The 70807-nt window shown below is 47.2% G+C and overlaps 5 protein-coding genes and 1 long non-coding RNA gene across 7 annotated transcripts in view; 5 read left to right on the top strand and 1 right to left on the bottom strand.

Annotated features, from left to right (window-relative positions):
• Nucleotides 1–1572: 1572 nt before the first annotated feature.
• Nucleotides 1573–3646, top strand: otud1 (OTU deubiquitinase 1). Its single transcript, XM_030348837.1, has one exon. The coding sequence runs from the start codon at nt 1991–1993 to the stop codon at nt 3377–3379; it is 1389 nt and encodes a 462-aa protein (XP_030204697.1). The 5' UTR covers nt 1573–1990; the 3' UTR covers nt 3380–3646.
• A 1925-nt stretch (nt 3647–5571) lies between these two features.
• On the top strand, nt 5572–7661 carry LOC115537127 (putative mediator of RNA polymerase II transcription subunit 26). Of its 2 annotated transcripts, none has more exons than XM_030348823.1 (4): nt 5572–5662; nt 5870–5913; nt 5981–7429; nt 7574–7661. In XM_030348823.1, the coding sequence occupies exons 1-4, from the start codon at nt 5649–5651 to the stop codon at nt 7576–7578; spliced, it is 1512 nt and encodes a 503-aa protein (XP_030204683.1). In that variant the 5' UTR covers nt 5572–5648; the 3' UTR covers nt 7579–7661. The 2 variants fall into 2 exon arrangements, with proteins under 2 accessions (XP_030204683.1, XP_030204682.1); XM_030348822.1 differs by having other exon boundaries at nt 5981–7435; nt 7574–7656.
• A 5003-nt stretch (nt 7662–12664) lies between these two features.
• Nucleotides 12665–13288, top strand: LOC115537175 (uncharacterized). The gene is made up of 3 exons (XR_003974777.1): nt 12665–12859; nt 12937–12983; nt 13052–13288. It is a non-coding gene; the product is annotated as an uncharacterized LOC115537175 (long non-coding RNA).
• Nucleotides 13289–13338: 50 nt separating this feature from the next.
• LOC115537661 (putative mediator of RNA polymerase II transcription subunit 26) lies at nt 13339–14787 on the top strand (the record flags this gene model as incomplete). Its single annotated transcript, XM_030349705.1, has 2 exons — nt 13339–14241; nt 14437–14787. Coding segments are annotated over 2 exons (1254 nt in total), but the record flags the coding sequence as incomplete, so codon positions are not given.
• A 1856-nt stretch (nt 14788–16643) lies between these two features.
• Nucleotides 16644–59273, top strand: prkdc (protein kinase, DNA-activated, catalytic subunit). Its single transcript, XM_030348733.1, has 86 exons — nt 16644–16924; nt 17743–17819; nt 17907–18011; nt 18295–18369; nt 18690–18798; nt 18938–19050; nt 19633–19732; nt 19964–20019; nt 20152–20182; nt 20442–20599; nt 20773–20919; nt 21381–21545; nt 21721–21889; nt 22094–22143; nt 22330–22437; nt 22690–22839; nt 23301–23413; nt 23865–24024; nt 25037–25117; nt 25232–25351; nt 25718–25877; nt 26331–26440; nt 26619–26706; nt 26905–27068; nt 27672–27824; nt 28515–28622; nt 28925–29151; nt 29690–29784; nt 30058–30160; nt 30461–30594; nt 31188–31418; nt 31856–32082; nt 32367–32575; nt 32852–32984; nt 33279–33437; nt 33957–34163; nt 34810–34998; nt 35275–35379; nt 35933–36100; nt 36623–36750; nt 37250–37457; nt 37990–38168; nt 38484–38652; nt 38871–38936; nt 39071–39134; nt 39496–39644; nt 39971–40120; nt 40551–40670; nt 40777–40920; nt 41017–41168; nt 41541–41672; nt 42084–42195; nt 42510–42634; nt 42738–42887; nt 43049–43222; nt 43493–43591; nt 43951–44161; nt 44596–44779; nt 45303–45506; nt 45674–45789; nt 46335–46466; nt 46970–47149; nt 47411–47622; nt 47736–47874; nt 48238–48426; nt 49228–49452; nt 49626–49734; nt 49980–50082; nt 50301–50421; nt 50822–50996; nt 51294–51487; nt 51855–52038; nt 52437–52597; nt 52914–53125; nt 53510–53597; nt 53703–53846; nt 54141–54348; nt 54889–54956; nt 55053–55273; nt 55626–55718; nt 55849–55929; nt 56039–56110; nt 57262–57463; nt 57668–57856; nt 58300–58439; nt 58834–59273. The coding sequence occupies exons 1-86, from the start codon at nt 16762–16764 to the stop codon at nt 59036–59038; spliced, it is 12303 nt and encodes a 4100-aa protein (XP_030204593.1). The 5' UTR covers nt 16644–16761; the 3' UTR covers nt 59039–59273.
• Nucleotides 59274–70170: 10897 nt separating this feature from the next.
• garem (GRB2 associated, regulator of MAPK1) overlaps nt 70171–70807 on the bottom strand; it is a 6564-nt gene continuing 5927 nt past the window's right edge. The window contains exon 6 of the mRNA XM_030348783.1: nt 70171–70807. This exon is cut by the window's right edge and continues 765 nt beyond it. Within this exon, the coding sequence (XP_030204643.1) occupies nt 70774–70807 (34 nt within the window). The 3' untranslated portion in view covers nt 70171–70773.

Here is a 70807-nt window from a genome sequence, read left to right on the forward strand (position 1 = left end):
CGGTATAACAGCACTCTGCACTACACAATACATTATACAAAAAGCATGTCTTGTGTATTTTCAGTTTCTTGTGTGATATGCTCATCAAAACCCTGTTTTTCAGCCTTATCACAACACAACGACAGACTTGAGGAGTGACGTCACACGTGTCTCTCGAACCGCGAGAGGGAATCAGACTCGATGTTGTTTATGAATCGGTGCGACAGAGTTGTGCATGCACTGCCGTTATATATTAAACAGATCATTGTACTATTCTTTCATCTTAACATTATTATTATTATTCATATAATAATTCGGTCCTAACGTCTCAGTATCTACCGGCAGCTAACCACCGCGCGACAACAGACTAGGTCGGCGGTTCATTTGTATGCGTCGCGCGGCTCTGCGACAGCTGCTGCAGCGGCGTCGCCTCGCGCTCTTTTATCATAATCCCAGCTACGTCTTTTGTTCCGCACCGTAACGGTAACCAGGGGCTGCACACACGGTCCGAGGGCGCCCTCTGCTTGTCAGGCGTTGGCACCAAGTAAATCACAGGGAGTTGCTTGTTTTAGTAGTCATGCCCTTGAATAGGCCTTAAAATATATGACTCCCAAAACAAATTACCACTGGGATTGTATGTTTAGTTTAATTGCATTCAAATTTATTTGTGATTATTTTTCATCGTTGAAAAGTCAGAATTGGGTCTTCATACCTATTTTTATGATTACCAGCCCATTATATTGATATTGTATGATATAATGTAGTTCTATTTTGCACAACCTGATCTCTTCGCGTGGATGAATATAAATCAGTCTAAAATCTAATAAAGAAAATCGAATCTGATCCCACCGCTTTTTTAAAAAAAAATTGGCCAAACGTAAACAGACCCAATGCTGGTGTTTCTACAATATTAGAATATCCTAACTCCTTTCTTATGCTCAGATCCCCAAGTTATTTATTACATTCTCCTCAATCCTCATCCACAATCTGCAATCTGACACTCGGAGTATTAAAAAACAAAACTAACGGATTTATCTCAAACTCATTTTCAAATAACAGCCCTTTATTTAAATCCCGGTGACAACGCGCTCCGATGGCGCCCCTACCGGCCACGTCAGCAATAGCAGAAAATACAAGACAAGTTAGAAAAGTTGGTCACTTTTTGTTTGGAAATCATCATGTCCTGATGTAGCCTAACAATAATAATATTAATAATAATGTAGGCCTTATATTAGTCAGTCCAATGGCCGACGTTATAATGTTATTATTTACTAACCTTAGATGATTTAGTGTAGGTCGACATCTGCTCTGTACTGAGTAGCCTACATTAAATATAACATACATGTATAGTTCTTTGAAATGTAAAAATGAATGAATAAAGATTAACCGCCTGTGTTTGATACAGATCATTGTAACATCCACCATAGGAAAAAAAAAAACGTATTTCTTGGGCTTCAAAGCTGTCAACTGTAGGCAATTCTACAACTACTGGATAATAAAATCACTAATATTACTAAACTACTTTTATCTCATCACTATTGTTTCTATGATGCTGGTCTATTAAAAGGCTGTGATTCATCAGAGGGAGAATTCAGAACTTTATTGGTTAATGTTGGCACACTGAATGCATTCCACAGCAGCGACGCCACAGCGGCGGCTCGAGGCGCGTCTGAGCGCTGGTCACCGGATGGTTCGCATTCTCTCGGGGTGCTGAACGTTACCGAATGTCACCGGAAGCCGACCATGACACGACCTGAAAGACGAGAGGTGCTGAATATAACACGTCAAGGTCTAAAATTAGTTAGGTTCGATGCCCTACACGCATGACGCGCACGACGGCTCAACTTGACCGCGTCCCTTCCCCGCAGTGGGTGGTGGGACTCACGGCCATGGAAACGTCCACTACAACTCTTATGTTGTCTCTCTTGACGACACGCGGTATTTTTAGCCGTGGCGGTCACCGTCCCCCTCTCAACAGCCGCCACACTTCAATATAAAGCAGCCGGGCACCATGCGGCAGTACAGCAGCGGTCTGACGCATTACCCGCGCGCATCCAGCAAAGTCTTCATAACTTTACGACGCGGATCGGAGCTGTTGAACGAGACGACTAGTTCAGAGAATAAGGGAACCGACACACAGCACGGGACCCCTCCATCTTCGACGACCTGTAACGGTAAAACCGGGGATAAACTATACACAGCGCAGTCGCCACCTTCCGTAAGAGACATGCCCGCGTTCTCCTACTACGAGGCTGTGCCGGTACATCCGGTCCGCTTCACCACCACGGCGGAAGTCATCGTCCGGCGCTCCGGTGTGGGTGAGAGGTCGGTACCGATCCACATCACCACAGAGAACAGGAGGAAGAGCCAGTCTCCGGTACCTGGGTCTCCGGACTGGGAGGCTTCACACCTCACCGAGCCTGACACAAACAGGATGCTCTCGAGTCTCTTTGAACATCTGAGCAACGGAACCGAACTCTTCCCCTCGGAGTCGGACGGTCCATCCGGACTTGGAAATGGTCTTTTCAGTAGCTCTGACGGGACGAACGGAATCGATACCGGTAGGGGCCGAGAAGAGCGGGACAGAGAAACGGCGCGAAATCCAAACGAATCAAGAATCATTGTACCGCCACTGGACGTGGGACCCATCACAGGTGACTGTTTGGTGATATCATCCACAACCCCAGAGGAGAACGGGGAGGAGCCCATCCTTCTGAGGGAGTCCAGCAGAGACTCGGCGGACCGGGGAATCCAGTCCCCGGTCCATGAAGCCCCCCTCCCCCTGGGTCTGCGGGACCAGGTGAGCCGGTACCTGGCGGAAGTGGAGGAGCAGAACGCCTACCTCCGCGAGAGGAACAAGTTTCGCTTTCAGGTCATCCCAGACGGGAACTGTCTGTATCGTGCGGTGTGTCGCGCGACCTCCGGCGACCAGTCGGGACACTTGGAGCTGCGCGAGCGCACCATCCACCACATCGCAGACCACCTCGAGCAGTTTAGTCACGTGATTGAGGGTGACGTAGGCGAGTTCCTCATCAGCGCGTCGCAGGACGGCGCCTGGGCTGGATATCCGGAGCTGCTGGCCATGAGCCAGATGCTGCAAGTGCACGTTCACCTGACCACGGGGGGTGGCGCGCGCAGTCCCACAGTCTCCACAATGGTGCACTACCTGGGCGGTGACGAGCACGAGAGCGAGTGCACGCCCCCGCGACCAGACGACATCTGGCTCAGCTGGCTCAGCAACGGACACTATGACGTCATACTGGACCAGAGTGACGTCCCAAACCCGGAATATGAGGACTGGTGCATGCAAGCGCAGGCGCAGAGGAGGCGGGACGAGGAGTTGGCGCGCGCCATGGCCGCCTCTCTCTCCCGAATGTACCTGGAGCAGAATGGAAAGTGACGCAATAGACTGAAGTTGAACCTATGATGCACTGCAACTTGCACTTTCTGTTTCTAACTTGTTTTTATGGGATTTAAATTATTTTTCTAATAAGTTTTTGTACTACTAGAACGAAGTGCAGTGCACCTGGTGTTCCCTCTGTCGCTCAGGCGTGCAGATGTTTTTATAAAGTTAGTTTTTGTGACGATTACGATTATTTTTTTGTGTTTGTTATTTCGTATCTTGACTTTATTTTCATGTATTCCTACATAAAGTCTGATTTTCGCTTGTGGCCTGGTTGTTGCCTGTTCATTATCCTGCTCCTTTTCCACTCATTAAAATCTTAAAGGATTTGAGGTTATAGTAATACATTTAAGTGTCGACATATAACTTCTCATATCGGCCTACTAAAAACATGATGCACCAGGATTGAATTGCATAGGATTGCATTACTTCTAAACGCATGATCGCTAGTTTCAATAGCCTTTTATTTTTAGTAATAGAAGAATCATAAGAAGTCACTTCAGCTTCTTTGTTCATAATTGATGTCTGGCAAAGTTATTTGGGAAGGCACCTTTTATACAATCAAGTCTCGTTATTATAATCAAAAACCAACAAATAAATCTTCACAAAGTCCACCATCACTTCACTCCTCTTGAGGCAGTTATTGTGTCGTATTGGCCACCAGACGGCGCAAGAAGCTTCCTGTACACCTGAAGTGGCCATCAATCACACAAGGCCGTAAGTGAAAAGACAGGTGAAATATCAGACAATAAGGTAATGAACTAATAATGTCAATCATTTATAGGTGTTAACACGCTGCTCGCTGCCTATCTGTGAACTAAATGTTGAGACTAAGCATTTGGAATGGATAATACCTCCTATGGAATCGACAGTGATAACAGTCACTAAATTAACCTAATTGTTAAGTTATCCTTTATTGTCCCTTATGGGGGAAATTCTTTCTCTGCTTTTGACCCATCCGGGAGCCGGTGAACACATGCACACCGGCACACCCAGAGCAGTGGGCAGCTGCAGCGCCCGGGAGCAGGTTGGGGTTTCAAGTGCCTGGCTCGAGGGCCCCTCATCCGTGGTTGAGGATGTAGGAGAGTGCTGCACTACTACTTTCCCCGTCCACATTATTTGTATACCTGTCTGGATTCGAACCGGATACTCTCTGGAAATACGAGTCAAACTCGTAAAAATGAAGTAGTGCTGGCTTCGTGTCAAAAAAAGTTGAACCTCTACCTGCCTCATAATGAGCTGTTTTTGTACTGTCTGACAATCCCTGCTCCTTAAGACTTAATTGCCAGTCACCGGTAGAGGACTGTGGGGTCGACTGTGAAACTATCAAAAGTCAAGTCGGTGAATTTTGTGTGGGAGGAAAAAGCCCTCCCCTCTTCAATTACATTAATAATGTGTACAACTCCATGTTTAAGCATATTACCATATTGACAAGAGACACCGTGTGGGATCAAACCAACGTTTTTACTGCTGCTAGGGGGAACTTTTCTCAGCTACAACACAACACCCTATATCACCACTTTACACACATTATTATCCCAGAGAAAAGAACAAGTCCCTGTTTGTCTGACATACACACACGTGGGTCAGGGTGATCAACTGCTACGTATGGATGAAGAGTCCCTGAAACTGGGACATTTAATTGAGATCTATTACAGCTATCCCAAAATATCAACATCCGTGGTGCTCTGCAAATGGGCCTCAATATAAGTGAAATGTAAATAGGCGGTTGGAGACACTATGCCCCTGTGTGGCACAGGCAAGCCATTGCGCCTGGAAATGGAATAGGTGTAAACCATTCTATGTCTTGAAGTTTATTCAGCGAACACATTTCAATTCGCAACCGGTCGATGAGATTAAAGTACAGCACTGAAGGAGAACCGACAGCTTTTGACCAACAATATAACTTTTTGTGTGTGTTTGATAGCCATATCTGGTACTCGAGATACAGAATTGAGATACCTATATCAGGAGGGATATATCCTGAGATAAACCACAACAATGTAGATAGCGTAGATGTGGCTACCTGTGTGACAGCCTAGTGTTGTAATGTGTAACAGCATTCATGGAACTCCAGTCAGCTCCCCCAACTAATTAGGAACAGTGATTATGATTGACTAGCACCTTGTTTCCAACCAATCAGTGACAGAGAAGAATGAGATTGGATGTACATAACATTTATTAAGAACCTTCCCCAGCTGAGGTGATATCATTCCATATGTTTTGAGTGGATTTGAAGTGGTATCTGCGGTATCTGTCCCCTGCCATGGCTCTCATAAGGTAACGTTTTTATTTTTTGCATGACAAAAATCCATGTTTTAATTTGAGCATTAAAAATGACTTCCCTCACTGTCTCATGGACGTATACAAATCTTTTATTTGGAAGTTGTTTTTATAAACAAATCACTTGAACAGATTCTTTTTATGGACACCAGGGGACAGATTCTAACGGGATGGATGCATTAAAATGGCTTTTATTTCTCCTAGGGTACTGCGATTGTCTGTCCTACTTGTTGGCTGTCAAGTAATTGGTGAGTTTAAATCTTAAGAGGACATTATAAAGGCATTAAACCATATGCTAACACGTGTGTTTAACAGCTTCCAGGAATGGGTTGGCTGGGAAGCTTGGATATGCACAAGGGCTGGTCCAAACCCCCATATATCAGCCCTATGAAGAGCAGACTGGATCCGCTCCCCAGCAGAAACCATGGATGCCCAACCAAAAGCAAACCCTCATGACAGCACAGACACAAAAGAGCTCATTGCCCAACCACCAGCAGCAGCAGCCTCATGGCTACCAGCACCAGCAGCACCCTCGTAGCTACCAGCAGCAGCCTCATGGCTACCAGCAGCAGCCTCATGGCTACCAGCAGCAGCCTCCTGGCTACCAGCACCAGCCGCAGCCTCGTGGCTATAACGACCGCCAGCAGCAGCAGCCTCGTGGCTACCGCCAGCAGCAGCAGCCTCGTGGCTACCAGCAGCAGCAGCAGCCGGACTTCCCGAAGAAGCAGCCTCAAGGCAACTATCTCTTGGAGCAGCGTCTACACCCACAGCTAGTTGAAAAGCATCCTAGCATTGTGCCCAAGCTTTGTACCGCGATTGAGAATATAGCTAGCTGGCTGCAAGGTCCCAGCTGTGTCCAAAAAAAAAAGCCACTACTCAGTGATGTGCAAGGGCAACATCAACTGCGCCTAGATCTGCTGAAAATTCTGCACACGTTCCCAAGTTGGCTGCATTCCTCGGGCTCCATTCCCGAGCAGAAGCCACACATTCCCCATGAGCATGAAGAACCAGAGAAACCTATCTACATGCCCAAGCACGAGCCGTCTATGCCCCAGCAGGAGCCATCTATGCCTGAGCAGGAGCCAGCTATGCCCGTGCATCCTATGCAGCAGGAGCATCCATCTATGCAGCACCCTATGCAAATGCACCCTATGCAGATGCAAATGCACCCTATGCAGATGCAGCAGCCATCTATGCAGATGCAGCAGCCATCTATGCAGATGCAGCAGCCGCCTATGCAGATGCAGCAGCCGCCTATGCAGATGCAGCAGCCGCCAATGATGCAGATGCAGCAGCCGCCAATGATGCAGATGCAGCAGCCGCCAATGATGCAGATGCAGCAGCCGCCAATGATGCAGATGCAGCAGCCGCCAATGATGCAGATGCAGCAGCCGCCAATGATGCAGATGCAGCAGCCGCCAATGATGCAGATGCAGCAGCCGCCAATGATGCAGATGCAGCAGCCGCCAATGATGCAGATGCAGCAGCCGCCAATGATGCAGATGCAGCAGCCGCCAATGATGCAGATGCAGCAGCCGCCAATGATGCAGATGCAGCAGCCGCCAATGATGCAGATGCAGCAGCAGCCAATGATGCAGCAGCAGCCTATGCAGATGCAGCAGCAGCCTATGCAGATGCAGCCGCCGTCTATGCCGTTGCCTCAACAGCAAGGACCTGTCTACATGCCCCAACAGAAGCCGCCGCCCATGAAGCGGAAGCCGCGGCCGCCCATGCAGCAGATGATGCCTCAACGGCAGTATCCACGTAAAGGTTCTTAACACTAATGTAAAATGTGTGAATTTTTTTTCGTGCAAGTTGCTAATTGAAACTACATAAAATCCTGCATTGTTTAAAAATAAGTCCATAACATACACTTTTAATCACTGACCACCTTTTAATTGGCCTTAGGGTGATTGCTGGAGGGTCCTCAGTGAAGCGGAGTTCAACCATTCATCTGCCTACAGAAATGTATAATAAAATACTTAATTTTATATTGCTTCTTTAATTGTCTTGCATTCATTTCACATCGAACACGTAACTTTCTAGCTGTTTGAGTTCACTGCTATAAACGTGTAGAAACGGTTATTAGGGTAACTAATGGAGCTCAGAAAGTATTGGTGCATCCTTTTATCCTTTTTGAGCAAATTAAATGGCCAGTTATTCTTGCGCTTCCAATGGAAACGTCACATTTTGGCCTGAGATCACGTAAAGGGACACTTGTCCACTAGTCTTATCTCGATAGTGGGGTAGGCATAGCAAAATGTTAGAAAGCAACTGTTAATTTTGTGATTAAAGGCAATACATTTTGCAGATGCGTTAGCTATATTGTGAACACAACTTGATATTGGGCCTTCCCAAACTCTCACCCAGGTGGCCGCGGCAGCCATCTTTCAAAATGGCCACCAGTGGTTTGTCCAACCTATCACGGTGGATTCATGCAATAAGCGACAGATCTAGATCCTGGAACCAAAGAAAATACCCCCTGTTTAAACTAAGAATATAAAAATAACCTAATGCAACAGATTTTATCATTCTGCATTACACGTAGATCAAACGGGAAGTTTGGGTGGACTTGTAGTGGTTATTCTGGTTTCACGTTTTTACTGCGGTATCTGTCTACTGCCATGGCTTTTTAATAAGGATACATTTTTATTGTGGAAAGTTATCTTTGGCATGACAAAATCCTTGTTTTGATTTTTAGCATAAAATGCCTCGGGATGCATCTGAAAAGATGAGTCAGATGCATCTTTAAATCAACATGTCATAAATAGCCATTGTCCTGGTTTCTTCCCTTGAGTGGCACTTTATACCCAAAGAAGGTAACCTGATAATTTTGGTTTTTTATCTGGCTTGTATCCATAAATCTGAAAGATTACACAAACGGCCATTTGGGTGGATTCAACAGATTTCAAGCATTTAACCAAATCGTAAAGTATTTTTTCCAGGTCAGGACTGGGTATAAAATGTAGGGGGTGTAAAACTCCACAACACCGAAACCTATTACGTGTTCCATTTGGTCCCTTGCCCTTATAAAGTGCAGGGGTGATGCCTACTTGCCTACCCATGATGCACATTTAAATACTTCACTCTCTCACAGGAGGTCATCTAAAATTGGTGGCTTGTTAATGTGGTCAATACATTTCACAAGATTTTTGGTGTAATAAGCGTCTTATCCAGCCTGGATGTACATTTAAATCTTTGCAAAATGACACTGGAAAATGAAGTGGATAGACCTCCAGTCACCTCTTCCAACCAATTAGGACAGCGATTATGATTGAGTTGCACCTTGTTTCAAACCGACCATTGGCAGAAGAATCTGATTGGCTTAAAGCACTTCGAAATAGCATTCAACAGTAAAGCTGGTATATATTATTATCTTAATGGAATTGCTGTGCGTAACAGCATTCATGGAACTCCAGTCAGCTCCCCCAACTAATTAGGAACAGTGATTATGAATGACTAGCACCTTGTTTTCAACCAATCAGTGACAGAAGAATGAGATTGGATGCACATAACATTTATTAAGAACCTTCCCCAGCTGAGGTGATATCATTCCGTATGTTTTGAGTGGAATTGTAGTGGTTGATCTGGTGTCACGGTTTTACCGCGGTATCTGTCCCCTGCCATGGCTCTCATAAGGTAACGTTTTTATTTTTTGCATGACAGAAATCCATGTTTTAATTTGAGCATTAAAAATGACTTCCCTCACTGTCTCATGGACGTATACAAATCTTTTATTTGGAAGTTGTTTTTATAAACAAATCACTTGAACAGATTATTTTTATGGACACCAGGGGACAGATTCTAACGGGATGGATGCATTAAAATGGCTTTTATTTCTCCTAGGGTACTGCGATTGTCTGTCCTACTTGTTGGCTGTCAAGTAATTGGTGAGTTTAAATCTTAAGAGGACATTATAAAGGCATTAAACCATATGCTAACACATGTGTTTAACAGCTTCCAGGAATGGGTTGGCTGGGAAGCTTGGATATGCACAAGGGCTGGTCCAAACCCCCATATATCAGCCCTATGAAGAGCAGACTGGATCTGCTCCCCAGCAGAAACCATGGATGCCCAACCAAAAGCAAACCCTCATGACAGCACAGACACAAAAGAGCTCATTGCCCAACCAGCAGCAGCAGCCTCGTGGCTACCAGCAGCAGCAGCAACCTCATGGCTACCAGCAGCCTCGTAGCTACCAGCACCAGCCGCAGCCTCGTGGCTACAACCACCACCAGCAGCAGCAGCAGCCTCGTGGCTACCGCCAGCAGCAGCAGCCTCGTGGCTACCAGCAGCAGCAGCAGCCTCGTGGCTACCAGCAGCAGCAGCAGCCTCGTGGCTACCAGCAGCAGCAGCAGCAGCCTCGTGGCTACCAGCAGCAGCAGCAGCAGCCTCGTGGCTACCAGCAGCAGCAGCCTCGTGGCTACCAGCAGCAGCAGCCTCGTGGCTACCAGCAGCAGCAGCCTCGTGGCTACCAGCAGCAGCAGCAGCCGGACTTCCCGAAGAAGCAGCCTCAAGGCAACTATCTCTTGGAGCAGCGTCTACATCCGCAGCTAGTTGAAAAGCATCCTAGCATTGTGCCCAAGCTTTGTACCGCGATTGAGAATATAGCTAGCTGGCTGCAAGGTCCCAGCTGTGTCCAAAAAAAAAAGCCACTACTCAGTGATGTGCTAGGGCAACATCAACTGCGCCTAGATCTGCTGAAAATTCTGCACACGTTCCCAAGTTGGCTGCATTCCTCGGGCTCCATTCCCGAGCAGAAGCCACACATTCCCCATGAGCATGAAGAACCAGAGAAACCTATCTACATGCCCAAGCACGAGCCGTCTATGCCCCAGCAGGAGCCGTCTATGCCCCAGCAGGAGCCATCTATGCCCGTGCATCCTATGCAGCAGCATCCATCTATGCAGCACCCTATGCAAATGCACCCTATGCAGATGCAGCAGCCATCTATGCAGATGCAGCAGCCATCTATGCAGATGCAGCAGCCATCTATGCAGATGCAGCAGCCATCTATGCAGATGCAGCAGCCATCTATGCAGATGCAGCAGCCATCTATGCAGATGCAGCAGCCATCTATGCAGATGCAGCAGCCATCTATGCAGATGCAGCAGCCATCTATGCAGATGCAGCAGCCATCTATGAAGAAGCCTATGCAGCAGCAGCCTATGCAGCAGCAGCCTATGCAGATGCAGATGCAGCCTTCGCAGATGCAGCCTATGCAGATGCAGCAGCTGTCTATGCCGTTGCCTCAACAGCAAGGACCTGTCTACATGCCCCAGCAGAAGCCGCCGCCCATGCAGCAGAAGCCGCCGCCCATGCAGCAGAAGCCGCGGCCGCCCATGCAGCAGATGAAGCCGCGGCCGCCCATGCAGCAGATGAAGCCGCGGCCGCCCATGCAGCAGATGAAGCCGCGGCCGCCCATGCAGCAGATGAAGCCGCCGCCCATGCAGCAGATGAAGCCGCCGCCCATGCAGCAGATTATGCCTCAACGGCAGTATCCACGTAAAGGTTCTTAACACTGATGTACAATGTGTGAATTTTTTTTCGTGCAAGTTGCTAATTGAAACTACATAAAATCCTGCATTGTTTAAAAATAAGTCCATAACGATAAATTGTTTAATCACTGACCACCTTTTAATTGGCCTTAGGGTGATTGCTGGAGGGTCCTCAGTGAAGCGGAGTTCAACCATTCATCTGCCTACAGAAATGTATAATAAAATACTTAATTTTATATTGCTTCTTTAATTGTCTTGCATTCATTTCACATCGAACACGTAACTTTCTAGCTGTTTGAGTTCACTGCTATAAACGTGTAGAAACGGTTATTAGGGTAACTAATGGAGCTCAGAAAGTATTGGTGCATCCTTTTATCCTTTTTGAGCAAATTAAATGGCCAGTTATTCTTGCGCTTCCAATGGAAACGTCACATTTTGGCCTGAGATCACGTAAAGGGACACTTGTCCACTAGTCTTATCTCGATAGTGGGGTAGGCATAGCAAAATGAAGAAAGCAACTGTTAATTTTGTGATTAAAGGCAATACAGTTTGCAGGTGCGTTAGCTATATTGTGAACACAACTTGATATTGGGCCTTCCCAAACTCTCACCCAGGTGGCCGCGGCAGCCATCTTTCAAAATGGCCACCAGTGGTTTGTCCAACCTATCACGGTGGATTCATGCAATAAGCGACAGATCTAGATCCTGGAACCAAAGAAAATACCCCTGTTTAAACTAAGAATGTAAAAATAACCTAATGCAACAGATTTTATCATTCTGCATTACACGTAGATCAAACGTGTGGGTGGACTTGTAGTGGTTATTCTGGTTTCACGTTTGTACTGCGGTATCTGTCTACTGCCATGGCTTTTTAATAAGGATACATTTTTATTGTGGAAACATTAATTTTTTGCATGACAAATCAATTTTTAGCATAAAATGCCTTGTGATGCATCTGAAAAGATGAGTCGGATGCATCTTTAAATCAACATGTCATGAAAATAGCCATTGTCCTGCTTTCTTCCCTTGAGTGGCACTTTATACCCAAGGAAGGTAACCTGATTTTTTTTTTTTTATCTGGCTTATATCCATACATTTGAAAAATTACACAAACGGCCATTTGGGTGGATTCGACAGATTTCAAGCATTTAACCAAATCGTAAAGTATTTTTTCCAGGTCAGGGCCGTGTATAAAATGTAGGGGGTGTAAAACTCCAACACCGAAACCTATTGCGGGTTTCAATTGGTCCCTTGCCCTTATAAAGTGCAGGGGTGATGCCTACTTGCCTACCCATGATGCACATTCAAATACTTCACTCTCTCACAGGAGGCCATCTAAAATTGGTGGCTTTTTAATGTGGTCGATACATTTCACAAGATTTTTGGTGTAATTAGCGTCTTATTCAGGCTGGATGTAAATTTAAATCTTTGCAAAATGACACCGGAAAATGAAATGCATTGACCTCCAGTCACCTCTTCCAACCAATTAGGACACTGATTATGATTGAGTTGCACCTTGTTGTAAACCGACCATTGGCAGAAGAATCTGATTGGCTTAAAACACTTCGAAATAGCTTTTAACAGTAAAGCTGGTATTGAGTAGCATCTTATTGGATTTGCTGTGCGTGCTTCAGGGTCACAGGTTTATAGCAGTAGCTGTCCAAAGCCTTGGCTGCCAACATGGCTTTCCTAATATGGTAATTTCTCTGTTTTAACTTTAGCTGTGAATAGCGTTCATTGTGGACACATTTAAAAAGCAGTCATTCTCTTCTAGGGTACTGAAATTGTCTCTCCTACTTGTTGAGGAATGCCAAGTAAATGGTGAGTTGAGTCTTAAACTATGACACTAGAAATGCATAACTGCATGTGGTAACGCATGTGCTAAACAGCTTTCAGGAATGGCTTGACTGAGAAGCTTGGATATCAACAAGGTCCGGTCCGAAGCCCCATATACCAGTCCTATGAAGAGCAGACCGGATCTGCTACCCAGCAGCCTAGCCGTGGGCAGCAAAAGCCATGGTTGCCGAAGCAGCAGCCTCGTGGCTACCAGCGTCACCAGCAGCAGCCTCGTGGCTACAAGCAGCAGCAGCACCACCAGCAGCAGCAGCCTCGTGGCTACCAGCAGCAGCAGCCTCGTGGCTACCAGCAGCAGCAGCGTCGTGGCTACCAGCAGCAGCAGCAGCAGCCTCGTGGCTACCAGCAGCAGCAGCAGCAGCAGCAGCAGCAGCAGCAGCCTCGTGGCTACCAGCAGCAGCAGCCTCGTGGCTACCAGCAGCAGCAGGCTCGTGGCTACCAGCAGCCTCGTGGCTACCAGCAGCAGGAGGAGCCTAGTGGCTTCCAGCAGCCTCGGGGCTTCCAGCAGCATAGTGGCTACCAGCAGCAGCAGGAGGAGCCTAGTGGCTACCAGCAGCCTCGGGGCTTCCAGCAGCATAGTGGCCACCAGCAGCAGGAGGAGCCTATTGGCTACCACCAGCAGCAGCAGGAGGAGCCTAGTGGCTACCAGCAGCAGCAGGAGGAGCCTAGTGGCTACCAGCAGCAGGAGGCGCCTCGTGGCTACCAGGAGGACCAGCAGCAGCCTCGTGGCGACCTGCCCTTGGAGCAGCTTCTACAAGAACTACAACCGCAGCAAGCTCAACAGTATCGTAGCATTGGGCCTAAGCTATGTACCTTTATTGGGACTATAGCAAGGTGGCTGACGGGTCCTAGCTGTGTGACTCAAGATCTATCCGAGGAGCCCAAAGAACCCGAGGAGCCGGAGGAACCAAAGGGTTCACAAAAGCAGCAGCAGCCCGCGCAGCAGCAGCGGTCTCTGCAGCAGCAGCGGTCTCTGCAGCAGCAGCGGTCTCTGCAGCAGCCCGCGCAGCAGCAGCCCGCGCAGCAGCAGCCCGCGCAGCAGCAGCCCGCGCAGCAGCAGCGGTCTCTGCAGCAGCAGCGGTCTCTGCAGCAGCAGCGGTCTCTGCAGCAGCAGCGGTCTCTGCAGCAGCAGCGGTCTCTGCAGCAGCCCGCGCTGCAGCAGCCCGCGCAGCAGCAGCCCGCGCAGCAGCAGCCCGCGCAGCAGCAGCCCGCGCAGCAGCAGCCCGCGCAGCAGCAGCGGTCTCCACAGCCCGCTCGGCAGCAGCCCGCGGAGCAGCAGCCTCCGCAGCCCTCGCAGCAGCAGCCCGCGCAGCCGCCCGCGCAGCAGCGGTCTCCGCAGCAGCCCGCGCAGCAGCAGCCCGCGCAGCAGCCCGCGCAGCCGCCCGCGCAGCAGCGGTCTCTGCAGCAGCAGCCCGCGCAGCAGCAGCAGCAGCCCGCGCAGCAGCAGCAGCAGCCCGCGCAGCAGCCCGCGCAGCAGCAGCAGCCTCCGCAGCCCGCTCGGCAGCAGCCCGCGGAGCAGCAGCCTCCGCAGCAGCCCGCGGAGCAGCAGCCTCCGCAGCCCTCGCAGCAGCCGCCCTCGCAGCAGCAGCCCGCGCAGCAGCCCGCGCAGCAGCCCGCACAGCAGCGGTCTCCGCAGCAGCCTCGATTACTTTTACTGCAGCCTTTCTTCAGTCAACTGCTGGCTCAGCGGCAGCCTGCACAGCAACCGCCCACACGGCAGCCGTCTCCACGGCAGCCAACTCCTCAATGGCTGCTGTGGCAGTCCCCTTAAAGGTTCTTGACAATGATGTGGTGCATGTCTTTTGGTGACGTCCATAACTATGAAACCGTTTCCCCAAATTGCATCACCGACATTTGAATGGCCTTGTGGTGAACAGTGGAGGAACCTCGCTGAATTGAGTTCAACCATCTGCCTACAGAAAAAGAATAAAGCTTTCTTTTAATTGGTGCTTCTTGGCCTGAATTCGTTTTCAATATACTGATCAGATGCAAGTCAAGAGTAGCCGCCCAGGTGTGTATTCTCCAGAGCTCACTGCTCAAAAGGCGTAAACTTATTTTTGGAACACTCCTTAATGTTATGGAGCCCATAAGGTATTGGTGCCTCGCAATACAATGACTACACATTTCTGCTTTTGGTCAAATGAATTGAAGTCGCTAACTGCCCAGGGAATACAATCAATTCATGATTCTGAATCATTATCTCACCCACCTAATCTGGTCGGTGCCAACTATGGTGGGAATTCCCACTGGGACATGTTATCAAAACTAGCATTCTAAAGTATATTTTACTAATAAGCCATTATCTGTCTAAAGATGGTTGCTTCTTCAAAGATAAGCTGTGTCAATGTTCTCAATAACTTTGCCGCTAGTGTGCAAAGTTTTTGAGGTGCTTCAAAAGGAACATCACGTTTTGGCCTGAGTTCGTGCAAACGGACCGGTGACCACTAGTCTTATCTCCCAGGAATCCTGATCACTTGGCTTATAAAGACTCAAACTAGATTAGTCAGATGTATCTTTAAATCAACGTTTCATGAAAATAGCCATTATCCTGGTGTCTTCCCTTGAGTGGGACCATGTCCAAGGAAGTTTACTTGATAGGTGTTTCTTTGGCTGTCTCACTAAGTTTTATATCCATTAATTGGAACCATTCAAAGAGCCATATTTTTTTTTACCAAATCGTAAAGTATTTGTCCAGGTCGGGCCAGGTATAAAATGTAGGAAACTCCACAGCACTGAAACTTATGCCGTGTTTAAATTGGTCTACTTGTGCCCTATATAGTGCACTATTGGAGTTATACCTACTTGCATACCCATAATGCACCTTAAAATAATTGTACAATTGTTTGGAATCATCCAATCAGGGCCGGCGCTACTAGGCATAGGCGACCTAGGCGATTGCCTAGGGTGGCAAATGTTTTTTCTTAATTAATTTAATTGAACAAGCGAATGAAACATGTCTACTAAACATCTTCCCAAACGGAACTGACAACGGCGACGACGACTAACAGTAGGTGCGGATTGAAACCCAGCAGCAGCTTCAAGAACAGCCAGCACAATATAGGCCTCAGGAACAGCAGCAAACCCAAAAACAGAAGCGACAGCATCCCCAAGTGCAGCAGCATCAGCAGCATCAGCAGCAACAAAGGCAAGAGCCCCGCCATCCACCCAAGATGCAGTCGCCCAGCAACCTCAAACGCAGCATACAGAGCTGCTTTTGAACCTGCTGGAGCACATAGCTATGTGCCTTGAGAAACCTAGCTACCTGCCCCAGCAGGAGCCCTGAAGCTATGTGCCCCAGCAACAGCCTCAACAGCAGGGGCCCACCAGCTACATTCAACAGCAGGGGCAGCAGCCTAACAACACAGAAGTTGTAGGTCACGTTGATTAAACTGAAAACTTGAATCCTGCAAGTGTTGAAAGAGGTCAATGACAATGCCGTTTTTAAGATGACAACTTTTAACACTTCCGGTTGATCACCTGACATAGTTGCATGCCTAAAGAAAAATAAATGGACTCTTGTAAATTGTGGGACACGAATAATGCAAAGAAACCCGGGCGTCGAAGAGCATGCTGGGAAAGACTTGTGCAGCGGCTTCTGATTGGTTGATAAAACTTCCGCACACCAAAACACAACAGACGAAAAGCATTGACTCAGGATGCAGCTGGATGCAGCGGAGGAGTTATACTTGACATGTGTGCTAGCTATGCTTATGGTGGTTTAAGCAAGTATATTTGAGCTGCAGTCATGTCTTCTAATACCAACGCTTCTGGTGGGATTCATGGAATACTTGTTAAACTACACGAATCACTTACTGACGAAGACTTAAGGTCTGCAGCTTTCAAATGCCAGGACATTATAGGTGATCTTGGACAGGAGTGTTTGCTATCACAAACTGATAATGAACTTGGTAAGTCTAACTATGCTACGGGTGCTCCACTTTCAATCGCCATTTTATTTGTTTGTTGGTTTATGGTAAGGTGTAGCCAACGTTCAATTTGCGAATTACCCCTTGTTTATAATGTTGCTCAGCAAGTGCAAGTGGTAAAGTTCCGTAACGTATATATTGAAATGAATATTTTAGTGTGATGAGCGACTCGTTAAAAGCTCTGCAAAATATATTAATACAATTTTTAATTCTGTAAAATTAAATTACTCAAGTAGAAACCAATACAAAGTACAGCACCAAAATTCTATGTTGGCTAAACATATATTTATGATGGCAACTTACAGTACCTTTTTTACCAGTCGTGAAAGAATGTAGTGTCATGTTTACTTTCAGATGCAATAACTTTTTGAGATTGTAATAATAATAATAAATGACATTTATATAGCTCTTAATATGGTACTCTAGACGCTTGACATATTGCCCTATCAAAACTATGTAACAGACATATAATAAAACAGACTAGGATAAAAGAAAAAAACAGAGGGTAAACATGAAGAATAAGGTGGGAGTTAGGTGGGGGAAGGCTAGTGTATAAAGGTATGTTTTGAGTACAGATTTGAAAGAATAGTGGGTTGGAGAGACTTTAATGTGGGAGGGGACTGAATTCCAAAGGGTGGGGGCAGCATTGTAGGTACTCTTATACTAATTTTAATTTTAAAATTATACTAATTTTGTCATGAGATGGAAACACAACCAGTATTTGGTTTAATACCGTATACATCTTAATATTATAATTGTACTTTTATTATGGAATAACGATTTCCCATTCTATGTGAAAGCCCTGCAAACATCCTTGCTGTTCTCAAAGGACTGTGGACTTCTCACCTTCCTCAGAAAGTCCCTTGGAATAGATGAGGTAAATGTCTAACCAAAACCAAACAAATTAAACCAGATATAGTTTTCTGCGTTGCATTTGTTAACACAGGCATTATGTATTTTGAAGCTTCGGGAAACAAGGGTTGAGATTATAAATTTCCTGGAAAAGTTCCTGCAAAGAATGTCATCACGGAACCGGAGCTGGGAGAAGTCTTACGCCGTTGATATACGGGTATGTTGGTGACTCTGGAGAAAAATGGCAATGTATAATCTATACATCACCCACACTTGTGAAGTCACCATTTTGTTGAAAGGGACAACCCATTTGTCTTTGTGCAAATGTGTAGCACATCTAAACAATAGCAAAAGGAGAGATTTAAAGTACCATAAAGTATCTAGAGAAGCGATAAGCTGGCCAGCGATGAACTGTAGACGATTATTCTTGGATAATATCACACTAATGAAAATCTCAACATGAAGAGTTGATTTGGCTTGCTCTTACTCTTGCCCTCCAGGACATTTGCATGGTTGTGTATACAAAGGATAAAGGAGCAAAATGCAGGACTCAAACTATGGAGCTGCTCCTAAAGGTTAGTGTCTCCATCAACATCCTTCCCACCAGAATATGTAAACCGACTTAGTCAATGTTGTGAAACTGCAAGTGCTGATTAGAACGGAAGGGATTTTTTGGTTATCTATGTGAGGTCAAGCATTGTAGATTTCTTGGAAATGTTTTAATAAATGGTACCCATCCACCTCCAAAAGAAGCAGGTAATAGCCCTTGTATTAAGTCATCGTATATATGCGCACGCACGCACGCACTGTATTATTTTTATGATCTATGTCATTTGGCTTCATATTATGCACATTGTTTGCACATGGTTTATGACACATCTGTGTTACTTTTTAGGTTCTTTATCTGACCAAGTCTTCCAGTGTGGCATCTGACTTGCGAGTCTGTGAAATATTCAACAGATTCTACAGTGAGCTCTGTCAGAAATCCAAAATCCAAGATTCTGGTGAGTGTGCCCTCTTTATTTTGAATCAGACATTCTTTCTTGAAAAATATTATGTCAACAATAATCATAGCTTGAAATGAAAGGGGTAAGGTGCTGAACTGCTTGAAAACCCCTCTGCTCCCTATAACGGTTGCTGCAGTCCTTGGTAAAATCTATGAGTTGCTGGGAGCCCTCGGGGAGGTCCATCCAAGCGAGATGGTGTCCAACTCTGAGAAACTCTACAAGGCCTTTCTCGGAGAGTTGAAGGAACAGGTACGCTCTGGAGATGCCGCCAGACCAGAGCACACAAGACCTGCTGCACACCTTCAAACATTTACCTAGTGGCACTGGCACAGAGCCTGGGCCGGAAACAAAAACTGGAAAGGGGCAGAGTTACGCCTTCTTTCCTGGTCAGTTACAGAGCCTTTCAGATAGGTTTTAAATAACTTTATTTCTACAGAAGCCATTCTAAGAGGTTTTAGCTTGCCTACCCATGGGGGAAAGTATGAAGCCGACTTAGTGTGTAATGTTAGCTGATATAGTGCTTACAGATCACCTCCAACAGCAACATGGTTAGTGGAAAGGAATTTGAGCTAGTATACCATCTGATTTGTGAAACTACTGAATCACTCTCAATCTTGGGATTTATCTAGCTTAATATGCAGAAACCAAATAATATTGTGATTATTTAATTTATCCATAATTGGCCATCTTTTAGAACAAACATTATTCATTTCAGAATTAATCCTGTGTAACGAAGTAGACATTATGGGCACTAGTGTCAAGAGAGCATTTTCCCTATCCTTGTTCTTGATATATTTGTCTGCAGGATTTCTCATCCTTGTTTCATTTCAGATTACCTCTTCCACAAAAGAGCCCAAGCTGTTTGTCGTGGCAGGCTGTCTCAGAGGCATCACCGCTCTGTTGGTCAACTTCCCAAAGACCATTGAAGAAGGTGGGAGAAACTTGGTTATGTCCCATTTTACACAAATCAATATCCCTCCTCATCGATGTTCATGTAATGTACTAATACCCTGGAAGTAAAGAATCTCAGTCAGCCTTGTTTTTATTATCAGCCTGTGAACGTGTCGTGATGCTGTTTGATGGCCTGCGTTGATGGAATATATAAAATTGACAAAATCATCATCTTTTCATTTAACCTATTTGTCTTTGATGTTACACTCAGACCCAGTCACATCCAGAGACATTTTCCAGTATGCCTTGAAAACAATCAGCCCACAGGTGAGAAGTCTTTTTTTTAAATGACATCTTGGGATTAGATGGTGGATAATATCTCAACTCAACAACAAGTAGTATAGTACAACAAGGTCTTACCTCCAGAACATTGTTTAATATCTAATTTGTTACGCCTAGATGGAGATGAGTCGCTACGCTGTCACCTTTGGTAAGCTCTGCCTCTAGGTTTCTTCTGGCTTGAATGTCCCAAACACCATTGTAAGAAAGGTGAGGACGTATGCTTGTCGCATGTTGCACTCTCTAGGACGCTCTCCTTTGGCCGGGTCGAGCTACTGCAGTGTTGTCACCGTCTTCTAGCCCCCTCCTCCTCTCTCTCCCCAGACAGAGGTTAACCAAACGCCCTCTTTTAACTCTCTGTCTGTCTGTCTCTCTCTGTCTCTCGCTGTCTGTGTGTGTCTCTCTGACAGCTGGCCTGAAGTTGTTGGGGAAGCACGCGGCCCAGTTTGGCAGCTGTTTGATGGACCACTACAAGGCCCTGTTTGATGTCATGTCCAAACTCTGTGGCCACATCAACGGGGAGATGAAAAAGACGAGCTACTACGCACTCGAGGCCTTTCTTAAACAGGTGACCGATTTTAAGGATGAAGCTGTCTCTCTCTCTCTCATTGGCCCCCGCTCTCTCCTGTCTTAACTGTTGAACTATTGATAAAACTGAATGCTAGGTTATCTACCCCAGTGCATTATATGGTTTCACAACTGTGCTGTTGTTGTTGTTGTTGTTGTTGTTTTGGTTCTCAGGTTGCCTTCCTGGTTGCGGAGAATATCGAGGAGCACAAAAGCACGTTGAAATTCTTCATGCAAAAGTTCTGCTCCATAATTAAGACGATGGACTCCACCCACAGAGAGCTCTCCATCGCCATACGTGGATATGGGTTCTTTGCAGCTGTATGATTATCTTATTTATTAAATTATTATTAATACAACAAAATGATTCCCGTTTCAAATATAATACACACAAACAATTCAGTACATGGTTGCCTGTCAATCTGCTACAGACCGCTTTGCCTAAAGAAAGGGGGTTTGGAAAATTCTGGCATGAAAACAGAGTAAAGCAAGTACAAGATTGTAGTTTTTCTAATAGAAAATAAAAACAAATATTTTTTTTTAAATTGAGAATCGATTGGTAAACATGAATCCAAAACAAATCGATTTTTCTTCTCCCACCACCTGAATTTAAGGCAAGTTTTTTTTGTTATTTATCAGTTGTCAATGTAGGAAAACAGTCTAAAGTCCTAGACAACATGGATGAAAGGTCGGTTTGCACATCCATTGTTTGCAAATCGCCTTTTGGGTGAATAGGGTGAAAATGGCACTAGCAATTCAAGCAATTTCCTCTCCCTCCGTAGCCGTGCAAAAAGGTGTGTCCCCAAGACGTGGACCTGATGTACACAGAGCTGATCCAGCGCTGCAAACAGATGTACCTGACCGAGTCTGACGGGGAGGAGGAGAGCTTCTACCAGCTGCCCAGCTTCCTGGACTCCATCGCCTGCGTGCTCATCCACCTGGACAAGGTAACGCTTAGGCCCTCAGAACACTATGCTGCACCTCTGGGTTAGTGAGGAGATGTACCAACAATGATGGAATCTTTGTTCTGACTATGCTCTGGGTCTGGTTAATGGAACGTCCTTTGTTATGGATGTGTATATGGCTGTATATGATAATGAAGGTAGTTGTTGATGGCTTCAGATCCCCGAGGTGTACACGCCACTGCTAGAGCGCCTCCTGGTGGTGCAGATCGACAGCTACCCCCAGTACAGCGAGCGGATGCAGAGCGCCTGTGGCCGCGCCATCCTCAAGGTGCTGGTTGCCATGGCTTCCAAAGGGCCTGTACTGTGGAGTTTTATCAGTTCAGTCGGTGAGTTGAAGTTCTAGATATATATTGGTTTGATTAAAAGGATCTAGATATGCAGTACTTCATGCTAGTAACGATGACGTACTTGAAATTTGTTCAATTCATTGTGTGGGTCACAGAAACATGTTGAATACCCAGAATGGTTGTGCTTCTCTACTGTGCGGCCTGACGACATGACTAAAAACCAGATACTCTGATGTGTTTCAGTGCATCAGGGCTTGATCCGTGTCTGCTCCAAACCCATCGTGCTTACAGAGGTCAGATCATTTATCTTCAAGTTCATTTATCAGACACCAATATCAATGTTTATTTATCCTATGCACACCTTAACCAAACTTGATTGACAACGATCTCGGAAGCGCTGCTCTTACAGCATTTGTATTGTAAACGGGGAAAGGCGGACTGTGGTGCACAATCCAGTCAACGTCCCTCTTCCCTCTCAGGACAAGAACCCGGGGACTGACCAGATGCGCACAGGCAAGTGGAAAGTCCCCTCCAGCCTGGACTACCTGGACCTGTATAGGAGCCTGCTGGACTGTGACCGTCTAAAGGTAATCTCTCTGCATGCTCACTGAGTGGTGCTTGGCGGATGGGTTTATCCGGGCTTCAATGATTATTTTATTTCCCATACCAATGGCTGGCAGTTAATCTGTAACACCCCTTCTGCGGAAGGGGTGCTTACATGGAGGTTGGAGAGACGAGATGATTTTGACCTGTATGCATGCAGGTCATAATCAATGTTTTTGTTTAAACGAATCCCAACGAGTCAACGAGTCATTGCAAACCGAGTGCTCTTCTCCCAGGACTCAGGATTCCTGGACGGAGCGTTTGAATGCCAGAACAGTGCTCTGATCTCCCTGAGCCGTCTGCTGTATGACGAGGTCATCAAGTCTATTCTGCGCATAGTGGAGAAGCTGGACCTGTCTGTCCAGAAAGTCACCACAGGAGAGGAGGTTAGCCCCCAATGGCGATATATATCTGTCCACGTTTTAAATGCAACCATCACTCCCGGAATGGGAAATCCCATGGCGAGAGAGTATCAGAATCGACTTTCCTTTTGTATCGTGCGTTTTCGATAATGGATTTGTTCGGGCACATTAGATTCAAAATTAGTATAATTATATGCAAGATGACCAACGTCATCATTATGCTATCGGCAGTATTACATTACCTTTTGATGCAAAAAGCTTTGTATCTCAAAACATGCAATTTTATATTTAGTCATAGTTACTAGTTATTAAATTATTTTTTGTTTGATCATACTCCAATGAATTTTATTTTGGTCAAACTAGACTAGCAGGCCCTTTCAGAAGAAAAAAACAGTGGGCGCCTCAATAGCTAACGCCGTATGGTTCCATACCAGGGTGTTGAGTTGGTTGTATATATCTATGTTGCCGTTCCCTCCATCCCTCAGGGCCCGGACGACGTCAACACCGTGGTGCTGGAGTCCTCCGACCCCACCGCCCATCTCATGCCGAACAAGGTCAAGGACTTCACCGCCTTCATCAACCTGGTGGACTTCTGCAGGTGACTCCATCCAACACTTAATCCCAACCTTATCGTTCAACCAGCGCTCGATTGTATGAATGACAGCAGTTCCTATCCTCACGTAACAAGCAATGGTGTTTATCAATAAGCTTGTCTGCATGCATGCATTCTGCAATGGATATGTTGTCCCACCCCAATAAAAACGGCAAGAAATGTTGGAGATTAGTACGCTATTAAGTATGGTATTTCAAACCTGCATAGCACACTTGAGTTTAAATTGAGCATCTTTATCACCGTCCAGTCGGCTGAATACAAAACGTTGCGCCATCATAACACATTTTGGTGAACACATGTTGAAGACTGTGTGTGTGTGTGTGTGTGTGTGTGTGTGTGTGTGTGTGTGTGTGTGTGTGTGTGTGTGTGTGTGTGTGTGTGTGTGTGTGTGTGTGTGTGTGTGTGTGTGTGTGTGTGTGTGTGTGCTAATTGTCAGTGCGCTGCTGCTGAGCACCCATGCAGAGTACTTTGAGCCCTGGGTGTACCCGCTGAGCCACCAGCTCATCCTCCACTCCATCAGAAACCCCCTGGTCAGCGGCTTCTACAGGCTGCTGGCCGTCTCCATGAAGATGTCCCAGAGGATCCAGTATTACCAGGTATCTGTTCCCCCCCCTCTGCTACTGTGGTGTGGCTCTACCTCAGGGGCCCCTCAGCTCTGGTGCGTTGACGAGAGATCAGTGTGCTTGGTCACTTTGTGATTTAGGTTACAAATTGAATTTTTAGCGTTTATGGTTTTCTTTCTTATTGATTGATTATTTTTTCCGTAATGCACGTTATTGCGACATTTAACTACATAGTTCACAAATAATACTATCGAGGGGCCCGATTTTTGTTTACCTGAAATATATGCATAATAATATGCGAATAACCTAATACAGGGGTCTCAAACTCGTGGCCCAGGGGCCAATTGAGGCCCGCGGGATGATATTTTGTGGCCCCCTACTTGACATGAAAGTTTAGTGTTAGTGCGGCCCGCGCGTTGTTGTCAAACGCACCTTTTGGCTGAGTAGCTTACCACTCTTTTTTATCGCTTGTGATAGGGTGACCAGATATCCCGTTTTTGCCGGGACAGTCCCAATTTTGAGTTGCGTGTCCTGAGTCCCGACAAAAGCCAAAGGACGCTAAAATGTCCCGGTTTGCACCAACCTCTATGAAATGTCCCGTGTTGTCAGCGATACCATAGCCAACGTGATCTAATGATAGCCCGATCATTAACTTAGATTGGGTCAGTTGTGCTCCTTTTTTCTGTTGTATAATTGATGCGACCCAGCCTGACCCAGACACTACCTCCAGCGGCCCCCAGTTAGGTTGAGTTTGAGACCCCTGACCTAATACATGTAATAATGACTTTTTTTGTAATTATTTTACATAATCATGCCCTAGCTTTAAGGTGGTGGGCCTTGAATGTCTGGTGGGTATCATAGTATGCCTTAGGCCATAAAAGCTGTGAACCACTGTTCGGATAATGAGAACAGTATCATCATCATCGTATCGAATATTGTTCTATACTTGCTCTAGGATCGCCTAAAATCGCAGCACAAAAACGTAGTTGGTAACTAGTTACTAGCAGTGGGATACTCAAATATGACCTCTACTCTTCTCTTCTAGGGAGTCGGCACCTCAACAGCGTCATCCGTGGAGCCGGTGAAGACCAACTGCTTTGCCCTGCTTGCAAAGTTCGGCAAAGAGGTCGGCTCTTCTCTCTCCCCCCCCCCCCCCCCTTGAGGAGTCCTCAAAGCGGCGTGAGCTGTGTGTAGAGGGAAGCAGAGCGGTCTCACCTTAGTGCTCGTGTCCTCCCTGCAGGTGTGTCTCCGAATGAAGCAGTACAAGGATGAGCTGCTGGCGTCCTGCCTGACCTTCGCCCTCTCCCTGCACCACAGCATGGTGGCTCTGGACATCAAGGCCTACTGCCCAGCACTGGAGGTGGGCATCTCTGTACAGCTCGCTGCCCCTGGAGACCGCTAGGGTCAGGGGGCACTTGTTGCCTGAGTAGCCATGAGGTTTGTAGAGCACTTGCATGCAGAGTGAATGCTAGTGGCCATGCGGAGAGAACCCAGGTAAGAAGTTAAGGAGCCAAGATTAAATAAATAAGTGTCGGAAATTGTACCCTTTTTTTTTTTTTTTTTTTTTCACAATACCTTCCTTTTGAGGTTTGTTAATATAATTTAGGATTGCTATCAAATATATTGGGATGTTTGCATAGTTTCATTCCATTTGCACTTTGATTTTGATTATTCACAGTGAATAATGATATCAATTGTGTGTCTGTGTCTGTGTGTGTGTCCCCAGGCGGCCCTGAAGCTGGGCCTGAGCCACGTGCCCCTGGCCAACGCGGCGCTGGACGCTCTGGAGGCCTGGTCCTCCTTCATCCCCATGGAGGTCATGCAGCCCTGCTACCAGAACACACTGCCCCTGCTGGACGGATACCTCAAGTCCAACTCCACCAATGGTTCACTCTTCATACGCTTCAGCACCATTACCCTGGATATGAAGATAGAACTATTTTGACTTTGATCAGGCTAAATTAGCCTAATCTAGTCCAGATTTATATGCAAGCACGTAAAGCAGTTAACGATACGATCGGATTAGATGTTAATTTAATCCGCTATCTGGCTTTCATTTCCTTACTTTGATTAAATACAAAATTGGTTGTTCGGTGATTGGTTGGGTACTTGTATGTCTAGAACATACCGCAATCCACTGCACCCACTAAACTAAACCCAATGTTCATAAAGAGATGGTATTATATTTGCCCCTTTCTCTCAATTGTCAGGATTTTCATTAGTTGGAGCGTGAAATATTTAGGGTTTGGATGCCAGAAATTGTGATTAGCCACTAGACTCTAAGCTGCATTTGAGTTGAGTCATTATTAGATGTTGTGTTGTTTGTGTGTTGGTTTCAGAGAAGGACGACAGCGGCTGGGAGATGACATCATCGGTGTCGTCTAAAAGTGAGAAGGGATACGGCCGAGTGATGAGGAGGCTGCTGAAGCAGTCCAAACACCTAGTCATGGTAGTGGCATGCCAAGGGTTAACTTATTACTCACCAGTACTTCTGTATTAATGACCCAGGAAGTCTTCAATGGTTGGGATAAATAGGGTCATGCAACATAAAACCTTCAATAGTTCAAGGTGGACAAAGTAAAAAAATGCCATGATTTATTTTTGTTGCATCTTCAATGATTTCACAGGAAGATGCTCCCGTTGTCATGGTGAAGCTCAGGGTCGTGCGGTTGCTAGGGCACCTGGGAGGACAGATGAACAGGAATCTGGTGACAGGTAAGGAGCTGCTGTTGTGGAATTAAACGTCCACTTAAAGCTAGCAGAAAGCACATTCTCAACAGCGGGTGTCTCAACCAAGCTGTACCGTCTGAGTTAAGCTCTCCACGTGAGACGTCCACTGGTGACATGAGAAGCAGGACCCCAGTCCTCCCAAAACTCTGATAACGCTGGCTCTCCCTTAACCCTGTCATGCAGTGGTGTCGACGGAGGAGACGATGAAGAAGTTTGTTGCCTGGGATACGGAGAAGAGGCTGAGCTTCGCCGTGCCCTTCTCGGACATGAAGCCAGTCATCTACCTGGACCCCTTCCTGCCCCGCATCAGTGAACTGGCGCTGTCCACCAGCGACAGACAAACCAAAGTACGTGACCTGGCCACCACGTGGATTAAATACATTGAGCCTCAGAAGGGGGAACCTGGCCCAAAGGAAGACCGAAATGATTGCAACTGGGGAATTCTTATTATTTGCTTCAAGGTGTAATGGCCTGAGCTCTTTTATTACACCGCAGGTGTTGTGAGTTTTAAAGCTGCGGTAGTCTAGATACGATTTGAGAAGTCCAAAGAGAAGAGATTAAAATAAGAGAGCCTGATTTTGAAAATGAACCCCGAACAATCCACCCTCCCACTCTGCTCCCTCCCTGCTCGTTTCATTGTCACTGAAAAGTGCTGCATGCACGCCCCTGTGGGGGAGCCGTGATAATGCTGTGTGAGTGCATTGCGATAAGAAGGTGAACCAATCAGGATAGGGAGGCTCTGATTGGAGAGAATAAGAACTCAGAATCTCCTCAATGTAAAAAGTGTAAATTACAGTCGACCACAATAATGTGCCTCGCAGAGAATTCCTCTCACTTAGAGGAGCTGGAAGTGGTCCACCCAGTGGTACACAGGAAGAGGTTTTGTAAAGCAGGCGTCCCCTGTTGCCGGCCCGTGACCCCGTGACCCCGGGGCTCTGTGCCCCTTGCAGGTGGCCGCGGGGGAGCTGCTCCACAGCCTGGTGGTCTACATGGTCGGGAAGAGCGCCCAGATGGTGGACCATCCCAGCAGCCTGCCGCCCATGTACAACCTCCACAAGAAGCTGTTCCCCGTGCTGCTGCGGCTGGCCTGCGACGTGGACCAGGTCTGTGGCGTGTCCCTGGACCGAGACCAAGTAGAAATATATGGACGATTAGTGTGGTTGGCTGTTGGTTCTCTATGTGAACTGCTGGCAATATGAAGTGGATCCACCTTCTTCATGTCTTTGTTCCTCTGCGGTTCCTTGTCAACTGGTACGACAAACGTCTAGGATTAAGATAGTAGATTTACAATACATAAGAGCTCTACATGACTTAAGATACTAGATGTACAGTACTTAAGAGCTTTGGATGGAACAAGATACTAGATGTACAATACTTTAGAGCTCTAGATAGAGTAAGATTCTAGATAGATTCAACTACTAGATGTACAGTTCTTAAGAGCTTTGGATGGAACAAGATACTTGATGAACAGTACTTAAGAGCTCTAGATGGAATAAGATATGTGATGTACTATACTTTAGAGCTCTAAATGGATGAATATACTGTATAGTACTTTGGAGAGCTGGATGGTGTTATTGGATAAACGATTTATGTAGTTTAATATATTATTTACACTAGTTAGGATAAAGTTGCATGTTTAGCTATGACAGGTGTGATGTGTGTGATGTGTGTGTGTGTGTGTGTGTGTGTGTGTGTGTGTGTGTGTGTGTGTGTGTGTGTGTGTGTGTGTGTGTGTGTGTGTGTGTGTGTGTGTGTGTGTGTGTGTGTGTGTGTGTGTGTGTTCTGGTTGCCAGGTAACGAGGCAGCTGTTTGAGCCCCTGGTGATGCAGCTGATTCACTGGTTCACCAACAACAAGAAGTTTGAGAGCCAGGACACCGTTGCGGTTCTAGAGGCCATTCTGGTAACGGGACGCCTCCATCTCAATGCACCCATGATACGTCATAAACGTACACGTAGGGTCGGATCAGAACTTTACGTGTTATTCTTTTTATAAAATCATTCAAAGAAGTTAACCACTGGTAAATTGCATAATTACATTGTGTTCTTATCTTTAAAACATATTTGTAGCTTGATACTTTCAAAATGATGTATTGTAAATACTATATATTTGACAGAAGTATTCCTTGGGAGATAGTTCCGCCGTTGCTGTTTGAGCGTCTCTAGGTGACCTTTGACGCTGACCTTTGACCCCCGACCCTGCAGGATGGCCTGGTCGACCCCCTGGACAGCACGCTGCGGGACTTCTGCGGCCGCTGTGTGCAGGAGTTTGTCAAGTGGTCCGTGAAGCAGACCACGCCCGCGCAGCAGGAGAGGAGCCCTGCCAACATCAAGTCTCTGTTCAAGCGCATCTACAGCCTGGCCCTGCACCCCAACAGCTTCAAGAGGCTGGGGGCGGCCATGGCCTTCAACAGCATCTACAGACAGTTCAGGTCAGGGCACCTGAACCCTCTACCTCACGCTTTGGCACCTCAAGTTTAGCCGGGAGAAGCTTATTGGCCTCGCCAAACATACGTTCGGCGAGGCCAATAACCTTGTCCCGGCCATACTTGGGGTGCCAAAGCGTCTGCTTAGCTCAGGATGTAGAGCAGTTGTCATGTAACCGAAAGGTTGCTAGTTCGATCCCCAGCTCCTCTTAGCTGAGTGTTGATGTGTCCCTGAGCAAGACACTTAACCCTATCTGCTCCTGACGAGCTGGCTGTCGCCTTGCCTGGATGACTCTGCCGTCGGTGTGTCAATGTGTGTATTAACCGATGTAAGTCGCTTTGGATAAAAGCGTCTGCTAAATGCCCTAATTGTAATTGGGACCGCTAAGCCCGTTCACCTTCAGTCTAGAGAGGGCATGCTTTGTTTAATTAGTTGTCTACCAGTAATCTTCGATCCATCAGTCCTCGGAAAATGAAAGGGCGGAGTTGCGCCTTGTTTCCTATTTGATGACGACAATCAAGTAAGTAATCTCTGTCTATTCAGGGAGGAGAATGCCTTGGTGGATCAGTTTGTCTTCGAGGTTCTGGTAGTGTTTGTGGAAAGCCTGGCCCTGGCCCATTCAGACGACAGATCCGTTGGTAATATATCTCTCACTTTTTTATTTGAATATCATTGTAACCAAAAATAGAAAGAAACATATGAAAAGATGAAACATGTTTGCAACTTAATTGGTTGGTTTTCCATAAATAAGGACAAATAACTATTAAATGCATACCAAAAGTATAAACATTATTGTTCATAATTGATGATAGCATATGTACTTGAGAGCTAAGCAGTGTTACGGAGGGCTCTGTGTGGAAGCGTGTGCAGCGGAATGCATCGTCGAGGTTGACCTAGCGCCTGGTCCTCAGGTACGCTGCAGCAGTGCATCGGTGCCATCGACCACCTGAAGAGGATCTTCCAGTACAAAGCTGCCGCTCTCAACCAACACAGCGCCAAGAGACGCACCCCAAGGTGGGTCCCCAACACCTGCCTACAGCTCGGGGGGTCCAGGTGGACCCACAAGGCACTTGGAACCGCCGGGCCACCTGTGGCTCGGTTTATGTGCTGGAAGTATTCCCAAATGTGTAATGTGACATAACCATGACATATCACCGAGGTTTCGATCCACTACAAGCACCAGAAAATGTTAACAAGCATCTCAATATACTGTACATGGAACATCTTTTTCTGAGGCTTGATGTTCGCCTCAATAACCCATTCCAACATGATGAAATTATTGACGGATTTCCCTTCTCGCCTGATTCTATGTAGGGGCTTCCCAGCAGACGGGAAGGTGTGCCTGTCTGATGTGGTGCGCTGGCTGCTGGAGCAGTGTGGCCGACCGCAGACCGAGTGCCGCCACAAGTGCATGGAGCTCTTCTATTCGCTGGTCCCCTTGCTTCCAGGTGAGCTGCCCTGTGCCCCAGCTCAGTGCGCCTCAGCCGTATGGAGCTACTTTGTGTGGAGTTCAGAGCTAACAAGTTCATGGCGTTCCACAAATTGTTGTTAACGGACATTAATCTACTTATAACTTTATCTGTGCCTGTTTTACACATGTGACGCATGTGCAACCACGTCCATCCATGTGTTTTAAGCCACATTAAATTATTTTTGCTGCAAATTTGAATGTCATAAAGGGCCCCGATTTTACCACCAGGTGTGAGTGTGATCGGCCATTACAAGTCGTTTCAAAACCTTCCCTGCCCTGTGTCTCTCGACCTCACCGGTGGCAGTTTCCACCCAGATGTTTGCTGTATAGATCAGGCAGATTTTAAAACAGCTTGTAAAGGCTAATTAAGACCAACACCTGATTGTAAAACAGGGGACCACTATTCATTACCTAAACCTGTTGAAGTTGAAGTTGAAGTCTCATTCAATCCCATTCTGAGGCTTTTAAATGTTTGCAACCTAAACCCTTTAGCCTTTACAAATGCGCAGCAAAATCCCCTTTTACAAAACAAAACGAGTTTGCGTGTCTTCCCGGGGGGTCTTCCCTCAGGTAACAAGGCCCCGGCCCAGTGGCTGGAGGCTCTGCTCAAGGAGCAGGGGGTGGCGTTCCTGATCGGGCAGTTTGAGGGCGGGGGCCTGCTGAGCCAGCCCACCCTGCGGGAGCTGTCGGGCCCCTTCAGCGTGCGCACCACCCTGCAGTGGATGGACCTGCTGCTGGCCGCCCTGGACTGCTACAACACCTTCATCAGCCTGCACCTGGTCAAGCCCTACCAGGTCCTAGGTAGAGACCCTGCCCCGCCTCTGCTCTCCCGGCATCAAGAGGTTGTCGCCTGATCTGGTTGTCGCCTGACTCGGAACACTGCGTGTGTGTGTGTGTGTGTGTGTGTGTGTGTGTGTGTGTGTGTGTGTGTGTGTGTGTGTGTGTGTGTGTGTGTGTGTGTGTGTGTGTGTGTGTGTGTGTGTGTGTGTGTGTGTGTGTGTGTGTGTGGGGAGTAATAGGTCCTTTTAATGCCCCAAAAAATAATTATGCATAAACCGTTTGCATGGTTGTAAAGTATATGACATTGAATGTTATTAATTAGCTTCATGAATAAGTTGTCTTAGTGAAAGTTACAAATTCTCAAAGGCTTCCCGCTCATGTTCACATAGACTCTTCTGTAATCTGTATATAATCTGTGTCTTTGGGATTGATTTGATTTATTCTCGTTGTTCCTCAAGGTTCGGGAGAGCAGTCCAGCTTCCGGGAGGCCATCCGGTTCTTCCTGACGGAGCTGGCCACCCAGGAGCTGTCTGCGGCCGAGGGCTGCTTCGCCGTGGGCCAGAAGGGCTCCGTCTTCAGCCCGCGGGAGGTGGAGCAGTACCACTACAGCAAGGGCACCATCATCGTCCGCCTGTTGGAGTTCGCCAGCATGGTCCTCCTCAAATGTGACCAGGCCCTCTGGAAGGTGGCATCACATGTTATACGTCCAGTTGAATAACTTTTACCATGACACGCTCCCAGTTGAAACACGCAGTGATCTTCATGACACGCATGCAGTGATTATAATTGTTGTTCATCCATATTCCAATTACGTATCTGAAGAATGTTATGTGTTAGTTTCTTTGTTGGTCTTTCGTCTTTTTCTCACATATTCTCTGTCTTCCTTTTTTCTCTGACTTTGTCATTAATCCTTCCTCCTTCTGTCCTTCCCTGGTTCTGCTCCTCTCATCGTGTCCCTCTCCCTCCTAGCTCTTGGAGCAGGAGGTGTTCTCCCCTGTGTTCTTTGAGCTGACCGCGGCGGTGGTCTGCCAGCCGTCCTCGGTGGGCTTCAACATGGCCGACGTGGAGGTGATGAAGAACCTGCCGGAGGTGTGTGTGCCGCTGCTGAAGGCCCTGATGGCCTCACCGTACCGGGCCGGCCTGGAGAACAGCCTGGGGACCAAACTCACACGACAGAGGTGGATGCTCATCCTTTGTAGAGTACCATACCCAGGGAAGTCCAATACATGAAACTGCATGTATGTGTACTATATAATGAACTGGGATTCCATGCAGTTTACAATGATGAGTGATCAACTTATTTATTAGAATTAATTTAAATATGAATTCCTACTTTGCTATTTTTAGTTCCTTTTTGTTTTACTCCATTTCCGAGCCATATCATTGGTTGATGGAAAAAGTGATGTAACGTGCGTGGTCATATCATTGGTTGATGGAACAAGTGATGTGCGCAGTGTGGAGGAGCTGTGTGCGATAGACCTCTACAAGGAAGGCAGGCAGAGCAGCCACGACCACATGGAGATGATCCTGTCTGCCTGCAAGCAGATCCACAAGGCAGGCTTCCTCAGCAGCATTCTGCACAGCAAGGTATCCCAAAACCACCGTTTAATCATCATTAAGTGTTGGGGTTTGGGGTAGCATCTTGAAGTCTGTCTCTTCCACTGTGGATGACTTGGGACACATTTTTTACCTTGCAGACACATCTCCACACCGACATATCGTTCGGTCGAGCACACTTACAAACCCACTTACACCAAGAGACCGGCACATTTATCCTCCACTTCGGATGGATGCATGCAGATCTTCTTTAGCTTGCTTGCTTGGCTCATGTTACAGCGTTCATTCGTGCCTGCTTTGCTGTTCTCTCCCCTGGCACCGTAGGACGCGACGTACGCCTCGGACCTGAGCTCCAGGCTCCTCATGACGGTATACAAGGGCATCGCCCCCGGGGAGGACAGGAAGGCCCTCCCTCCCCTGGACATCAACAGCAGGAGGCTGGCAGACGGCCTGCTCCAGCTGGCCTTCTCCCTCAGCCAGCAGGTGGGTCAGGATGGGGTTGTTTCTGTCTGGACGACGCTCACAAGGCAGACGGGCGGATGTCAGGGCGGAAGGGGGTGTTTCACCTTCTTTATTTATTCTTATTAGTTCTGATCAATCTGGTTTGCTGGAAGAGAGGATAAGTTTCCTTCTGAAAGCTTCATCCAATAAAGGGAATTTGTTTTCCTTTGATATAATATATCAAAGGTAATACAACGGAAAACAAGGCTTTACTCCACCCTTTCAATTTTTCTACTCCGGCCTTGTGCGTATACTTGCAGAAGTTCTACTATATCATAGTAGGACCTTTTTGTATTTATTGTATATACCGAGATAGCTTTTGTATATGTTCACTCCTTTTTGTGTTGTCGATTATTTTATTTTTTTGGGATTATTTTGTTATTGTACTATAATCTTGAGCACGGTTATTGTAACAGCGAACTTCCCCACTGGGATCAATAAAAAAAGAAGAATCCAATCAACCCTTCTCCTCTCCTCTTTCCCATGATGCACCCTGGCCAGAGCGACTCCCTGGTGGAGCTTCTGCTCAACACCATCCGGCTCTCGGTGCCGCTGGCTGGTGGTCGAGGCGGCAACAACTTCCTCTGCTTCTCCCACGGCGAGTACTTCTACAGCCTCTTCCAGACGACGGTCAACGCAGAGCTGCTCCGGCTGCTGGACGCCACAGTGCCGGCCCTCCTGAGGGCTGCCTCATGCAACCCCAGCATGGTACGCTCCCGCAGAGTTATGAACCCACGAGATGATAAGGTCCAAGGTGATGTAGGACTCTACAGTCGTGCACCCACTGCCATGGTGGAGAGGTGTGCGTAAAGCTGCTGTAGGTACCAAACCTGTTGGAAAGAGACATTGAGACTACAAAACCAAGTAGATTTCTCCACCCTCTCTGTTGCCTTCCACCCTATGTTAGCCCACCACTGAGAAATGTTGCATTTCATACACCTGGGAATTACCGGCAAGATTCATTGAAGCAATCATGGAAAAGATATTCACAGAAATGAGGATGGTTGAGCCATTTCTCCCTGTTATTGTTCTAAAATAACAGCTCTTAAATCGTATACACGGCACCTTTGTAAGGTGTGTGTAATGTTTTGTATACAAAAGCTAAATAATTGATCTCCCCTCTCTCACCCCTTATTTTCTATTGTGCCACATACGTTGTCATCTAGTTAGGTTATTTTACTGTTTCTAATTTTTCAAATTGACTGAACAATTTAATTGCAAAGCGAATGCTGACGTCCTAAGAGTCCATTCTAACTGGCTGACGATGGTTTCGACCAGCCCTTCCGGGGCAGAGGTCCGTGTTCTGAGGCCGACGTTGAGTGGCGGTGTGCTCTGGCCGTGCTGTGTGCTCCAGGTCAGCGTCCTGCTCAACGGCGTGCTGGACCATACCTTCAGGGAGCGCTCCATCCGGAGGAGCCAGGGCAGCCGGCTGGTGGAGCAGGTACTGACCCGCTGGGACAGCCTGAGGTCCTGGTGGGCCACGGAGACCGCCACCCCGGAGAGTAAGACCGCCACGCTGCTGCTGCTGTCCAAGCTGCTGCAGGTCGGTCGCCAACTCACCCTCCCACTCACCCACTCACCCTCCCACTCACCCACTCACCCACCCATCTACCCACTCACCCACTCACTTACCCACTCACTCACTCACTCACTCACTCACTCACTCACTCACTCACTCACTCACACTCAGATATATATTTTTTGAATTATGTATAAGTGGCTGTTCCTGTGTTTTTGTTTATAACATTAGGATGATACAATCATTTTTGTGTCAATATATTTATGCTGTGTGGTCTAATATATTTTATTTGTGGATCAGATCGACTCCTCTGTGTGCACCAATATCAACCATGAGGCTTTCAAAGTGGTGTTCTCCACCTTCACCACACTGCTGGTGGACAAAACGCTGCCGCTGAATCTGAAGGTAACAAACTAATTTGCGAGGTAGAACGCCAACTGCATAATCAATAGTTTAGAATGAACCAACCATTAAATCCTCCCTTATACATTTTCTGTCTGTAAAGCTTTACTGGTTTGTGGCAAAGATGGGTCAATTCTTTCACTCAATATTACATAACCATCTACCAGAACACTGTGAACAACACACAACAAACTTTGTCAACTATAATGTAAAATTATACAGCCTAGCATCTGTTGGGTTTAGTCATTATTGAAAGACGGTTCATAATGACTACAAGAAAGACAGGCGATGTTCTGTTTCTCTTTGTTAAACGATGTTGTCTCTAATCACTCATTTACTCACTCACTCATTTACTCACTCACTCACTCACTCACTCACTCACTCACTCACTCACTCTCTCACTCACTCACTCACTCACTCACTCACTCACTCACTCACTCACTCACTCACTCACTCACTCACTCACTCACTCACTCACTCACTCACTCACTCACTCACTCACTCACTCACTCACTCACTCACTCACTCACTCACTCACTCACTCACTCACACACAGAGCCAGGCCCTGCTGGTGTTGCCCTTCTTCACCACCCTGCCCAAGGAGCCCCTGGCCGCCCTGCAGGGGGCGCTGGAGGAGCTGGTGGCCTCTCACTTCCCCATGCAGTCGGACGAGTTCCCCCGCGGATCGCCGCAGCGCAACAACTACATGGACTGTGTCCGCAAGGTGAGCCAACCGGAGGCCCTAGAGCCTACCGGAGGGCTGTAGAGCAAACCAGAGGCTGTAGAGCCAACCAGGGGGCTGTAGAGCCAACCAGGGGGCTGTAGAGCCAACCAGGGGGCTGCAGAGCCAACCAGAGACCCCATAGCCAACCAGGGGGCTGCAGAGCCAACCAGGGGGCTGCAGAGCCAACCAGGGGGCTGCAGAGCCAACCAGGGGGCTGCAGAGCCAACCAGAGGGCTGTAGAGCCAACCAGAGGGCTGTAGAGCCAACCAGGGGGCTGCAGAGCCAACCAGAGGGCTGTAGAGCCAACCAGGGGGCTGCAGAGCCAACCAGAGGGCTGTAGAGCCAACCAAACAGCAAAGAGATGCCACATCTGTTCTCTCTAAGAACAGATATTCTCACCAAGTATTCCCTTTTAATAGCTGATGGTTGCCTCTGGCATTTAAAAATGCCATTTTAGCTCTTAAATGTTATCTACACACCACTTTTGTAATACCTAAGCGTCCATGTTGTTATTGTTTTTAGCTCCTAGATGCCCTAGAGCTTTCTCAAAGCCCGCTGTTGCTGAAGCTCCTAGCTGGGGTGTTGTGTCAGGACTCCAAACACATCATGGAGGACCAGTTCCAAAACTGTTTCCAAAGCATCGCCAAGCGGTAAGCAAACCTTCCCAGGCTGTCACCATGGCCATTCGTAAGTACGTCATTAAGTTTGTTTACGCGCACATCTTGGTTTGCATAGGCTAAATATTTGAGGCATTGAGGCACCAAGAAAGGTATCCATGTCCCAATTACAGTTTTTGCATGGACCCTTCCGTATTAAAGTAAATTAAACATATTAAATTAAAAACAAACTAATTTCAGCAGAGGTTTAATACTTTAATAACGGGACTTTGTCCATCAAAATATATTTTTTTAATGACAAGGTTAAAAAAATGTACCAACAACTCGAGTAATGGCCACAACCAGTATAAGACCAGTTCATTAGTTGACTGTAAGCAAACTGATTGAATGGTCCTCATGAAGTGTCGTCACAAAGAAGGACCCGTGCTTTGTGCGTGTCCCCGTGGGTCCGCTTTGATCCGCGTGACGTTGCTGCCACCATCCGCCCCTGTCATCGAGGGCTCCACCCGACCCTAACCCCCGGTCCTCCCAGGTCCAGCCCGGAGCGGCAGCTGCAGCTGCTGTGCCTGGTGCACGGGGTGGTCCAGCGGGGAGACCTGCCCCTGCCCTCCATGCTCCAGGCCATGATGGAGCGGGTGCTGCTGCCGCTGGCCTCCCACTGCAGCCCCGGCGCCCTGGCCCTCTTCTTCCTGGAGAACGTCTCGGACGTCATGGCGCTGCTGCTCTCGCGCTTCACCAAGGTCATTGGTTGCTCCCAGAATGCGGTTGCTTTTTTGATCTACATGTAGCACCCTCGGTCTCAACTGGGATGGGTAGATGAAGTGATAGCATCGCTCTAGGTCCTCTAGGCGGAACACTTTAAAAGGACTCACGAATGGGTTTGGTGCTGGTTGAATAGTTGTAATGTCAATTGCAATGTCTTTTAGCATCAATAAACACAGAAAGTAATACTGGGTTTACAAGGGATTGTACACACAGGGATTTCTGCTAAAATTCTAATCATATGGTTAACTACAGAGCAACCCAAACGTACTGCACACAGGAATACACCAGGTTTGTCAGGGTTAGGGCACATTCAGGGCATTCAGCAGACGTTTATCCAAAGCGACATCCAATAAGTACATTTGTCAGTAGAAAGCAAAACAATATATCACTGTCAGTACAGTACACATATTCGGCTATTACATTGTCCTGTGTGTGTGTGTAGAGGGGCTTGCAGCCGTGACATGATTTCCTACTCCATCCACTCAAACTTCCTGTCCCGGGTTTCAGTCCAGTGAAGACGTGTTCGAGTCCCAGCTGCTGAGGAAGCTGGGCAGCCTGAAGCTGATGGAGCTGCTGTACTCCCGGCTCCCCAAAGAGGAGCTGTACTCCAAGGAGTCCCGCGTCAACCAGGCGTACTGCCGCTCGGACCGCACCGAGGGCAACGAGCTGTCCAAGGCCCTCATCAAGTAGGTCGAACCCGCTGTAAAACCACATGAGTCCGATTGTCGCCATCAGTGTCATGCGATTTATGATATGATATGATGATGATGTCGCCTCACACCCCACATTGTTTGTAACCATCGGATTCAGAACTAACATTCACATTAAACATAATCCTGTGATTGCACAAAGATTGTGCTTCCTTGGTTTCACTAAACCGGTCTTCACTGTTACAATGGAACCATTAAAGGGAACGTTAACCCCAGTTGAGCAGAAGAAGCTCTGCCCACGTGTAGCACGGTGAAGTGCCCTGTATCATGACTGTCCGCCCCTCCCACCAGGTTGTGTTTCGAGGCCTTCACGGAGAACATGGCCGGAGAAAGCCAGCTGCTGGAAGCCAGGAGACAGTACCACTGCGCCGCGTACAACTGCGCCATCGCCGTCATCAGCTGCAGCTTCAGCGAAGCCAAGTTCTACCAGGGCTTCCTCTTCAGCGAGAAGCCAGAGAAGGTAGTAGGCCCTGGTCTTCGGAGACCGTAAATCGTACACTGTTGATGGTTTAACGGTTAGCAATAAAGGACGTGTTTTTATTGCTGATGGATGCTGGTTAAGCAGCTGATAGACCAGACACACATTGTCATACTTTTAGGACCGTGAGACTGTAGCTGTAGAAGATGTTTACTTTCTTTTAAGATAATTATTTTATATTTGTACTGTTTTTTTTCCAGCATCAATTCATTTTGGAAAACCTTATCGATGTCCAAAGGGCTTATAATTTTCCAGTGGAGATCGAGGTATGTGGCAGCAGATATGCACTACTTTGTGTATTAATGTCCCTTCGTCACGGTTTCTCCCAAACCCCACAGCTCCCCTGTCCTTTCAATGTCACTGTATATAATAATAAACATTATTTCTTCTTTTGATATAGGTCCCGCTTGAGAGAAAGAAGAAATACATCCTCATACGTAAAGAAGTGAATGAAGAGAACGGAGGTACAGTCTTTCTGATCTGACCCGGGCATTCCCCGTTGGCAACCTAACCACCACATATATATCAATGTTAGTGTTAAAGGTGACATATTATATTACCAGGTGTGAGTGTGATTAGCCTTTACTGACATCAAAAGTGGGCGTGTCCACCTAGATGCTGGATAGATCAGTCCACCATCATACCCAGTGGACTGTAGCAAATCGTGCTGATCTATCCGTCATACATCTAGCTGGACACGCCCACTTGTGATGTCAGAAGAGGCAGCTTTACAAAACTGCTTGTGCCGGCTAATCACACTCACACCTGGTGGTATAATATGTGACCTTTAACCTTTAACCAACGGACCCGTGTCGTGCACCACAGAGGCCCCGGTGTATCTCTCCTCCCAGTCGTACATGGCCGACAGCAGTCTGAGTGAGGAGATGAGCCAGTTTGACTTCTCCACGGGGGTCCAGAGCTTCTCCCTCGGATCCCAGAACCCCGAGGGGAACCCGCGCACCGTCGCCAAAAGGGCAAGTCCTCCCTCCACGGCCTCCGCCTAGCTGCACTGCCTGAGGGTCTGCACGGCTCTTAAAGAGGAACCCTCCCACTGAAGAGTGTAACCGCTGCTGCAGCACACTCTATTGTCAACTGGGTCGTGGCAAGAATGGTTTCTGGTTCAAATGAGAGCACTTACTCGTTTGTATCAATTGGGAACCGCAATTGCGCAAGCTATGTCCGCTGCTTTTGTTAAATATTCGTTTTCGGGTATTACTCAAAAAATTAGCGGAACAAAGCTAAGCTAACTGTGAATGTATTCTTCAAGTAGAAGCACATTAACAGTTATGATTTTCACCAGCGTCCACAGGAGACTGAGGAGGCGACGGCGTCCCAGGACGTGTCGGTGGTTCTGGAGATGGACGAGCTGAATCAGCACGAGTGCATGGCCTCCATGACGGCCCTGATTGGTCACATGCAGCGGAGTGGCATCACCCCCAAAGTGGAGCAGGTCAGGGAGGCGCTCCCAGTGACACACACACACACACACACACACACACACACACACACACACACACACACACACACACACACACACACACACACAGACACACAGACACACAGACACACACACACTCAAACCCCTCACGACCACGCAGACAACCCTGCACCTCGGAGCCACCCGGGCTTCCAAACCCCCTCTGCTCCATGTCATTCCAATCCCTGGAAATATATAAGCACCATTCAAATGATAAGCCGTGGTGGTTTATCAATATTCAGAACACCGAATAAGCTGCAAGGTTTGAAATGTACATTTTTGTGAATTCGATTTCCACACATGAATCCAAAATAAAGTAGAGCACTTGTGATTGACCAAACATCGTGTTAGTATCCGTAGAGCTTCAGTGCAGATACCAGTTCTCAATGTGTTTGTGGGGCAGGGATCCACGCCCAGAGAGCTTCCTCCGTGGATGAAGTTCCTGCTGGGCAAGCTGGGGAACCCGTCCACGCCTCTGAACATCCGTCTCTTCGTGGCCAAGCTCCTTATCAACACGGAAGAGGTGGGCACCCAATCGCCGCTTGCATCTCAGCGCTCCCGTCTTCTGTGCTTAGTTTCCACATTGCTCTCGAAAGAAGTGCCTGTAAAGACGTACGGGGGTGTTGCAGGTGTTCCGACCGTATGCCGCTCACTGGCTGGGGCCGCTTCTCCAGCTGGTGGTGTCGGGCAACAACGGGGGAGAGGGCATCCACTTCATGGTGGTGGACATCGTGGTCACGGCGCTCTCCTGGATCAGCCTGGCCAGTCCCAAGGTGCGTTGTGTTGTTTTTATCCCCCAGACCCTTGAGAGTGGTGTAGGGACGCAGGGACAGGCGTCGGATCATAGACGTCCCTTCTCTGTCCCCCAGGGTAACCCCAGGGATGAGGTGCTGGCCAATCGGCTGCTGGAGTTCCTGATGAAGCACAGCTTCCACAGCAAGAGGGCGGTGTTCCGCCACAACCTGGAGATCATCCGCACCCTGGTGGAGTGCTGGAAGGACTGTCTGTGTGTGCCCTACCGGTGCGGCCCATGCACTCCCGCTCTGTACAACAACTGCATTGCAGTTTTTCATTGAAGGCTTATCTAAGTCATTGGATTCAAACTGCACTAATTAAAAATGGACATAACAGCAAAGAGGATTTCGGGGATACGACATATTGCACAGAAAATGACTCCAGCTCCTCCTAGTTTAAAAGTAAATAATCTGAACGGTTTACAAGTTCAACAGTGCACCAAACGACACATCTACGTCTTTCTCCTAAATCAACGTGGTGGAACCGTCATGTCTCGTGCTTCGTCTTTTGAATAACGGTGAACCCTTTGTGTGCTCCCTGTCCTTTTTGTCCTCCCTCTCCTTTGACTGTTCCCTCTCTTTTTGTGGTTTCCTTTTAGTGTGATCTACGAGCGGTTCAGCGGCAGCGACCCCAACAGTAAGGACAACTCCGTAGGGCTTCAGCTCCTGGCCATCGTCCTGGCAAACAGCCTGCCAGCCTACGAGGCCACCTGCGGAGTGGACTACGACAGGTGGGAGACCAGTGCATGCACAACGCAAGAAGACCCCTGGAAGTGACACGTCTTTAAAGTCTGCAGCCTTCCTAGAGATCTCGTCACATGTGTCAATGTGGTAAACATTTGATACCTGGTGTTGACTGACTTAATGGTTAGACTCAATGTCCGGATTCGTTCTCTTATCTAAGGAACATGTTGGTTTAAGGACATGATGAACCATCTTCTTCTTAATGGGATGCTAAATCAAACCATTTTTTTCAGGAGAGGAAGGTGCTTGGTTTAACGGCACACTCACTGGCGTTAATTCTCTTGGATTGTTAAATGTGAACAACGACAAATCGCGGGTCATGTTCTTGATTGATTACATGATTGTTCTGGAGCATTGCTCATGTCCTGGCTGATTGCGATGCCTTGTGTGTCTCTCAGGTACATGCAGTCCCTGGCCAACAACCTGTCCTTCACGCGCTATAAAGAAGTTTACTCTGCAGCCGCTGAGATCGTTGGCCTCATCCTGAAGAACATGGCTGAGAGAGATGAGGTAGGCAGCGTTTCTGTCACTCTTATTCTGCTTTTCGGCACCTTTTACAAGCTACCAAAAACAAAAGGATGCGGTTATAAAGTTATATTGTGCAAGTTTAAAGGTGCTGTAGGTAAAAAAAAAAAAACAAGCTATAATTTCACTTAATTAATTTGTTAAAAATGCCAGAGGCATCCGTCGGCTATTGAGTCAAATGTGCTGACAGAATATCTGCTTTGAGTTAACTGCGCCTGCCTCTCAGCCAATTTGGATTTCACACATGTAGGCCTACATTGTCTCCTGGCTTACTTAACCTGCGTGTCGTTTGCTGTCAGTCTCCACAAGTCCTTCTGAGCCTGGCGGCCGGCAAGGTGTCGGAGCTGAAGAAGAAGGACCTAGACGACAAGTTCATCATCTGCCTGAGTAAAGTGTCAAAGCACTTTCCTCCCTTTATGGACCGGTAAATAATGCATACATGTGTATCACTACGACGTCACCAGTGCGTCTCTTTTTGACGACACCCTCACCACGATGACTCTCCGCCTGTTGTTTCCGTCCTGCAGATTCGTGAACTCTGTGTTCTTCCTGCTGCCCAAGCTGCACGGCGTCCTGAAGACCCACTGTCTGGAGTGCGTGCTGAGCCGCGCCGAGGTCATCCCAGACATCTACATGCTGCTCCAGACCAAGGGCTTCGTCCAGATGATGGCCCACAGGTGGGACAATGCACCACCTCCCACACGCACACATGGCTGGTGCCTTTCGATCTGCATTGGCGTTCATTATCATTCATCGGGTTATGTCCTTCTGTTGTGTCCACCGTGTCTGGAGGCAGCCTGACTCTGAGTGTTGGTGTTGTCTTCCATTCCCCCCCCAGGGACGAGGCGAGGCAGAGGGTGTGTCTGGACATCCTCCACAGGGTGCTGGCCCTGCTGACCCCCCCGCAGATGCAGGAGGTCCTGGGAGCCGTGACGGCCTTCGTGTCCCACCCCTCCCCCGTCTGCAGGGAGAGGATGTACGACATCCTCATGTGGATCCAGGACAACTACAGGCTAGTGCTCGGCTGTTTAGTTACTCATCTATTGGGCCTTGCTTTCTATCTAGAAGCCCTTCATCACGTGACCGCCATGTTTTCCATGTGCACTGACTTCGGGGCCAACGCTAGTTCCTGATTGGCTCAAGTTGGCACCAAGGGGATGTCACTTGTTGACCTGTTGCCCCCGAAGTTGTTATAGTTGTTTTGGTGCTTCAAATGTTGGCCTCGAAGGTTTGCTTAGGTTTCAGGAAAGTTTATTTCATGTGACTTCCTGGTTCTCCGTAGTGATGAGGAGAGCATGGCTGACGAGACGTCGGTGAAGGTCCAGGGGGGCGCCAAGGAGACCCTCCTTCAGGGCCTCGTGGACGAGAACCAGGGCCTGCAGTGAGTACCCGCTCTCAGCCTCTGGCTCTCTGTTCATTTGGGAAACCCAGGGGGATTTGAAGTTCCATGTGACTTTATTATAATTTTTTGTATAAGGCATTTCATGTAGGAAGCAATTTTGCTTGTAATTTGCTACGAGGCATTTCCTTTAGATTAACTCCTTCATCCTTTGATTTATTTATCCAAAGAAGTTTCTTGCTTGCTCAAAACAGCAAGAGAAATATTCACTATAAAACAATACATTGTTTTGTCCATTGACCCAGGGTCACACATTCTTTTCCATTTCCTACTCGCCATTCACCGGGGAGTACGTAGATCATTAGTGCTACAGCGCTGTGCATGTGCGTGCTCCCTCCCAGGCTGTACGTGCGCAACTTCTGGAGCCAGGAGAAGCGTCTGCCCCGGGCCACGCTGGAGCGCATGCTGCAGGTGCTGCACACGATGTACTGCTGCCAGATCGAGAGGTCCTTCCTCAGCCTGGCCACCAACCTGCTGCTGGAGACGACCAGCCAGAGCCCCGACTTCACACGCAACATGTTCGAGTACCCGCTGTCCGAGTGCACCTTCCAGGTCCGTTCTGTCTCCCGACGCTTTGGCCGTCTCCATGCCAACCTTTGACGGGTGGCATGGTTGCATTTTTATAATTAGTCCTTCCAACACTAAACCTTTGTGGTGTTGGTCATGATTTTATAATATTACTTATTTTTTGTCGAGTTGGTTAGGGGTAACACGATAAAGATTCACTTCATTCGTTATTTTTTATAATTCCACCAAATTCTGTGTAGATGGCGACCGCAATGAGGTGTATCAGCGGATGCTAGTTTTTTGGGCTTTGTCAAAATGAACAGGATAATTGAGAATGAAAATAATGAGCTGTATTGGGATATTCCCTCTGCATCCCTCTGATGAATCACCATGGTCGCAACAGAGTCCATGGTGTAGAAAGTGAGCGAGTCCACTCTGAATACTGTCCCCATCTCAACACACGCACGCACGCGTTTCAGGACTACGTGATCGACTCAAACTGGCGCCTGAGGAGCACGGTGATGACCCCCATGTTCGTGGAGACCCAGGGCTCCCAGGGGCCGGCAGAGAGCCAGGCATCCCCCTCATTGGCGGGCGGGGCCAGGGGCCAGCTCAGAGCCACGCAAGCCACCCTGGAGTTCACCCAAACACAGGCAGCGGGAGGTAAAGCAGACATACCACACGATGACGATACGTTCAGCCACAGTATGCCCACCTATTTTCCAAAAAAATAATGAAATTCTTCAACTGTTTGCTTATTATGATGTCTTTCCACATGGCACCCATTGCACCCCTAACCATCCCTGGGAGAAGGGACCCCTCCTTCAGGTTTCTTCCTTGATAGTTAAGGGCGTGTTCCTTGGTCTCTGGGGTCTAGGGTTAGGAGAGGGTCATAAGCGGTGAGCTGTGAGCACCCTTTGAAATTAACCAAAGTCTATAAGAGCTGCATAAAATAAAAGGGGTTTTTAGTGATCCCCTCCCTCCTGGCCCCGTTGAGGCTGTGGGAGCCTGTGACCGATCAGTCGGTGCAGCTCATCCTGTTGGGGTCCAGGCCCCGACAGGGCTCACCGCGTCATAGGAGCTGGATCATTAAGAACATGGAACCAAGCCAACGGTCCACCCCAGTCCAGTCGCACCACCGTTAACCCCCCAGTCCCTCCTGAACCGTCGTGGCTGTGGTCCGCAGGGCGCCGCACCGCCTACAACTGGCTGACGGGCAGCAGCGTGGACACGCTGGCCGAGTACTCGCTGGGCTCGGAGTCCCTCTCCTCCTCGCTGCTGGCGTACGGCAGGCGGCCGGCGGCGGCGGCGGCGCGGAGGCCCACGGGGGAGGGCTTCGGCACCCGGCGCCTCACCGCGCCCACCGACGAAGGGGACAGCCGCAGCAGAGGTGGGTGGGGGAGTGGGGAGCAGGCGGGTCCTATGGACCCGCTCGGATGTCCTTTCAGTGGGTGGGCATTGGGCAATATTTTAAATCCCACTCGATGTTTCCAAGAGGAATTAGAGGTTTGTTGTAATCTTCCTCCTCCTCCTCCTCCTCCTCCTCCTCCGGACCAGCGGAGAGCGAGCGGCGTGCGGACATCCAGAGGCTGAGGCGCCGGTTCCTGAAGGACCAGGAGAAGGTCAGCCTGGGCTTCGCCCGGAAGGAGGTGCAGCAGCAGAGGCAGAGGAAGGTACTGGTCACCGTGTCTGGGGTTCACTGGAGACGCTCCCCGGAGGACTGGGAGTCTCCCCCTTCAAATGAACAATAATGTCTTTAACAAATACACTTTACGCAGACACATAGTACTTAGCGTTGTGTAGCGTCTTAAACTTGCTGTCTTTGTGGACGGGGAATGGGTTAACCTAGCGGTTGTAATTGCTAAGCACTTGTTCTATGAATATCTTCTTGACTACCTACAGCGATATATTTTTTATTTTTCTTCTGACAAATGTACTTATTTTAAGTCGCTTTAGATAAAAGCATCTGCCAAATGCCCTTAATGTAAATGTTAACTTGATTAAAAATGTGTAGAAGCTAGGGTGTGTGTGTGTGTGTGTGTGTGTGTGTGTGTGTGTGTGTGTGTGTGTGTGTGTGTGTGTGTGTGTGTGTGTGTGTGTGTGTGTGTGTGTGTGTGTGTGTGTGTGTGTGTGTGTGTTCTGATTTACACCCAGCCTCACTTCTCCCCTGTCTGCCCTGGTCTCCCCCCCCCCCCCCCCCCCCCCCCTCGGACCCCAGGAGGACCGGGTGGACAAGAGGCTGAGGAAGGAGTCCCAGGTGACGCTGTACCGCAGCTACCGGGCCGGAGACTTCCCGGACATCCAGATCCCATTCAGCAGCCTCATCGCCCCCCTGCAGGCCCTGGCCCAGGTCAGCCCCCCCATCGCCCAGCCACTGGCTGGCTGCCTTCTGACGTACCTCACTGGTCCAAGACTAAGCTGTTCAGTCATGAAGAGGATCGGAGCATACATGGGGATGCTACGTGAGCTGGATTGGTCGATGCATTAGTAATTAATGGCGCCGAAATAGTGGTATCTGTGGAGCATCTCAGAGGTGGGTAAGTGGCTCAGGAGGTAGAGCGGGTTGGCTGGTAACCGCAAGGTTGCTAGTTTGATCCCCGGCTCATCCTAGCTGAGTGTCGAGGTGTCCCTGAGCAAGGCACCCAAACTGCTCCCGACCATCTCAACGCCTTGCACGTTTGACGCCGCCGTCGGTGTGTGAATGTGTGCATGGATGGGTGAATATCCGGCCATATTGTAAAGCGCTTTATAAATGCAGTCCATTTACCAGTAATCTGTTTTTGTCAGAAGGGTTCCCCTCTCTTATACAAGGTCTAATGCTTCAACCTGCGTCGTATTCCTGTTGCCCGGCAGAGAGACGCCATCCTGGCCAAGCAGCTCTTCAGCGGCCTGTTCGCGGGCATCCTGGGGGAGATGGAGGAGCACAAGTCCGTGGAGGAGGCCCGGCAGATCAAGGAGGAGCTGGTGAGGGACCTCGACTCCTTCCTGAGCCGCAGCACCCTCTGCTTCCCTCCCTTCGTGGCCTGTGTGCAGGTTCGTGACCCCCGAGACTCAACCCCTGTCATCTTAAGTGTTTCCTGGTTGCCAGTCAGCATATTATCTAGATATGTGTATATTGAGGGATGTATTTTGCTGTGCATTTGCTCTTATTTACACGAAAAAAACGGTTTTAACTCAAAGCATATGGAGAAATTGTTCTAAGTCAATCCCAGCGTTCTTGGTATGGTGTGTGCAATGTGACCGAGTGACCCCGAGGTCCAACCCAACATCCTGCCGACCGCTCTGTGTGTCCAGGACATGAGCCTCCAGCACCGCGACCTGCTGCACCTCCAGCCGGCCTCCATCAGCTCCACCTGCCTGGCCAGTCTGCAGCAGCCCTCTGGCATCCTGCTGCTGGAGAAAGCCCTCCGAGAGGCCAGCGGGGGCAGCGCCGAGCCCCCCACCAAGCGCTCCCGAGGACGCAAGGAACTCCCCCCGGACACGGAGAAGTGGATCCACCTGGCCAGGTAGGCGCCGCTGTAGTCTCACTCTGCGTCTCGGATCGGGTTCTAAAAATCCATACCTTTTTATGATTGCGTAGAAGACATATTTATCCGTGTTTTTCCGCACGTGACCCAAGGCTGTACAGATCGCTGGAGGACTACGACGTGGTCCGCGGGATCTTTGGCGGTAAAATCGGGACCAAGGCGATAACCTGCACGGCACTCGATGCTGAAGCCAACAACGACTTTGCAGAGGCTGTGAAGCTCTACAACGAGGTAACCCAGTCCCTCTATATCACCATACTGTCAGGTAGATCCATGCCGATAGGGTACTGTTTGTTGTGAGCACATCATAACCTGCCTGTTCTCAGACATGATACTTAGCCACCTTTTCCAAACCTTAAAGATTCTGTCGTCTTTCATTTTTTGTGGGCTGGAAAGAAATGACCTGAATCTTATCGACACTACTGCAGTTTAAACAGCATATTACTGTAAATATATTTTGTTCCTTTTGAACCAGATTTAGAGTATCGTAGACGTTGGCTTGCCGTGTTTGAGAGGCTCACCAGAAGATGAGCAGCGCGTGTGTGACAGCGGTGTGTGTGTGACTGTGTGTGTGTGTGTCTCCGTCGCGGCCAGGCTCTGAACCAGGAGCAGTGGAGCGACGGCGAGCCCACGGAGTCGGAGAAGGACTTCTGGGACCGGGCCGCCATGGAGGCCTACAGCCACCTGACGGAGTGGAAGTCCCTGCAGTACTGCTCCATCATCAACGTGGACGACAGCCCCGAGCCCGACCTGGACAAGATGTGGGCCGAGCCCTTCTACCAGGTACTGTAGTGATGGGACCAGGCCAGGGAACCCTTTCCACTGGAAGGGCTGTGGCTGCTTTAGGCCCAGGCTTAGATTTGACCAGATGAATAGAATGTAGAATACAATATAATTCTTTATTGTCATTGTACAGGATACAATCAAATTGGATGGCAGTCCTCTTGGTGCTTTATAAAAAAACAACATATAAAAATATATATTATCTAGCCAGTGGCCACTCAAAGCACTTCAAAATCATTGCCCTACAATCACCCATTCACACACCGACGTTGGTGTCAGCCATGCAAGGTGAAATCCAGCTTGTCGGGGGCAGTTAGGGTCAGGTGTCTCTCTCTGGGCTACCCCGACACTCAGCTAGGAGGAGCCAGGGATCGAACTAGCAACCTTCCGGTTACAAGTTAACCTGCACCACCTCCGGAGCCACTGCCGCCTCAATAGTCCCTTCCTGCTAGCTTTTCTTGTAAGATTCATCCCCATCTTTTAGAACCCACTTTGAGTAGGACCGGTAAATCCTAGGATTCATTGGCTTTCAGTGCAGCCATTCCAACTGTGTGAGACTGTGTGAGACTGTGTGAGACTGCTCGATTATGGATTTATTTTTGATTTTTTGGTAAATATTGAAATCACGATTATTCAAACAATCATTTCTGAGTTTGAAAACATGATGCATTTATTCAGCTTTTCTCTCCAATAAAACTCTGTAACTGAGAACTTGACCTTTCCCCCTTAAGGAACACAAAATGATCAAATCGAGTTTGTGTGTGACCGTGTGCGTGACTTGGCGTGCCTGTGCGTGCCCAGGAGGTGTACCTGGGCCACATGGTGCGCAGCATGCTGAAGCAGCTGCAGCAGGGCCAGAGGGACCAGGCTCTGCTCAGCTTTGTGGACCGCGCCATGCGGGTGGAGGAGCGCCAGCGGCTGCTGGAGAGCCACCACAGCCAGGAGCTCAGCCTGCTGTACGTGCTGCAGGACGACTACGACCGCGCCAAGTACTACGCCCACTACGCCATGGAGCTCTTCATGCAGGTACTGGAGGGGCGAACCTGAGAAAATGAACTCAAATGTCGTTGAAAAATATCACGTGGATTTCAATCCAGTTAGATTTTTGTTCAAAGCGTTTGTAAAACATCTGCAAAGTGTGTTGAGCCAAAGGGGCGGGAATCACCGGTGTTCCCTTCAGTCTTGGCTCTGCTCCCCAGAACTACTCCAGCGTGGACACCCTGCTGGGCCAGAGTCGTCTGACCATCCTGCAGTCAGTGCAGGCGCTCACCGAGATCCAGGACTTCCTGCAGTTCATCAGAGGAGACGGTGGGTAGCCCAAGACTAACCCACACATATAACCCACAACCAACTCACACATTAAGAACACAGGTAACCCACACCCACGTTAAGAACGCAACTAGCCCACACCACACACTAAGAACACAACTAACCCAAACTACACATTTAACCCATATAACACATTTAGAGGATAGTTGATGGAAGACTATTAGACTTCACACTGCTGGCTGTGAGTGGAACCTGGTTCCTATTTGATCCTGTGTGTTTGTTAGTGTCTGTTTCTTCTCTGAAGCGGCTGATCAGATCCTGGACGGACCGCTACCCCGACACCAGAGTAGATCCGATGAACGTGTGGGATGATGTCATCACGTCCAGGTAAGAAGGGCCTGTTCATATGTCAAAGGACTGTAAAGGCTATGAAACTGTCAGGATTTGGTCAGAGAAGATCATTTTCATGTGTTGGGTAGTTTGATGGAAAGGCACAAAGATTTTCCATGCAAACAATTGCAACACGCATGCAAGCACATTTGAGTTTTGTTGTTCTTCCCCTCGTGCTGACCGTTGAACTGTGATGACCTCTCTCCGGGGTTCAGATGTTTCTTCCTGGACAAGATCTGTGAGAAGCTGGGCAGCCAGGGGGACAGCGTGGACGTCCTGGTCAACAACTGCAAGTTCGACATGAGGCTGCGCATGGCGGACAGTGCGTGGAAACAGGTGACTGGAGGCCTGCGGCTGCTGGGTTTCCCTGTTCGCTCCCCCCCCTCTTGGGAGATGTGGTTGTATTCACGGACGACCTGGGCTTTAAGTAAGCCTTCAGTGTTTCTCCATCCAGGGTTGAGACAAGTCCAGTTCAGTTTTGCAGCCCTGGATCACAATTCAAAGGATTCCATAACATATCTACATTCAGATGGACTACAGGGGGCTTGGGGGGTCTCGGGGGGGGTCTCCACTAACCCTTTCGTTAGAATATCAAATTAGCCAAGATAAGATCAATAATCACAGAGCAGAGTCTTCTCCAGATACCTGGTTTTTGGTGTGTTATTAGTAGAGTCAGTGTGTTTCTGTGTATCGGCCGGCCTCCTGACGGTGATCTCCCTTCACATCACTCTTGCAGAGTAACTTCCCGGTGGCCACCAAGCTGCTGAAGGAGCTCCAAAGGGAGGCCAAGACGCAGAGGGGATGGTTCCTGCAGTGGGTGCACTGCTTCAGCCGCTTCAGCCACAAACGCTGCCTGACTCAGGGTCCCGTGGAGCAGATCACGACCATGCTGAAGAGCATCCCACTGCTGGGTAGGCATGAACACTATCCGAATCACCAACAATGGACAGAGGACATTTTGATCAAGGATTTTTAAGATCGGGCAGCTGAAAGGGGATGCTAGTTTAAATCCTCAGCTTCTGCTGGCCAACTGTCATAATGGCTTGTGGGTGTCAAGGTGGCCTGTGGCTGCCAAGGGGGCTTCCTTAACTGCTTGCACGGTGGAAGCAAAGGGATGCATACGAAATGTTACACCAACGTGGCAGTAGGGTCCAGAGAAAGGTCAGTACTGTGGGAGTCTTTAGATGTTTGACGTCCCGTCTCCACAGAGGAGCTGGAGTCAGACTGCGCCTCGGCTGCCGCCCACATCTTCCGGGACCAGAAGATCCTCCAGGGCACCTCGTACCACCTCCTGGCCTCGGCGGTGGGCAGCAGCCCCTCCGTCCTGGAGGCCGTGGAGACCAGCAAGGCTGAGAAGGTGCTGAGGCTCGCTGGGTCCTCCGCCTCCACCAGCCAGCCAAAGGTCAGGAACTAAGGGCTTCGAAGGCTTCTCTGGTATTGTGTCAAACATTTCTTTCATCTTTTAAAGGTGACATATTATGTCACCAGGTGTGAGTGTGATTAGCAGTTACAAGCCGTTTAGATAATCTTGGTAAGCATCTAGGGGAACACGCCCACTCGTGACGGATTGTAACGGCTATTCACACTCTCACCTGGTGGTATAAAATGTCCCCTTTAAGAGAGTGGAATGGACGTAAGCAAACATGATGAGTTGTGGCGAATGATGAGTTGTGTCGCATTTTTTTTTACATATTGAAATGGTGTTCTGTTCAATGGCGCCCTCACTGCGGTACGATGTACGATGGCTGTGTTAATGTGGTGGTGTTCAGGCGGTGGTGGCGGAGCTGCAGCTGCGGGCGCTGCACCTCCTGGGGGGAGCCAGCAGGAAGGCGGACGAGGAGCTGCTGTCGTTCAGCAGCGGCTGTGTGGAGAGCGCCGGCGTGGCCCACACCTACATGACCCTGGCCAACTTCTGTGACCAGCTGCTACGGGACGAGGAGCGCAGCGGCGCCGGTGGGCCGGCAACGCAACGCAACGCAACACACACTAGGCCACATCGCACACACCATCACACCACACCACACCACATCGCACAGACCCCGCCTCCTATTCTCGCCATAGGGAGGTACCGGTATTAGAGGAATAAAACAATGTTACCAATGTAAAAATCCAAGGTCATTAAGATTTGAGATAAAAGTAACAAAAATACATTGAATTTGTCAATTGTATTATGTTTTTTTTAAAGGCCAACCAAACCCTAGCACACCTTATTCAAATGAAAGGATGGAGTGGCTGACATAGTAGTGCTATGGATTGATCCTGGTCAAAATGTTAAATGCGCAAACGTAGGATGGAATGTAAATGTGTGTGTGTGTGTGTGTGTGTGTGTGTGTGTGTGTGTGTGTGGACAGTGAGTGAGTTCCCCGAGCTCTCTGTGCTGCCCCTGCACGTTGTGGAGAGCACCCTGAAGGCCCTGAAGCTGAACAGCGAGGACGCCCGTCTGCGCTTCCCCCGCCTGCTGCAGATCATCGAGCTGTACCCCTCCGAGACCCTGGACCTCATGACCAAAGAGGTTTCACAATAAAAGCGCAACATTCACCACAAACCAGCTTGATCAATTCATGTCTACATATGAGACGATGCAGTTAGGGCTGAACGATTTGGGAAAATGATCGTATTGAGATTATTTCGTCCAATATTGCGATTGTGATTTAGTATGCGATATTTGTTTTTAAAGGTCCTTATGTTCTGTATTATTCACTCACTGAACAAGCATTCACTACACCCTTTGATAAATCGTTCAGCCCTAAATGCTAATACGATGTTATATACAACAGTAGATATTGTCTCATCACATCTTGAGTTGACATGAAGGTTTCTGTGAGCAGATGGCAACGGTACCGTGCTGGATGCTGATTGGCTGGATGAGTCAGATGGTGGCCCTACTGGACAAGCAGGAGGCGGTGGCAGTGCAGCATTCGATAGGCCAGATCGCGGAGAGCTACCCCCAGGCCCTGGTGTACGCCCTCATGGCGAGCAGAGAGAGCTACCACTTCCAGGACTCTGCCGTGGGACACAGGCAGCAGGAGTTTGTTAACAAGTAGGATTCAGCCTCCAATGCACTGTGACCCTCATCACTGCGAAACTACTGAACTGTGTCCCCATCACTACGACACCACTGCAATCTGACCCCATCACTACGACACCACTGCACTCTGACCCCATCACTACGACACCACTGCACTCTGACCCCATCACTACGACACCACTGCACTCTGACCCCATCACTACAACACCACTGTTCTCTCTCTCCCATCACTACGACACCACTGCACTCTGACCCCATCACTACGACACCACTGTTCTCTCTCTCCCATCACTAGGACCCCTCAACAACTTAAAGGGGCATTATTGTTGGTATGTTTCTGCTTTCTGACTTTCTAATGCTTTGTGTTTGTGTGTGTGTCTTTGTGCGTGTGCGCAGACTCACTAGTCTTCTGGATAAGGGCGGAGCTGTACAAAACTTTGTAGACTCTCTTCAGCAGCTCACAAACCCTGAAATGCTGTTCAAGGTAATATGGTTTATGGTCTATGATATGGTCCGTTGAGTCTCTCAACAACACATTCGAGTCTCCGGATCAGCCTCCCTTGAGCTCCGTCCCTCAAATTGTCCCCAGGATTGGTGGGAAGATGTGAAGAATGAGCTGGAAAAGCCGGATTTTGACAAGGACAAGATGGCCCGCTTGTACAAGGAAATGCAGGCGTCCCTCGGGAACACCAGAGCTGAAGGATGTGGAAGTTTCCGGAAGAAATTCAGCCAGGTCGGTTTGGTTTGGTGGAGATTAGTACTAGCTAGGGGATTTCACTTAAAAACTGCTCAATTATGGTTCTCCTGGTCCAATGTGTATGAGATTCAACAACAATAGAAGTGCGTTGTGTTTGCAGGGAAGGAAAAACTGAAACTGGACAAAAATCGACAAAAGATATCAAATCTTTACATACAATGTGTTCAATGTCCCATCCAATTCAAAACAAATGAACAGGAATGGCTGCATTCATATTTGGTTTTAGAGCATCAATTGTAAATGATGCAAATATGTGTTGAAACGTTTCAGAAATACTATAAAGAGTTGGAGAAGATACTGGGGCCCCAGGGGACAAAGCTGTTTGAGAGCAGGAAGGACAAGAAGCTGAGGATTCAGGTGGAGGACCTGATGAGGGACATGCGCTTCTTCCAGAAGGAGCCAGGCAACCTGAAGGAGTATTCCCCCTGGCTCAGCAGCTACAAGGCGGACGCCTTCCGCAACCAGCTGGAGGTCCCAGGTCAGTGGCACTGCCATCATACCACTGTCCTACACCACTGTCCTACTGTCCTACACCACTGTCCTATACTACTGTCCTACACAACTGTCCTACACCACTGTCCTACACCACAGTCATACTGTCCTACACCACTGTCCTACACCACTGTCCCACTGTCCTACACCACTGTCCTACACTACTGTCCTACACCGATGTCCTACACTGATGTCCTACACCGATGTCCTACACTGATGTCCTACACCACTGTCCTACACCACTGTCCTACACCACTGTCCTACAACATGGCTGCCAGGGGCTGATGGAGTAGGAAAGATGAACCTGAGAAATACTGAATTGGATAACATCTGGCTGATCAGGCATAAGGACATCAAAGGCCTTCTGGGCAGCACTGATCACTGATAAATCAAACTTTCGAAAAATGCTTATTAAGGATAGGATCAAGATGTGCTTCGTTATATTTACCCATTGTTCTATTTCCCTATCTGAATAAAAATCTGTCTGGTTCCACATCGTGTTTCTTCCCCGCTCTGATCTCCACAGGACAATACGACGGCCGGTCCAAACCCCAGCCCGAGTACCACGCCAAGATCACCGGTTTTGACGAAAGGGTAGGTTCCCCTTCTTCGCCCCTCACACAAGAGCTCTGTCCTTCCCGACGGCGCATGGCCCCTTTGACCTCTCGCAACCTTTTTCCCCCCCTGCAGGTGAAGGTCATGTCGTCCATCCGGCGTCCCAAGCGGCTGATCGTCCGGGGCGACGACGAGCGAGACCACCCCTTCCTGGTGAAGGGCGGCGAGGACCTGCGGCAGGACCAGCGCATCGAGCAGCTGTTTGGCGTCATGAACACCATGCTGGCAGGCCACGCCCCCTGCACCCTGCGCAGCCTGCAGCTCCGCACCTACCAGGTCATCCCCATCACCAGCAGGTACCTGCAGCTCTGGCTCTCTGTCTCTGCGTTCCACTGTCCGTCTGTCTGTCTCTATCTCTCTCGTTCTCGCTCGCTCTCTATCTCTCATTCCTGTCTGTCTCTCTGTCGTTCTCCGTCTGTCTTTCTGGTTCTCTCACTCACTCACTCACTCACTCTCTCACTCACTCACTCACTCACTCACTCACTCACTCACTCACTCACTCACTCACTCACTCACTCACTCACTCACTCACTCACTCACTCACTCACTCACTCACTCACTCACTCACTCACTCACTCACTCACTCACTCACTCACTCACTCAATGCAGTAGATGTTATCCAAAGCCTGGTTTGGTGTGCCCTGTAAGGATCGGCCTCATCGAGTGGATGGAGAACACGTGCACGCTGAAGGAGCTGCTGGCCCGCAGCAGGACTCCAGCGGAGAGCAGCGTGGACATGAGGTCAGCAGCCCTATATGTACACACTACATACAGGCTCAACCCTGCCCCCCGATGCCCACCTCTGTCTTTCTCTTAACTTTTGCATGATTATACTTGCATTGAACCCTCCAATCATTCGGTTTCTTCTCAGGCCGTTTGAAGTTTATGATGGTTGGATATCCACCTTTGCTCCTGGCAAGGACGGTGCACAAAAATATCCAGATGTTTACAAGTAAGTGGGGAGTTTTAACATGCTACCGTGATCGACCTGCTAAACCTGAGGTCAAAGGTCATCCCTCATAAACCAACACGCGTTTGGTTTCTTTCTGTCGTTCATCCAGAAAGGCAAAGCGTGCAGACGCTGTCAACAACTTCATGAAGGTTATCCAGCTCGTCCCGGAGGATCTGCTCAGGTAAGCACACACACACACACACACACACACACACACACACACACACACACACACACACACACACACACACACACACACACACACACACACACACACACACACACACACACACACACACACACACACACACACACACACACACTAGAGCTGTGTTGAAAAAATCGATTTTCCGATTTTTAATCGATTCGCATATTAATGACCGATTATCGATTCATACGTCCCAAGATCGATTTTTTTTATTTAAAAAAAATAAATAAAAATAATACAATTTCGAATTTTATAAGTAAAAAATTTATATTTTATATATTCATGGAAAATATTCATGGGATTCCCCTGAACACTTAGGGTGCTGCATATTCTTGAAAACAAATCTTGAGTGTGGTTTTAGAACAGATTTGAACATGCTCATATAGACGCCATTCAGTGCTTTTACAGTTTAAAATGTTCTGTTCTTATGTTCGCACTTTAAAGAAAAGTGCTCAACGTTTACATTTTATACTTCCAGTTTCAGTACTTCTCAGTTTATTAAGTGTGAGCAGTTTTAAAATAAAAATGCTTTTGGTAGCAACCGCTTTTGGGTGAATTCTTAATTATTTTCAAGCATAATAATAATGCACTGGTTAGTGTCCCAGTAGGAATCCACTGTTGCAGATATAGTCACCTCAATGATGTCCTCCATTTATTGTCCTGAATTATGTTTCTTGAAGGTAGATTGACCCTTAACCTTTTCATCAGTCTTCCAGCCATCAGTAACTACCAATACTTGTACGATTTGCTGTTTAATATTGATATAATACTAGTTTTAATATGTTGCTTCTCTACACAGTCATGAAGTGAAGGAAACGGTTCAAATACATTTTTCATTTTTAATAACATTAACCCCCGGATCGAATCGAAATCGGATCGAATCGGAAATCGGATCAAGATCGAATCGGATCGAATCTGAAAAAATCGATTCTGAAACTTAAGAATCGGAATCTAATCGATTCTTGAAATTTGAATCTAAACCCAGCACACACACACACACACACACACACACACACACACACACACACACACACACACACACACACACACACACACACACACACACACACACACACACACACACACACTGTCTTTCTCCCTCACCCCCTACCGTCTCCGTCCAGGAGGGCGTTTGTGAGGATGAGCACCAGCCCCGAGGCCTTCCTCTCTCTGCGCTCCCACTTCGTCAGCTCCCACGCGCTGCTGTGCGTCAGCCACTGGATCCTGGGCATCGGCGACCGCCACCTGTCCAACTTCATGGTCAACACTGAGACCGGCGGCATGGTCGGCATCGACTTCGGCCACGCCTTCGGTTCGGCCACGCAGGTTCGCCAACTCCGTCTCTCAATGGCCGCCATCCCGTGTCCATGTCGTCATTAACATGGTCGAGGAGGGGGGGGCCTCTTTCTGACCCACCATCCGCTGGAATGTCATGCAGGAGAATGATTTTAATACACTGTAGACGATGGTGTACGTACGATGGTTGTGTGTTGGAGAGCAGATGTCTTACGTGAGGGTTTTGTGGTTCAGTTCCTGGTGGTGCCGGAGCTCATGCCGTTCCGGCTGACCCGGCAGTTTGTGAGCCTGATGGAGCCGCTGAAGGAGGCGGGTCTGATCCAGAGCGTCATGGTCCACTCCCTCAGGGCCTTCCGCTCCCAGCCCGAGCTGCTGCTCAACACCATGGACGTGTTCGTCAAGGAGCCCTCGCTGGACTGGAAGGTGAGGGCGCCGATGGCGGGGTCTGCCTCTCCCTGACTGACACGCACTGCCTCTCCCTGACTGACACGCACTGCCTCTCCCTGACTGACGTGCACTGCCTCTCCCTGACAGACGTGCACTGCCTCTCCCTGACTGACGCGCACTGCCTCTCCCTGACTGACGTGCACTGCCTCTCCCTGACTGACGGGAACTGCCTAACAGTAGTTCATCCTAACAGAAGAGGGATTGATATATTGATTATGTTATGTCTTGTCTAATTACAGTACTTAAAGCTCAGCAATTCCCATGCTTTATCAATACTCACAATGTTAATAAAATAAGTTAGGCAAGGAGTTGTTCCACAGTATTCTTACGGATCTGGTCAAGCTGTACGTAGAGTGCTAGTGTGTTGCTAGGTACAGCCACATGGCTCCACCCGGCGGTGACCCTGTCTGAATTCACAGAACTTTGAGCTGAAGCAGCTGAAGAAAGGCGGGACTTGGACCTTAACCGTCAACACCAAAGAGATCAACTGGTACCCGCTGCAGAGGGTGGACTTTGCCCGCAGGAAGCTAGAGGGGGCCAACCCTGCCACCATCACCAGGTAAGGCATCCACTACACCCACACGGGTAGCAGGGTTCTGATTGGCCCAGCTCACCCACACCGGTAGCAGGGCTCTGATTGGCCCAGCTTACCCACGCAGGTAGCAGACCTCTGATTGGCCCAGCTCACCCACACGGGTAGCAGGGCTCTAATTGGCCCAGCCCGCCCACACGGGTAGCAGCAGGGCTCTAATTGGCCCAGCTCGCCCACACAGGTAGCACTAGGGCTCTGATTGGCCCAGCTCGCCCACACAGGTAGCAGCAGAGCTCTGATTGGCCCAGCTCACCCACACAGGTAGCCCAGCTCTGATTGGTACAGCATCCACCACACACACGGGTAGCAGATGCTCTGAATGGCCCAGCTCAACCGTACCACTGTGTCTGCCTCTGGTTAGCGAGGAGCTGAGGCTGGGCCTTGAGAAGGACCCCGCCTTCCCCGGGATGCAGCGGGTGGCGCTGGGCACGGAGGAGCACAACGTGCGCGCCCGCCTCCCAGCGCTGGGCCTGACGGTGGAGCAGCAGGTGGCCTGTCTCCTGGACCAGGCCACCGACCCCAACCTGCTGGGCCGCGTCTGGGGCGGCTGGGAGCCCTGGGTCTGAAGGAGTGGTATTGCCTCGGGAAGATTATGTTGATATCATCAGCGCCCGTCGAAACAACTTCGATAACTTTAAAGTTATCGTGCTCTTGTGCGGTTTTTATGGCACTTATGTTTAGAACTAGACACATATACAGTTACAACTGTGTGGTTAGAAGTAGTCAAGCTATGGTATGTTGCATTATTTGTGTCCTGTTGACAATTTTTAATAAAAGTCCTAAAGGTACGCTGTGTAAGAATCTGAAATTGCTTCTCATTAATGACCCCTTTGGCTGGTCGGTGAACTGCGGCCTGTAGGAGCTCGGGCATTGAGAGCTCCGTGGTGTGACCAGTGGCGGCTGGCGATCAAACATGTTGGTGGGGCACAGTAATAGACAGGGGGTCTGAGGTTCCCCCCCCCCCCCCCCCCATAATTTTTTGGGAATTTAATAGATTTGATTTCCTGTATTCTGGTGCATTTTGGGGATGGCCACTACCTATTTACCTACTTTTCATTCACCACATGATTGAATTGTCCAATCATGTGGTGATAACAAAAAAGAAAAGCGATACCATTGGCCTGGGGCGCACACTGGTGCGACCCGTGGGCGAATTGTCATGCGCCAATGAAAAGCTGTCTCTGCTTGATAGACAGCAAAGAATTAGCGAGCTACATTGACTTCAACATGGCCGGCGCTCCTGACTTGGAGGAGGGCTTTATTTCGAATGACCAATAACTAGCCTAGCCCAAATCATTGACGTTCAGACGCATTTAAATGGCATACAATTCATGTCACACAATTAATCAAGGGTAAACGCTATGTATTTTCGTTGATTTATTTCGTACTGATAATAGTTTATTAATAGTTGGCAGATATATTCAAGTGAATATTTCACGGAGGGGCGGCGCCCTAGCGCCCACCCACCGCCACTGGTCGTGAGAGTTGCTGGTGTTGTATTTCCTCGGACAAACGGATGAACAAAATGTTTGCAATGAGTTCGGCTCTGGATATGGGTAAACGGCGATTGAAAGAAGACACGCTGTTGATGGACGGAGGGATCGAGGAGGACGAAACTGAATAATGAAGTCCTGCAGGTGGGAAGGGGGGACGCGGGAAGTGGGGGTGCTAATGCCGCTTTTCCACCGCACATGTGACTCGACTCGACTCGACTCGACTCGACTCGACTCGACTCGACTCGACTCGACTCGACTCGACTCGAATCGGTAGCAGCACGGGTCGTTTTCCACCGCAAATAGTACCTCCTGGACGTGGGCGGGGTCGGCTGCGCAAAAGGGCCGTGACGTATTTTTGTACGCAACCCAAACAACACCTACGCAACCCACACATGGACAGAACCCACATAACAACAATGGAGGACATCGATAACATTACTATTATTAGCTGGCATGTTGAAGAAGTGGAATATGTTGGCTGCGGCGCTGCAATGGCTGTTACCAGCATGGTTGCCATGTCGCTCTCGTGACTTCGTCACACTCTCTGGCCAATCAGTGGCCGGCCGTCTGCCGACGTCACCTTTTAGCATCGGCTCAGCCACTTGGAACCTAGAGCGAGGCGGTACTAGAAAAAGCAGCCACTTCAGGTACCAGATACCATGTTTTCGCGGTGGAAACGCAAAAAATGCGAGCTGAGTCGAGTCGTGTCGAGCTGGTACCATGCAGTGGAATAGCGGCATAAGGGTGCTGCAGCACCCCCCCTGGCAGCCCATGGCTGTAACTGCAAGTGAAAAAGGTTTTCTGAACAAATCCATACTTTATTTTTTTTTATTTTATCATACAACATGCTTTTTCATTAAATTATTGAAATCCACCCTTTTTATGATATTTATCATATTATCATTTCATTTTATTTAGAACATTGTCTGTGTAGGCTGACGTAGGCTATGACGCACAACGCAGAACTGTCCATAGCTGAATATGGTACTATGCTGATTTTACATAAGCATGTTGGTGTTCAACATCTGTTGTAGTGAACATTCTAAAACTGGTGTCAAATGTTGCTGCCATATTAATAGAGACGTTGAATGTTATCGTTTTGATTCTGGAATCCCGCACGTAAACTGGTTGGCAAAAAAAGAGGAAAGACGGACGGTTAACTTGACGGAGAAACCGTCACTTTCCTCATATCAGACAACTCGTAACCCTGGTTGAAAATGAAGGCTTTCTTTTATTGTCACTTTCCTTTGTAAACCTTTAGAAATAACCTCCTGAATCCTTGTTATAACGCTGTGTATAATCCCGGACCGCAACAGCTTTTCGGCATGTTGTTAGTGTGTGAAATTCAGCACAGTATCAGCCGAGTTGACTCTAATTTCAACATTGTTTATTTGCTTTCCTGACGGCCGATAAAAAACGACAGAGTTACTCCTCATGTTTTTTCCATGTTGACCAATAAAAAACGACAGTGGAACCCCTGTCGACGATTTTGCGGGGATCCGAACCTGAGCTAGAGTGTTAACCTCCGAACTTATCAATGCACCATCGAGACACCGATTAAAGTCATCACAATGGTTATACTTGACTTTATAATTCGCATGAAATAGAAATAAGAGTCTACCAGAGGACATCAACCGGACTTCAACCCCGGTCTCAAGGGGGTTAGCTCACAGCTCTCTCCACTTCCCAATGAGATTTGTAATTTAATTATGTCTGAGGTTATATATGACAGTGCAATAGACATGATAGAGTTACGTTTAAAATGAAAAATATTGTGTTTTCCACAGCAATTGAGCCGCGGTCTCCAGTGGGTTAGGCATCCCCTGCACTGAGGGGATGACAATACACGATAATAAATCATCAATAAAGAAGATATACATGACATTAAAATGTATGTGTATTTCTATTATTTCCCTTATGTTTTTTTTCATGACGACCAATAAAAAACGACAGTGTTACCTCTTATGTTTTTTTTCATGACGACCAATAAAAAACAACAGTGTTACCCCTTATGTTTTTTTTCAGGACGACCAATAAAAAACAACAGTGTTACCCCTTATGTTTTTTTTCATGAAGACTGAAGAAAAACGACAGTGTCACCCCTCATGTTTCATTTGATAAAAACGACAGAATTACCCCTCATGTTTTTTTCCATGTTGACCAATAAAAATCAACAGTGGTACCCCTGTCTACGTTTTTGCGGCGATCCGAACCTGAGCTATTTAGAGTATTAACCTCCGAACTTATCAATGCACCATCGTGACACAGAATAATGTCCTCACAATGGTTATACTTGACTTTATAATTCGCATGAAATAGAAATAAGAGTCTTCCAACAGAGGACGTCAACCGGACTTCAACCCCGGTCTCCAGGGGGTTAGCTCACAGCTCTCGCCACTTCCCACTGAGATTTGTAATTTAATTATGTCTGAGGTTATCTATGACAGTGCAATAAACATGATAGCGTTATGTTTAAAATGAAAGATATTGTGTTTTCCACAGGAATTGAGCCGCGGTCTCCAGTGGGTTAGGCAGAGTGCACTCTACTGCACCACTGAGGGGATGACAATACACAATAATCAATCATCAATAAAGAAGATATACATGACATTAAAATGTATGTGTGTATTTCTATTATTTCCCTTATGGTTTTTTCATGACGACTGATAAAAAACAACAGTGTCACCCCTCATGTTTCATCAGATAAAAACGAGAGTTTTACCCCTTATGTTTTTTTCATGACGACCGATAAAAAAAACGACAGTGTTACCCCTTATGTTTCATTTGATAAAAACGACAGTGTTACCCATTATGTTTATTTCATGACGGCCGATAAAAAACGACTGTTACCCCTCATGTTTTTTCCATGTTGACCAATAAAAAACATCAGTGGTACCCCTGTCAACGTTATTGCGGGGATCCGAACCTGAACTGTTTAGAGTATTAACCACCGAACTTATCAATGCACCATCGAGACACCGAATAATGTTATCACAATGGTTATACTTGACTTTATAATTCGCATGAAATAGAATTAAAAGTCTTCCAACAGAGGAAATCAACCAGACTTGAACCCCGGTCTCTAGGGGGTTAGATCACAGCTCTCTCCACTTCCCACTGTTAGGCAGAGTGCCCTCCACTGCACCACTGTGGGGATGACATTGCACAATAAACAATCATCAATAGAGAGGATATACATGACATTAAAAGGTATGTGTGTATTTCTATTATTTCCCTTATGGTTATTTCATGACGACTGACAAAAAACGACAGTGTTACCCCTTATATTTTATTTGACAAAGACAACAGTGTTACCACTTATGTTTTTTTTCATGACGACCAATAAAAAACAACAGTGTTACCCCTTATGGTTTTTTTCATGACGACTGATAAAAAACGACAGTGTTACCCCTTGTATTTTATTTGACAAAGACAACAGTGTTACCCCTTATGTTTTTTTTCATGACGACCAATGAAAAACAACAGTGTTACCCCTTATGTTTTTTTTCATGACGACCAATAAAAAACAACAGTGTTACCCCTTATGTTTTTTTTTCATGACGACCAATAAAAAACAACAGTGTTACCCCTTATGTTTTTTTTCATGACGACCAATAAAAAACAACAGTGTTACCCCTTATGTTTTTTCATTCATGACGACCAATAAAAAACAAAAGTGTTACCCCTTGTGGTTTTTCTCATGACGACCAATAAAAAACAACAGTGTTACCCCTTATGTTTTTTTTCATGACGACTAATATAAAAAAAACCACAGTGTTACCCCTTATGTTTTTTTTCAGGACGACCAATAAAAAACAACAGTGTTACCACTTATGATTTTTTTCATGAAGACCGAAGAAAAACGACAGTGTCACCCCTCATGTTTCATGAGATAAAAACGACAGTGTTACCCCTTGTGTTTTTTTCATGACTACCGATAAAAAACGAGTGTTACCCCTTATGTTTCATTTGATAAAAACGACAGAATTACCCCTCATGTTTTTTCCATGTTGACCACTAAAAATCAACAATGGTACCCCTGTCGACGTTTTTGCGGCGATCCGAACCTGAGCTATTTAGAGTAGGCCTATTAACCTCCGAACTTATCAATGCACCATCGTGACACAGAATAATGTCCTCACAATGGTTATACTTGACTTTATAATTCGCATGAAATAGAAATAAGAGTCTTCCAACAGAGGACGTCAACCGGACTTCAACCCCGGTCTCCAGGGGGTTAGCTCACAGCTCTCGCCACTTCCCACTGAGATTTGTAATTTAATTATGTCTGAGGTTATCTATGACAGTGCAATAAACATGATAGCGTTATGTTTAAAATGAAAGATATTGTGTTTTCCACAGGAATTGAGCCGCGGTCTCCAGTGGGTTAGGCAGAGTGCACTCTACTGCACCACTGAGGGGATGACAATACACAATAATCAATCATCAATAAAGAAGATATACATGACATTAAAATGTATGTGTGTATTTCTATTATTTCCCTTATGGTTTTTTCATGACGACTGATAAAAAACGACAGTGTTACCCCTTGTATTTTATTTGACAAAGACAACAGTGTTACCCCTTATGTTTTTTTTCATGACGACCAATAAAAAACAACAGTGTTACCCCTTATGTTTTTTTTCATAACGACCAATAAAAAACAACAGTGTCACCCCTCATGTTTCATCAGATAAAAAAGACAGTGTTACCCCTTATGTTTTTTTCATGACGACCGATAAAAAACGACAGTGTTACCCCATGTTTCATTTGATAAAAAACGACAGTGTTACCCATTATGTTTATTTCATGACGGCCGATAAAAAACGACTGTTACCCCTCATGTTTTTTCCATGTTGACCAATAAAAAATATCAGTGGTACCCCTATCGACGTTATTGCGGGGATCCGAACCTGTGCTATTTAGAGTATTAACCTCCGAACTTATCAATGCACCATCAAGACACCGATTAATATCCTCACAATGGTTATACTTGACTTTATAATTCGCATGAAATTGAAATAAGAGTCTTCCAACAGAGGAAATCAACCGGACTTGAACCCCGGTCTCCAGGGGGTTAGCGCACAGCTCCCTCCACTTCCCACTGTTAGGCAGAGTGCCCTCCACTGCACCACTGTGGGGATGATATTGCACAATAAACAATCATCAATAGAGAGGATATACATGACATTAAAAGGTATGTGTGTCTTTCTATTATTTCCCTTATGGTTTTTTCATGACGACTGACAAAAAACGACAGTGTTACCCCTTATATTTTATTTGACAAAGACAACAGTGTTACCACTTATGTTTTTTTTCATGACGACCAATAAAAAACAACAGTGTTACCCCTTATGTTTTTTTTCATGATGACCAATAAAAGACCAGTGTTTTTTTTCATGACGACCAATAAAAAACAACAGTGTTACCCCTTACGTTTTTTTTCATGACGACCAATAAAAGACCAGTGTTTTTTTTCATGACGACCAATAAAAAACAACAGCGTTACCCCTTATGTTTTTTTCATGACGACCAATAAAAGACCAGTCGTTTTTTTTATGACGACTGATAGAAAACGACAGTGTTACCCCTTGTCTTTTATTTGACAAAGACAACAGTGCTACCCCTTATGTTTTTTTTCATGACGACCAATAAAAAACAACAGTGTTACCCCTTATGTTTTTTTTCATGACGACCAATAAAAAACAGTGTTACCCCTTATGTTTTTATTCATGACGACCAATAAAAAACAACAGTGTTACCCCTTATGGTTTTTTTCATGAAGACCGAAGAAAAACGACAGCGTCACCCCTCATGTTTCATCAGATAAAAACGACAGGGTTACCCCTTATGTTTATTTCATGGCGGCCGATAAAAAACGACAGTTACCCCTCATGTTTTTTCCATGTTGACCAATAAAAATCGACAGTACCCCTGACTTTATAATTCGCATGAAATAGAAATAAGAGTCTTCCAACAGATGACATCAACCGGACTTCAACCCCGGTCTCCAGGGGATTAGCTCACAGCTCTTTCCACTTCCCACTGAGATTTGCAATATAATTATGTCTGAGGTTATCTATGACAGTGCAATAGACATGATAGCGTTACGTTTAAAATGAAAGATATTGTGTTTTCCACAGAAATTGAGCCGCATCCTCCAGTGGGTAAGGCAGAGTGCACTCCACTGCACCACGGAGGCGATGACAACACACAATAATCAATCATCAATAAAGAAGATATACATGACATTAAAATGTATGTGTGTATTTCTATTATTTCCCTTATGTTTTTTTTCATGTTGACCAATAAAAAACATCAGTGGTACCCCTGTCGACGTTATTGCGGGGATCCAAACCTGTGCTATTTAGAGTATTAACCTCCGAACTTATCAATGCACCATCAAGACACTGAATAATGTCCTCACAATGGTTATACTTGACTTTATAATTCGCATGAAATTGAAATAAGAGTCTTCCAACAGAGGAAATCAACCGGACTTGAACCCCGGTCTCCAGGGGGTTAGTTCACAGCTCTCTCCACTTCCCACAGTTAGGCAGAGTACCCTCCACTGCACCACTGTTGGGATGACATTACACAACAAAACAATCATCAATAGAGAGGATATACATGACATTAAAAGGTATGTGTGTATTTCTATTATTTCCCTTATGGTTTTTTCATGACTGACAAAAAACGACAGTGTTACCCCTTATATCTTAATATGACAAAGACAACAGTGTTACCACTTATGTTTTTTTTCATGACGACCAATAAAAAACAACAGTGTTACCCCTTATGTTTTTTTTCATGACGACCAATAAAAAACAACAGCGTTACCCCTTATGTTTTTTTTCATGACGACCAATAAAAAACAACAGTGTTACCCCTTATGTTTCATTTGATAAAAACAACAGTGTTACCCATTATGTTTATTTCATGACGGCCGATAAAAAACGACAGTGTTACCTATTATGTTTATTTCATGACGGCCGATAAAAAACGACAGTGTTACCCCTTATGTTTTTTTTCATGACGACCAATAAAAAAACAGTGTTACCCTTTATGGTTTTTTTCATGACTGATAAAAAACGACAGCGTTACCCCTTATATTTTATTTGACAAAGACAACAGTGTTACCCCTTATGTTTTTGTTCATGACGACCAATAAAAAACAACAGTGTGTTACCCCTTATGTTCTTTCTCATGACGACCAATAAAAAACAACGGTGTTACCCCTTACGTTTTTTTTCATAACGACCAATAAAAAAGAAGACGACTGGTTCCCGTGTTGACCACCCAAAGTAGGGCTTTTACATGATTTGATGTCATAGAGAGGTTATATATGACATTAAATACACATTGTAGTAACCTTAATCTTCAGACTTCACTCTGTCACTCACTCTTGGTCTGAATGATGTTTGTCACTCAGACCACATGACATCACTCAGGCCGAATGATCTAGTGTGCCAGGACTTGAACCCCGGTCTCTAGCGCTGCCATCCAAGAGCACTGGCCAGCAGTGGGAACATATAAGACTGGAAAAACATAAATAGACTGAAGAGCACAAGACATAAGGCGTTTATACCTCTAATTTTTCCTCCAGACTAAGGGTCTCAAATCTGTGCTCCAATAGATGATCTGCCACATTCATGTTGTCGATTCGTTTTCGTGTGTGTGCCTCCGGCATGTTTGTTAGCAAAGTTATCCTTCTTCTTCTTATCATCTTTGCTACCGTACATCTTGCGCACGGCAAGTGAGGTGAGGTGGGAGGTCACTCGAGTCATGACTCATCACGTGCCTCACCCTACACCCAATGAACTATGAAAAACGAAATGACGCTGTAGTGGAACGAACCATATATGTCCATTGCGGTCCCGGAGGGGCTAGACCAACCAGGAAGTAAAATAATCTCCGTCCACTTCAACAGAGAAACACTCTGAGCATGCGCATTTCAATGTTTCAAGTCCAATACACATTGCATTGGGCTGGTGGGGCTAGAGCCCCTCTTGCCCCTCCAGACGAACTCAGCCGGAAGAAGCAAGCCAGGGTCGACTAATAATTTTATAAAAGCGCCGAACTTATTATTTTCTAGTACTTTCTGGGGAGATTATTTTTTAAATATATAAAAAATATATATTTATTATATATATATATTTTTTTCATTTTCATTTACTTTTATTTTTTTCTTGTGAGTAGGTGGGGCCGGGCCCCACTTGCCCCTAATGACCAGTCGCCACTGGGTGTGACCATCATAAATACACCATGAAGACAGGTGAGCTATAAACAATGGGATGTGGGTGAGAGCAAATAATGCACTTAAATTAAATACGTTTTCGCCTGTAGTAAATTTTGCATGAAGACTTCTCCCTTTAACTCATCAAAAATGCAATCGTTCAATTTGTTGAATGAATACAATGACGCGCACATTCATTTCTGTTTTAATAGATCATACAACTAAAACAGGGGGAGTAGCAAAGTGAGGAGGGTCAGTTGTAGAGTACTGACGACGTACCACGGCCCAACCAAGTGGGGTCTGCAGCCACTCAGACATCATTTATTTACACTGGCCTGGATTCAGAGAGGAAAACCTTGCAGAGATATTAAACGGAAACTACACCCTAATTGAGTTTTCTGCTCCTTCCAATGCTAGCACACTCGAACATGGTAATGTTTAGGGTTAAATGTTCCAAAGTAGATTGTTCAAATTAGATTTATAGCCTGACATTTTGTTATTTCGCAGTGTCAACTGATCTTGATACTTGCGGTTGTTTTTCCTTCCTTCCATCATAGTATCAAAATCCACCTAGCAGTGTTTAACTTGAAAAACGACTATGGAGTGTAGTTTCCATTTAAATACACAAGGTTTGGCCAACTTCAATATCAAACATCAGCAAAAACACCTTGCATGTTCCTTCACATTCTACCTGCTGACAAAACAATGGTGCTTTGGTAGGTGATAACTAACAGTAGTGTCTGTTGTGTCACAACATCGATTTAAAGAAAATCTCTCTGAATAAGCCAGTTTAAATCAGAGGAAAGTTCTAATTGGTAATTCTCCAACTGTAAACAGGGATGAGTAACTCTGAATCCAAGGACGTTTGGCAAACTGGGATATTGGATCACAAAAAATAAATGTACAAATATTGTATAGCAAAGTGTAATTTTGGGTTATTGTGGATAAGAGACTGTAGAGTAAATTAATAAGAACAAGGAGCTGCCTAGTTTATGGACTTATCTCTGCAGCTGTTCTGCAGCTAATGCCTTAGGCCAATATGCATATTTTTTCCGTTATTTGAATGGTTTTTAGTAACTTAATATAGAAATGAAAGAAGTTGACTATCATTAGATCCATCAGGCAACCCCGCATTCACATGCAGAGCCTTTGTGTTTGAGGAACAGAACTGCACCAAAGGGAGAGGTACTTTGGCAGGTTGGCAGGTCAGAGGGGAAACGCGTTACCAAAGTGACATACCAAGTAACACCTTTACATTGTGGTAGTTTTAAGGTCTGTTGGTTAAGGCATAGAAAAGCTTCATTTCCCAGTCGGATAACAGTTCCACCTAAAGCATGTAGTGCATGTGTGTGTTCACCCTGACTCTCTCCTTTGAACACTGAAGCAACCTCCTCCACTGACTGCCTTTGAATGACCCCCATGTTGAACTGAGCAAAGTGCATGATGCAGGACGCGTGCGTCACGGCCCACTGCCTCTTGTTTGCATATTAGTGTTAAGGACAGGGACATATCTACCTTAGTCGGAAGGCCTCAGTCCTTGTCATTCGGGAGTATGTTTGAATCTTCATTAAAAAGGAGAAACTTTGGCAAAAAGCAAGTAGTGAGTAATTCAACGCAACCGACTCTCCCCAATATATATATATATATATATATATATATATATATATATATATATATATATATATATATATAAAAAAAGGCATCAAATACAAATAATACATTGCAATGCTCTACGGGTATCACATAAGGAGACCCTGATGAGTCCTTAAAGTGGAATACCACACCATTTAAAACTCCTAAGTATTATTGCAAAGACTTATTAACCACTTTCACATTACATTATATGGACATCGCTTGAGTCAGATAGGTAAAAGAACTGCACCAGCTCTTGTGACAGAGCTCATTGCAATTATTTGCAACTTCATGGCCAGTCGTCACATGGCTCCAAAACCAGCAAAAAATAAACTGCTGTTAATATAAGTAGTAGTATCGAATGATACTGGGACTTGGTTGCTAAACTAACCTGCGTGTGCCTCATGTTGGGGGGAAAATGTCAGTTTCTCCATTAATACTTGTTACGCCACTAAAAGAGCCGTATCACACGCTTGTGTGTACATAAGGTGCAACATTAAGGGGCCGTCTGTCTGTGTTATACAATATATATATTAAGCTTTGTCGGTTCACACAAATCTTTGACGTCAGTGGTATTCCCGTTTAAGAACAAAAATCGGACAATGCCCCAACAAAGCTAGTCTTTGTTTATCCTCCCCCCACGTCAGTTCAGTACCATTAACTCATCGGTTTTTCCACAGCAACCGCTGAAGGGCCACGGGGACAGAGGAGCAAGTAACAGACACAGAGCCTCCATGAAAGTGCCAACGGGTTGGATTCAGGTACCGTTGTAGCAGGTCCCCCTGTTGGACCGACGGGGCTCCGCTCTAGCTGCCGTTCCCAGGAACCCAGGCGACACCAAAAGCTCGGCAAATTAACTTAAGCCGGTGTGCGTAGCGTACATACTGGGGGCGTGACACACAATCGACCCCGCCCGCTCTCGAGTCGTACCGCTGCGTTATATCTTGGGCCTCCACCCGTTCATGAACTGC

The sequence above is a fragment of the Gadus morhua genome, chromosome 23 (assembly GCF_902167405.1).
Source record: "Gadus morhua chromosome 23, gadMor3.0, whole genome shotgun sequence".
Classification (NCBI taxonomy): domain Eukaryota; kingdom Metazoa; phylum Chordata; class Actinopteri; order Gadiformes; family Gadidae; genus Gadus; species Gadus morhua.

Coding starts and splice junctions, on each gene's coding strand:
- otud1 (XM_030348837.1), top strand. CDS start 1,991: ATGCGGCAGTACAGCAGCGGTCTGACGCATTACCCGCGCGCATCCAGC.
- LOC115537127 (XM_030348822.1), top strand. Junction 5,914..5,980: donor TGTTGGCTGTCAAGTAATTG/GTGAGTTTAAAT, acceptor TGTGTTTAACAG/CTTCCAGGAATGGGTTGGCT.
- prkdc (XM_030348733.1), top strand. CDS start 16,762: ATGTCTTCTAATACCAACGCTTCTGGTGGGATTCATGGAATACTTGTT. Junction 38,653..38,870: donor TCAGCGAGAAGCCAGAGAAG/GTAGTAGGCCCT, acceptor TTTTTTTTCCAG/CATCAATTCATTTTGGAAAA. Junction 47,150..47,410: donor CCTTCGTGGCCTGTGTGCAG/GTTCGTGACCCC, acceptor CTGTGTGTCCAG/GACATGAGCCTCCAGCACCG.